This window comes from Sturnira hondurensis, unplaced genomic scaffold, assembly GCF_014824575.4.
Source record: "Sturnira hondurensis isolate 20B ecotype Veracruz unplaced genomic scaffold, ASM1482457v3 Scaffold0015596, whole genome shotgun sequence".
In the NCBI taxonomy this organism is placed as follows: Eukaryota; Metazoa; Chordata; class Mammalia; order Chiroptera; family Phyllostomidae; genus Sturnira; species Sturnira hondurensis.
Window position 1 is genome coordinate 21,053,402 of NW_028088227.1, and position 72,089 is coordinate 21,125,490.

The 72,089-nt window shown below is 42.3% G+C and overlaps 2 protein-coding genes and 1 pseudogene across 3 annotated transcripts in view; 1 reads left to right on the forward strand and 2 right to left on the reverse strand.

Annotated features, from left to right (window-relative positions):
- Positions 1 to 6,208: 6,208 nt before the first annotated feature.
- On the reverse strand, positions 6,209 to 26,471 carry MRPL39 (mitochondrial ribosomal protein L39). 2 transcript variants are annotated; one of them, XM_037065120.1, is made up of 11 exons: positions 26,332 to 26,471; positions 25,361 to 25,567; positions 23,471 to 23,610; positions 20,764 to 20,863; positions 18,907 to 18,974; positions 16,119 to 16,231; positions 13,663 to 13,728; positions 12,560 to 12,713; positions 9,150 to 9,203; position 8,615; positions 7,491 to 8,414 (listed from the first exon to the last, which is right to left on the reverse strand). In XM_037065120.1, exons 1-11 carry the CDS (start codon positions 26,393 to 26,395, stop codon positions 8,146 to 8,148), a joined length of 1,236 nt encoding a protein of 411 aa, XP_036921015.1. In that variant the 5' UTR covers positions 26,396 to 26,471; the 3' UTR covers positions 7,491 to 8,145. The 2 variants fall into 2 exon arrangements, with proteins under 2 accessions (XP_036921014.1, XP_036921015.1); XM_037065119.1 differs by lacking the exons at positions 7,491 to 8,414; position 8,615 and adding an exon at positions 6,209 to 6,311 and having other exon boundaries at positions 9,156 to 9,203; positions 26,332 to 26,466.
- LOC119000217 (rRNA-processing protein FCF1 homolog) lies at positions 19,620 to 20,229 on the reverse strand (annotated as a pseudogene).
- A 25,598-nt stretch (positions 26,472 to 52,069) lies between the features above and the next one.
- The window catches only part of JAM2 (junctional adhesion molecule 2), a 50,989-nt gene continuing 30,969 nt past the window's right edge, over positions 52,070 to 72,089 (forward strand). The window contains exon 1 of the mRNA XM_037065121.1: positions 52,070 to 52,598. Coding sequence (XP_036921016.1) covers positions 52,532 to 52,598 — 67 coding nt within the window. The 5' untranslated portion in view covers positions 52,070 to 52,531. The remainder of the gene's footprint in view (positions 52,599 to 72,089) is intronic.

The following is a 72,089-nucleotide window of genomic DNA, read 5'->3' on the forward strand; positions in this document are numbered from 1 at the left end:
TGAAAAGGGAGCTCGAAGGAAATAAAAAGCCCACAAATGGGAAGTACTCAAAAAAAGCCCCTGTGGTTCTCAACCACTAACGACTGGAAAACAGTGGAACCAACGATAAAACTTACACGTCAGAGTTTGGCTCTCCACTTTGGATTTCAGATTCCCTCATACCAATAAGGGTAAGGAAAGGATGTCCACATAAAGGGGACTTTTCTTTCCCGTTACTATTAACAGATCTGAGTGTTCCAATACTAGTCTCCGCCTGGCTTACACGTATTTCTAAACACCTCAGTAACAGATTTTTAGGTGAATTTCTCAATTATTACCCCAAATACGCTTCTCTCTCTTCAATCACCCTTCCTGCAGCGCCCAGTCGTTTCCCAGTTCACTAGCCCTTCACACACCATGTCACAATTTCTCTGCTGTGTGAACACCTGTACCAAAGGAAGCGATACCCTTGAGGACAGATCCACCATCTTGCACATTCTTATCCCAAATGTTTACTGACTCAATCAATGTTATTATTCCAAGTTCAACCGTAAAAACAGAAATGAATTTAAATCCAGTGAACATTTCGCTTTCCAGGGGTGTCAAACTCATTTTCACAGGGGGCCACATCAGCCTCGCGGTTGCCTTCAAAGGGCCGAATGTAACTTTAGGACTGTATACATGTAACTGCTCCCTAACGGTTAAGTGAGAGCTCGGCACTGCTACCAGGTAGAGATAAGGTGCTGGGCAGATAAAACAAGGTGGAGGGCCAGATTCGGCCCAAGGGCCTTGTGTTTGCTACCTGTGCTTTATACCAAAAGGCACAAAGAGGTGATTTCTGCTAAATAAGAATTCACTCTAGCAAATAAATACCCCCCAAAATTCTACATATAACTGAGGAGCTAGGGCAGTGACTCTCACCTTGGAGACTGGTCAGGATGCAGATTCCCAGGCTCCTGACCCCAGAGAGTCCGACTCTGTAACAGAGCGCAGAGACTGCCTTTTACCAGGCTAACCTGGTGATCCAAACACAAGTGGTGCCCAAACCAATTCTGAGAAGGTGGTTTCCAGCCAGTACGATGGCAAGTGGGAGTGGTGCTCAGCAGAACCCATACAAATTTAATGTCGGTTTACCCCCCATTCACTGTATAATGAGAGGTTCTGTGATGTGCTCGAAGTGATGAGATACCCTGTCATTGACCTCTTTGGGGACGGCAGCAATTAAGTTTTGGGCCCAGTTACCCTTCCCCACCAAAAACATCCTACCCATTTTAATAAAATCCACCCGACTTGAAAGTACTCCCCCTCCAAACCTAGCTGCCCTGCGCTCCACCACCAGCTGCAAACACTCAATGGCCATGTACTATCGAGACCCAAACTACAAGCTCCTGCTTAGAGCAGTAGTTAGGGAAGGTCAATGAGAAGGAACTGGGCGCCAGGTCCTGCCTTGGAAAGACTGCATTAGTTAATAAAGCAATCACAAAATATCACTGCCAGCTATCTCACCCTCCCACCCCCGTGCTGCCAAAGCTTTGCAAGTGATTACACCCAGTCTCCACTTGGGAAAATCCTACCCTTTCCCAAATGCTGTCAGCTCAGCAATCTCCCTAATCCCTGAGGCCATGCCAAGCACTCAGATGAACTCTGCAAAGGATCACACCCAGAAATGATCTTTCTCCTCTGTTCTCCCAAAGTGCAGTGTGTAACTCCCCTACAAAAGTGTTTCACGTGTTGCCCACATTTTAATTGTGTACCTGCTGTCCTCTTCTAGATCACGAGCTTCTGTAAGAAAGAAACCTCATTTGAAACTTTTCTGTTTCACTCAGCTCAGGGCCTTGCTCTCAGTTGCTTAAGTGGAATGGGAAAATATATCCAAGTCTCTACCGACTCTGGAACCACGGCTTGTTCTGATGCTGGAGACCATCTGTACCTGGTACACAAGTTATGTCCCAGCGTCAGCGATTGCTGTTCCAAATTGACTTGCATGGACTCATTACAGACAGCTCAAGCAATGCTCTGGCTTCTCCTAAATTCTGCAAATCAAGAGGACAGTCTCCATATTCACTTTAAGAAGTTCCATAATTAAAAATATGTAAATAAGAAGCCCTGGTCAGGTAGCTCAGGTGGTTGGAAATTCATCCCAGTATGACAGGCTGCAGGTTCAATCCCTGGTCAGGGCACATACAAGAGTCAACCAATGAATGCATAAATAAGTGGAAGAACAAATCAATGTTTCTCTCTCTCTTGCTCCCTTTCTCTCTCTAAAATCAAAAAGTAAAAATTAAAAACAGATATAGATATGAAAATTTGTCTTTTATCTCCACAGGCGGACTTGACATACACCCAACTCTGAGATCCCTTAGAAGTAACATTGGAGTGGTAGCATCCTCTAAAATTGAAGATCTTCCTTATCAGTAAGTTTAACCATGTATGAAATCTAAAATCTGCCCACTGAATAAATTTATTTTTAAAAGGATATTATCTATTACTTATCAACACTTAAAATGCACATACTTCTCTGATCAAAAAGACCACCTATAGGAATTTCTATTACAGACCCAGCATGCGGGTAGGATTGTACATAAAACTTCACTCAGTGAAACATTATTTTAATAGGAAAGAACTAAAAATCAACCATCAACAGGGACTGAGAAAATAATGGTACACCTATAAACGGGAGACCATATAGAGAAAGAACAGAAACAGAATATGTAACCTCTAAAATAGAAGGAAAAAGGAAAAGGAAATAAGGGAGAGGAAGGAGAAAAAAGAATGCAAAGAAGTAGTAATCACAGTAAAGTGTACATGGATTAAAACTGACTTCTTAAAAGATAGTAATTCCAAGACTAGATTTAAACAGAAAATAAGTTTTATGCTGCTTACAAAAAAAAAAAAGACTTAAAACATAATGACATTAAGAAAAGTTGAAAAGGGATAGAAAAAAACATACCAGGTAAATACTAACAAATGTTTAATATAATAGAACCAGATTAAACAAAAAACAGATTACAGGAACCAGATTAAGTATAGGAAATCACTATTAGGTATACAGAGGATCCTTATTTAATGATAAAAAGCTACGACTTGCCAGCAAATTATAAAAATCCCACACGAGAATACACAGTACTAACAAAAATGCTATCAAAACATAATGAACAAATGATTTAATTACAAGGGGAAATTGCCACAAACCCATACTCATTATAGGAGAATGGATTTAAGCCGGGGAAAGGTTCCTAAATCCTTTTTTAAAGAGAAAATCTAGCCATGGCCTGGGTGGCTCGGTTAGTTGGAGTGTGTGGTCCCGTGAACTGGGCACTGCGGGTTGGACTGCAAGTCAGGGTACACGTCTGGGCTGTGGGTTCCATCTCCAATCAGGGTGCATACAAGCAGCAGCCAATGGATGTTTCTCTCTCACATGACGTTTCTCTCCCTGTCTCTCTCCTTCCCTTCTCCTCTCTCTAAAATCAGTGGGCACGTCCTTATATGAGAATTAAAAAGAGAGAGAGGGGGAGAAAAAACCTAAAACATGACATGAATAGCGGAAAGGAAAAAAATTACCATTGACCCAAACTTGATGTAAAACGTTATCAGAAAAAAATGATTTTAAGGCCCGCCTCTGAGAAGTTGACAAGCTGGTCCTACAATAACAATGCCAGTTTTGAAAAAGGAGAATAAGGACTCACCACACCAGAAATCAACACGTTTTAAAGCTGATAATTAAAACGGTAACACTGGCACAGGGAAGAGAATGGGCCAGGCCAGCCAGGCGTTTACAGGGGTCAGATGTATGATGCTGGGACACCACCACTAAGAGTAGGGAGAAAAGAAACAATACAGAATAACTGACTACCCGAGTGGGGGAGGAGAGGACTCACAATTCAATCCCTCACCTCACTCTGCGTGCCAGATAAAACCAAGTAAATTCAATATAAAAAAGGAAGACTTTGAAATATTTTTAAAAAATAAAATGCCTTATAACCTCAAGTTAGGGAAGGCTTTCTTAAATTTCTTGCGCACATAAAAATCACAAAAGGAGGATAATTTGTCCACATAAAAATTAAAGACAGTAAACAAAGTTAAGAGATAAGCCAGACCAAAGAAAATATTTGCAGTGGCAAAAGTTTCTGAATATATAAAGAGGCCCAATTCATATAAAAGGACCAAAGATCCCATTTTTAAAAAACTGGGCAAAGGCTATAAACTGGTAACTCACAGAAGAAATTTTGTTGGGTAATAAACAAATGAAGAGATGCTCATCGTCACTTCACAGTCAATATTAAACCAATTAAGTTAAATGAGATAGGATCACACACATCCCACCGCCCCAATATTTGAATGTCTGACAATGACAAATGGAGGGAGTGGGGAAACGGGAACTATCACACTACTGATGGAGAGTTAACTATTTGGTGCCTAACATTTAGTAAAGCTGAAAATGCGTTTCTGCTTCTGCACGCTCTAGAGAAACTGTCAAATGATACACAAAAAAACATACACAAGAATATTTTCTGCAGTACTGTTTATAATACTAAAAAGTCATGACCATCCTCAATGATTATCAATGAGAATAAATGAATCATGAGATTAATCATACAGTATATGGTAAACAGAATACTATAGAGCCCCACATGTATCAACCATCTCTGCATGTATACTAACACATACCAACATGCTACATGCGAAAACATAATGCTGAGCAATTAGAGCAAATTGCAAAAGGGTATCCATCATGAACCCAATTATGTTTAGTTTTATAAGAGAATAGTATACAATGTAAATCAGAAGGGTAAAAGATGGGTAAGCATATGCACCAACAGGATAGTGTTTCTTCTTGGAAGGAAATGACATGAAGACTTTCTATGGACAGGTGCATTTTTCTTAAAAGCACAAGGATCAGAAATAAGGGAAAAGGTTCAAACTGGTTGAATCAGGGCGGTGGCTGTTCATCAGTGTCCTTGGTTGCAAACATCAGGATCTGCTCTAGCAAATTTGAGCCAAAAACAAACGGCTCACAAGTCTCAGGCTGAGATCAGGTGGCACAGCTCTGACAAATGTCATTACACCACAGAGCCGCTGCAGGGGAAAAGCTACCGAGCGGGGCCAGCCCCACAGTCTGCACGGAGGAGGCAGGGAACCTCTGCTGCTACCACCTTGAAAGCCACGTGTCGCTGTTCCCAACAATATGGATCCCACGTGCCACTCTCTTTTCATGGTGTCACTTCCAAATGTCACACAGGAGTGTCTAACTGGAGAGACTTAGATACCTGTCTGAGCCCAAGTCCCAAAGAAAGTTAGAAAATTAAGTTTCTGCTACTTAGTGAAATGAAGATCCATACAGTGGGGGAAGTCACCAAAAAGCATGATAAACTTCCAAATAGGTGCTACAGTATTTTCTGTACTTCTTGGTATGTTCAAGGAACAAAATTTCAAAGTATGAATCCACAAGCAACGAAGGGAATCTGTCTTCAGATGAAACCCGTGCACCAAGCCCAGGACCCAAAGTGGTCAGACTGGAATGGGAAAAAATTTTGGCAAAATATTTTTTAAAAGGCTGATAATCAAGACTTGCCCAAGGAATGGGGAAACAGGAACTCTCAGATGCTGTTGTTGGGACTGTCATTTAGAGGCTAGGACCAGGTGGCATCTGTCAATAACTCCAGCACCAAAACCCCTTCCTACAGACGCCCCGACATGTGGGCAGCGCAGAGGGGCACGTGGGAGAGCACGTGAGTGACGTCACCCGGCTCCCAGTTCCGGCTTCGCCACTTGGCCTCCAGCTCCTTCGGTTTCTTGGTTACCACGTGGAAACGGGCTGCTTGTGAGGGTTGAATGAAAAGGTTCTATGGGACACAGCCAGTATGTGAGAAACAGTCAGTCAATACTCAGTTCATCTGTCTATACATAAAACACTTGCCATTTTGCACAAGGATGTTTACTGCACCACTTTAAAATAATGAAAAACTCAAACTAGTTGGTCATATTTATGTCTTTAAAAGAGTACATTTGTATTTGTATGTATAAGTTTACATGTGTAGAAAAGACTACAAGGAGAAAACACACCAAAGGGTGTTACATCTGGGGAGTGTAAAAGGACAGGCTTATTTCTGTGTGAAATTTTTACTGTGAACAACATAAGTTGTTTTATCCTTTAAGGTGGGGGGGAGTACACATCAGTATAAATCTCAGTGAGAGAAGACAGTTAATCTTTATAAGCACACACAAACACTACATAAAAAACTTTTATTTTAATTTATTATACAGGTTTAAATTTTAGGGAGTCACTAGGTAGATGAACTTTCCTCTGTAGGTGTAGTTTGACCTTCAGTCACCTGTAAAAATATGAACAGCTTTACTTTTCTAATAAACACTTAGTTTTATCCTTTACCCACCACTTAAAACCATTCCACAGTCCATCTCTTACAATGACCTTTGTCTTTCTCCTTCAATAGTAATTATTACAGAAAGTTAAGTAGGAAGAAAAGAAAACATACAAGGCCAAGTTTCCAATCTAAACTATCAAGTACAACCATTCCATTCAAAATATAACCTGGGCATATATCTAGGTTTCCCCAGTTTGTTATTTTATTTTTCATCTATAAAATGAATCATTAGTGTAAGGAAACCACCAGCAGTGGTACAACAGATATTTTAAATCCATCTATTTTGTTGGGAAGTAAAATTCTGTTTGGAACATTATGTTTGTATTACACCCACTTGTATTACGGGTGTAATACTCACAGGCATCTGTATGTCCATACAGTAAGTCCTCACTTAACATCATCAATAATAGGTTCTGTGACTTTAAGCCAAAGCACACAGGAAGAAACAGGTAAGTTCCTTCAGTATCTCATCCATGTTATGAAACACGGTTAAATGAGCGGCACAAACTGCTGTACTTTTATTCTATGTCACTCAGATACATCAAAGAAACAGAGCAAACCCGTCTTCCTCATCACCCCAAGACCTGCTCCACCTCCTGCACCCCTCATTTCAGTGAAGGGCTCACCCAGCTGCCACAGTCCTCTCCCCTGCATATTCAAGCACAGCCAATGTCACTGCCACGCCCGAACTTCAGAAAGTCATCATCTTCTATGCCCCTAATAAGAGTACTGTCTTCACTTGCAGCTATCATCCCCACTGACCCAGAATAGCTTTTAAACATGAATAGTGTCACTTTCTTTTTAAAATTCTCCAGTTGCCCCAACCACCTTCAGGAAGGCACTGCAAAGTCTACATTATGGAAGGTGAGCCCTTCATACTGTTTAAAACAAACTTTTTTGGACTCATCACCTACCCTGCATGTGACCATACATTCAGACTCATCTGACGCTCACATGCTCTCCTTTCCTCCATGCCGCTAGGCAAGTACAGCTTCTCCTGAGATAACTCCCAACCTGTCCCCCAGCAAATTACCTGCCTGGCCCCTTTTATCCATCCTTTAAAGGCAGCTCAAGCAGAAGGCATCAATCCCTGGGAGCCTTCCTTAACTAACCCCCAGCTTGGCGGGGCCCCCTCCTCTGCATGCCAGAGCCTCACTGCACACCTAAACTGTGTGCTTGTGTCCAGCTACCCCATTAAAGCAACTTCCTGGAGGTTGGCAGGTTTTGTTCATTTTTGCGTCTGGGTCCGGGCACAAAACACTAAGTCTGTGTTAGTTGCATCAATGGACCGTATGTGTAACCTACTCTCCTTAGAGAAGCAACATGGACAGTGGAAGAAGAAACCTGAGCCACAATTAATGTTTCAAAAACAGCTACTCACTGATTTCTACTAGGTACTCTGAGTCACTGTCTCTGCTATTTTTCTGCATTTTTCCTTGCTTTAAAGTTTTCAGTTTTTATCACTTCTTGAGCTTCCCCTAATTGACACTAATTCTTCTCTAGTGTCTTCTTCTAAAATGATTATTACCAACCAAAGAAAGTTATTCCATTTATTCAAATACACTTTCTTATCATGAAAAAAATTACATAAACGTTACACAAGACTATTATGGCTAAGTAGTACATAAATAATAAATTCCATCTGTAAAATCATTAATACAGACTGGGTGTAAACATCGTCATAAACACAATCAATAAATATTTACTAGGTAACCTCCACCCTGTGTGCCAAGTGTTGGGTTCAAAATTTGGGGTCATGCGTATATAACAAGCCCTATATGGGTTAATGAACTGAATGTAAATATAACTGCAAGAACAAACAGAAAGTAGTGTGTGGTGTGAGGAAGTACATAATCATGCAGAAATGGTATGAACCAGGTATTTGATAGCAACTCCCCCGAGTGTCAGGGAGAGGTGAGACTTGGGCAACGTACTGAAGGATAAGTAGGATGTCAACAGAGAGGAGAACGGGAAACGGACTCCAGACGGAAGAAGGGTCATGAAGAAATAACCAGGCTTGAAAATCAGTTTGATGTGTGCTGAGCAGTGTGCCTGTGAGCCAGATCAGAGTGGAAAATCAGGGGAACTGGGAAGGGCTCATGCGGCCGGGTCACACAGCACAGCTATCAGGTCGCTGCGGCGAAAGAGGAACACCGGACCCACGGAAGGGTGAACAGAGGTAGGTATTCATCTACCCACGGAAGGGTGAACAGGGGTAGCTGTGGTCAAGAAATATAATCATCTCTACTAACCCTGGGCATATATCTAGGTTTCCCCAGTTTGACGGTTAGAGAGGATGAAATCTAAATGCGAATGACAATGTAAACTACAGAAACAGAAGTGTTTAAAGCTGATTTTTCAGGACATTTGTGCGTTTAATACATCAACAGTCAAGGCAAATTTAAAATATACCTAACAAGTCTTAATCTTTAAAAATGTTCATTAAGTACACAAGAAAATTATCACAACACCTAATTAACACGATTACAACCTCAAAAAATATTACTACTATATAGTAATATTCTTGTTGCTCTTCAAGTTCTATGGTATCATTTCCATAAGATTAACAAATAAAATCAAAAGAGAATTACAAACTATAATTTTCTCTTGCCAAAATATTACTGGGATAAACAATCACAAAACTGCTTTTGCTGTTGAGACAACTAAACTAGTTGTCTGTTGAAAGAACAGACAACTGTTGTTTCTTTTCCTTTTCTTTTTTTGTTGTTGTTGCTTAATTTCAATGAATATGTCTTTGTAGAAGAGTACTCATTAGCTGTTGAAAACACTTACCAATTTCTGAGACCTTTCCAATAGCTTATCCCATATTGTAACATGTGCCTTGAAAAGAGATTTAATATGAATTAAATAAATCAATAAAGTTAAAATAAAAGCAGCTAAGTCTTTATACAGGTTTTAAACAAAACAAATACATAAATCAGTTGGGCAATACTTAAATGAGGCAAAATGCTCACAAACGTGAATTAAAGTAGGGAAAAAGGTAGCATATAGAGCAGATGTTTCACCTGGCATTTAAGAAAAAAAAGCATAAGCACTAAATATGCTATTCTTCCTCTTGTGTTCTTTGTAATCACTACCATCACAGAAGGGATTCCTTCCAATGGGAAGCAAAAATCTGCCCGACTTCCCTGCAGACGATGGCTCTTTCCTTGAGTAGCCAGTTCAACACACTACAGGTCATTCTTCAAATGATAATTACAAGGAGAGCTTCATTAAGAGCCAGTTTGACATCTTCACACTGAAACGGCAGACCTGGGAGACTGAGCGCATCAACCAAAAGATCAAGTAAAAACTAACTCAGACAACAGTCAAATCACAGGCGATTTCCTTAATCCTGAACAGTCTGACGCAGCAGAGGATGATGAGAATGTAGTAATGACAACTCCCAAGTGCACAATGACCACATCAATCGGATTAAGTCAGTTAAAAGGGATAATGAGGGATATAGGTAGGCCAGTGACTATTTCACAGTGAATGAGCTGGGCAAATTCACAACGAAAGGCAAAATGACTGAATACGCACACGCAAACCCTGCTGGAGACACGCACAGCACCGGCACGTTCAAAGGGAAAACGTGCCTGACTCGGGCAGAACAAAGACCTGATGCAAAGACCTTACGGCGTGGGTAGGAAGAGGTAGACATGAAGTCAGAGGGGTAGGCAGGGGCCAGACAATGAAAGACTTCATGAGAGAGGATGAGGGTTAGAATCTGTTTACGAGAAACCGTCGGAAAGTTTGGGGCAAAGGAATTAGATGATTTGATCTGTGTGTTGAAAAGGTCATTCTGGCTGCTAAGTAGATAATGTGCTGTGGGGACAAGAACGAAAACAAAGGAGGGCAGTGAAGAGTAGGCGGGGCTTGGATGAGGGAAGCAGCAGATGAGATGCTCCACAGCGGATGGCCTCAGGATACGCTCTGGAGTCCAGAGCTGGAAGGACTTGCTCGTGGAAGAGAGGCCACAGGGAAGCGGGATCAAGGTTACTGCAAGCAGGTAAAGGATGACACCATTTTCTGAAACGGAGAAAGCTAGCGAAGGAGGCAAGGATGCAGAGAAGAATCAACACGTAAAGGCCATGTACGCTGATGAGAGAGATGAAAGAAAAGTTAAATAAACGAAAAGACTGAAGACAACTACGGTAAAGATGTCAATTCTCCCCAATTTGATATGAAGGTTTAACTCAATTCCTGTCAAAATCCCTTTAAGACTTGTTGATGTAGAAAAAATTACCCTAGAATTAAATGGAAAGGGGAAGAACCTAGAATTGTTAAAACAATGTGCATAATGAGTAGCATGGAGAAATCATCCTACCTGATTCCATGACCTATTCATGGCTGCAGTAATCAGGGCTGTGAGACATGACAGACAGACGCATAGGTCAATGGAACAGAAGACAGAACCCAGATATCGATCCACACAAATACGTCCAAGTGATTTTTAATAAAGGTGCCAAAGCAATTCAACAGACAGAGGACAGCCTTTCCGACAAATGGTGCTGGAGCAACTTGGTATCTACTGGCAAGAAAAATGAACCTGCACCTAAATCTCACACTTCATATAAAATTTAACTCAAAATGGACTACAAACTTAAATATAAAACTATAAAACTTTTAGGACAAAAAAAACAGGATACAGGGCTAGGCAAAGAATTTTTTAAATTAACACCCAACGCTTGATTCACAAAGGGAAAACTGATAAAATGGACTTCATCCAAATTAAAAACTTCTGGTCTGCAAAAACCTATTCAAAGGATGGAAGGGCAATCTACAGACAGAGAGAAAATATTTGCAAATTAGCTATCTAACAAAGTACTAAAGTGTAGAATATATTTTTTAAAAACTCTCAAAACTCTGTAATAAAAAAGTAAACAATCCAATTAGAACATGTGCAAAAGACATGATCAGACATATCCATTTCACCAGAAAAGATTTACAAATGGCCATGGCAAATAAGCACATGAAAACATGCTCAACAGAATAAGCCAATAGGGAAATGCAAAGGAAAACTACAATGAGAAATCGCTACAGCTGATCGGAACGGCTCAAACAAAAACAAGTGGCAACACTGAATACCGACAAGGGTCTGAAAAACCGATCACTCCCACTGCTGGCAGGAATGCGAATGGCACAGCCACTCTGGAACGCAGTTGGTAGCTTCTTAAGAAACTCAACACGTGCCTCCTGGGCATTTTTCCCAGAGCAAGGCAAACGTATATCCCAAATATCTGTACACAAATGTTCACAGCATCTTTATTCTTAATGGCCAAAAAAATAGAAACAACTCAAAAGCCCTTAACAGATGAATGGTTAAACAAAAGTGTGGTACATCCATACCAAACACTATTACTCAGAAATAAAAAGGAATAAATTGTTGATACACTGGTATAGTAACTTGGATGAATCTCCAGAGAATTATTCTAAGTAAAAAAAAGCCAATCCCAGAAGAGTACAAGATGCATAATCGAATTCATATGCCATTCTTGAAAAGACAAAATCAAGGAAGTGAAGAACAGAACAGTAATAACTGCCAGGGGCGAGGGGAGAGGAGGGGGTGCAGGGCTGTGGGTGTGAAGGGTGTGCCTATAAAAGGCCAGCACGAGGGACCCTGTGAAGGGGCCACTCTGTGCCTTCACTGCATGCACGTCCCCATGTGAGTTGTGCTGCCGTACTGCAGCCTCGTGAGATGTTACCGTTGGGGAGCCTGGGCGAAGGGGCTTGAGACCCCTCTGCATTAATTCTTGTACCTGCATATGAATCTACAAGTATCTCCAAGTCAAAGGTTTAATCAAAAACAGAAGAGAATTAGAAAGGGTGAGATCACTATGGCGCATGACAGGCCTCGGGCCATGAAGAGACCGTCAAAATTAGGGAGAAGAGCACGCCAAAAGGAAGGCCAAAAGGCATTCCCACAGGTCTTGGCAACGCACCCTCTCCTGTACTAATCTGAAAAGCTAAAAAATTCTATCTCAGTGTGATTTAAGTTTTTCAACTACCGTTTCTTCTATGAATTACCTGGTTACATCCTGGGAATAACTCTTTTTAAATCAGACACCTGAACTCATAAAACATTAGTCATAACTTAATGAAAATTAAAATGTTACGCCCTTCAAATTGGTATAAATAAGACTAAATTCACGCCATACCCAAAGAGAATGGCCTCAGACTTTAACTGTACTTACTCTTAAGTGAACGGGCAAAGAGAGACCCTGAAACCTTCGCACCAGCCTGGAGCGGGGGGCCTGGAGACAGTGAGCCGCCGACACTGCGTACTGGAAACAAACACTGGTCCTTGGAATAAGAGGGCCCTCCGTCACATCGATGAAGTCACCAAATCTGGTTTGATTTTGAAAACCAACAATTAAAACCTGACCATCAAATCATTCACTACACACTGGGGCTAAAGAATCTATTCGTTCTCTTCGCTGCTATACCTCTAATCAAGAACATTCTGTGCAGCTCAGTGCAGTCTCTAACAGCCATGACCTAAAAATCCAAAGTGAGAGGCTAAACCTTTGACAATTAAACTTGAGTGAATCTTTTTCTAAATTAGCATCGATGATATAATTAAGGTTTTTAAGATCAGTGAACAATCATGTCATCCCATGGATCCACTGTCTAAAACTGACAACCTACAATGTTACAACTCACTGCAACAGAGTTCAGAACTCCGTGTGCATGACAGATCGTGTCCAGAAACAGAGCAGTTTCGAGAGGAAACAAGTTCAGTCCAAATCAACCAAACACGAAGCTGAGCAAACAGTTACAGACCACGAAGTCAACTGCGCATGACACACTGTCTCACCTCTCGCATCCTTGCATCAGAAAGCACACTCCAGTCTAACTTCCCTACAGGTACTATCTATCAGCAGTAACTAATCAGTCAGAATGTGTATTTCTGTAAACACATGACTTACTGCATGCACTTCATAATAATGAATATTTTTCTCAACTTCAAGATTATCTCTCAAAAATTACACTTTTAAACAATGGTTTTCTACCCCTAAAATGCAGAAATAAAAGTAACATTAAAATGAGGAACAGAAACCACTACTGTTCCTAAAGGTAATTTAGGCTTCCAATTACTTTTTATGAGAATGACAAACAAACCAACAGAAAATAAGGCAATGAGAGTAACAAAAACAGATACAAGTTTATCTTTTTTAGTTGCATATGTAGTATACATATATGCAGTATACACCTACATATAATAATATAGTAAATATAATAAAGCCACACCTTACTGTAAATTAGCATAGCAGCCAACTTTTTTATTTTCACTTACCTGTGCAGCGTGACTATTCTTTCAGGGTTCTGAGATGCCTTCTCTTCTATGAGGTCTATTTTATACCTAAAAGGCACAGCAAAGAAATAAATTTTAATCCTCAATATACAAAAAGACGTTTAAAGGAACCCTTTCTCTCCCTGTTACAGTCGCAGTTTTGGAAAGGACGGCTTACCTTTGGAGCCTGCCCTTCCCCACCTCCCACTCATGCCCCGCCCTTCCACCTGGCCCTGCCCTTCCACCTGGCCACACCCCAGGACTCCACCAGGTCTCACCAAAGCCACAGGAGCCTCCCAGGGGCCAACCTGACTGACACTCTTCCTCATTTTCTTCCCTCAGCACCACTCACCACTTCCCAAAATGCTTATTATTTCAGCTCTCTGGCCACTCTCGGTTTTCCTGCCTTTCAAGGACTGTGTCCAAGTCCCTCTTTTCACTCTAGGCACCCTCCCTGGGCTAGCTCCTCGGTTTGCACAGCCTGAATTACCACTCACACAAGTACACCTTCCACATCTTTGCTTCTAACCCACTTACCTCTGCTGAGCCCCAAACTGTGTACCCACGACCCTACCAGACATCCACTAGGGTGTTCCACAAGCACTTTGAACTCCCAAATTCTCAAAGTGAACAAAAAGTTACCCCCTCTTTCCCCACCAAACTTGTTCTTATTCCTAGCTTAGGGAAAAAAGAGCTTAGTTCTCATGTCCCCTGGCTTTCTACCTGATACCACCAAACACCCACATGTCCAAGTAAAAAACTTGGGAGGTGTCCTTAATTCCTGCTTCTCCTACCACACCCGCCTCATGCAGTTCATACCAAGTTATGTCAATTCTGCCTAAATGTTTCCCAAACCTACCCCATTTTGTCAGCATAGCTAACAGCACAGACGGAACCGCACAGCCCAGGTTCAAATCCTGACTCCACCACTTACTACCCAGAGCCCTGTCTATTCACACACCAGAGCACCATACAAAATTACGTGAGCACTTGGCGAGGTTGGGAAAGGCCAACTTACAGAACACCGGCTTACTGTCACACCCCACCCCAAGCATTACTGAGGGAGACAGTTCCCTGAATATTTACAACTCCTGACCCACCTCTAAGAGCCAAAGTCAAGGCCTAATCACAAATCCACTGTGAACCTTCCAAAACTCTTCTGTGCCCTGAAATTTACCCCCAAACCATCTCCCCACCACACACACATTCAACTTCGATACTGAAGACGTACAAGCCTCTGCTAGACTTGGACAGCTGAGTATGAGAAAGAAAAACCTTAGTGCACACAGTATGAAAGCCCAGAGCACTGTCCAACATGGTAGCTGCGGAACACTTAAACGTAATGAGTCCTGACTGAAATGTGCCCGCAGTGTAGACACCGTGTTCTGACGACCTAGTACGAGCAGAAGACTGTACAGTATCATTAGCATTTTAATGTGGAAATTATAACATTTAAAATACACTGTTTAAATAAAACTATGGTTAAAATTAACTTCACCCTTTTTTATTTTTTCATGTAGCCTCTAGAAAATTTAAAGATGGCTCACAATGTATTTCTATTGGACGGCAGACCCTAGGATTTTGGCATGGTGACCTGACATGCTCTGATAATCCAAGGAATTTTCTTAAAGACTCAGGGGCGGTTTGGTTCTGTAGTTCTATTTCCACTCTCGTTCAGTTGAAATAGTCTATTCCTACCGGTTTCTAAGTACACTGGTCCCAGGATACGCTACAAGAAAATATGCTTTGAGAAAAAGTTACACAGGTTAATGCATTTGAAAACTATTGTTTTCAGTGTCTACTTTGGGAGACTTCAGAGTGAACACGAGTAAATTTTTTATGCCACCATTCTCCAAATCCAGTCAAACACAGCACATGTTTTTCAGCGTATTAGTTAATGTCATGCGGAAGAACACTCCCGAGGCCAACCATTCTGAAAAACGCCAGTGTGTCAGTTAAGGAGGGTTTCAGGAACTACCCAGAGAACACAGCTACTATAAAATAGATCTGTTATGAGCTCGATTTTTATTTTTAGTTTTTTCCAACTAAATTTGCTTTTACTTAAGACATTTCTCTGAAATTTTATGTTCTACTTTTAAGAATATAAAAATTCTTTTTTTAAGATTTTATTTCTTTATTTTTAGAGAGGGGGAAGGGGGGAGAAAGAGAAGGAGAGAAACATGGATCAGCTGCTTCTCATATGCCCTCAACCCGACTGAGGATCTGGCCCCCAACCCAGGCATGTGCTGGTTGACCCAGAGACCTCTTGGTTTGCAGGACAATGCCCAACCTACTGAGCTACACCAGTCAGGGCAGAATACAGAAATTCTTAAGAACTGAATTTTCTGGTAATGGGAATATATACAATAAAAGTTAAATGTTTAAAAAAGAACTGAATTTGGTTCATTACATGTAACTTTGGGAGATTTAATCTTGCTTTAAAGGGAGCCAACACTTACTTGTTGTGTTGAAATATTTCTAATGCCACTTTCGCATCAACTTCCAGAGTTTCAAATGGAAGATCTTTATAAATTAAAACGTGAGCATCTTTTGTGAAAGAACGTAGGTTCTCCTTAAAAATGAAAAGTATTAATATTTATAACAATTTACTTAAAAGTATTTCAACATAAAGCTGATAAGGCAATTTATAGGCTTAATATTATAAATCTAAAATATAAGCAAAGCAAACTTGTCAGAAAAGAATGTTATTAATTTGCAGTAATTAAATATTTGGGCCACTAACTATAAGGTTGGCAATGCCTCCCAACTCTACAAACTACAAAACTTGCAATTTACTTGTAATTAAAATGTCAGCCTGCATTAATAATAACTAATTGGTAATAATTATTAACCCCACAAAGAAATTTTAGTATTTCATTCAAATTATACAACCTTATATATATTTACTAAAATGACATAACAAGTAGAAATGCTAATAAGATACAAAAATCTATTTACACTGAGTAAAATCACGCTTTTTATCTTTTTAAAGATTTTTTATTTATTTATTTTTAGAGAGAGGGGAAGGGAAGAACGAGAGGGAGAGAAACATCTATGTGTGGTTGCCTCTCTCACGCCCCTTACTGGGGACCTGGCCCACAACTCAGGCATGTGCCCTGACTAGGAATCAAACTGGCAACCCTCTGGTTCACAGGCCTGCGCTTAATCCACTGAGCTACACCAGCCAGGGCTAAAATTAAGCTTTTTAAATGCATGTGGAAAAAAATCATTGTTTATGTGATTCAGAAAGTTTCACTAGGAAATGTAATGTCATCACTGTCCTATTCCAATATTATAAATTTCTACTTAATGAAAATATCATCTTTATACAATTAAAATGATCAATAATACACATTAACAATATTTGGTNTGGCAACTCTCTGGTTCACAGGCCTGCGTTTAATCCACTGAGCTACACCAGCCAGGGCTAAAATTAAGCTTTTTAAATGCATGTGGAAAAAAATCATTGTTTATGTGATTCAGAAAGTTTCACTAGGAAATGTAATGTCATCACTGTCCTATTCCAATATTATAAATTTCTACTTAATGAAAATATCATCTTTATACAATTAAAATGATCAATAATACACATTAACAATATTTGGTTCATAGACCAGCACTCAATCCACTGAGCCACACCAGCCAGGTATGTTAACAATTTTTATAACATTTTAAATAAAAACTATAATTAGGTTTTCATATTATAAATCATTACTAAAACAGAAAAGATCAATCACTGTTAAGCAAATAATTTTTATAATAAAGTTCTTTCCATAAACTTCCTATCTTTAGACTTCTTTTTGCGTGAAACAACTTCTCCATTCCTGGAGGGGTAACTGACTGCACAACAAACCTACACCCGTGGTTTAGCATAGCTGTCTCCCCTCCTTTCTCTAAGCCACCTACCCAGTCCCACGGAGCCGGCTATTATCTAGTCTAGGACATTTCTTTTTTTTTTTAAGTTTGATCTCCAAAAAAAGGAAAAGGAGGGAGCAAGATGCATAGGTAATGAATGAGAGCTGAATCTTGTTCTTACTAGTTTTCACTTAACCCCTCCAATAAACGACCCTTCCTAAATCTGGGGGAGCACTTGGAAAGGAAGGAGCTGTGCTGACACAAACTCGAACGTCACGAAGGCGAGGCTCCCATTCTTCCCCTGCACTTCCTCCTCACCCCTCACTCCACCCCTCCCTTCCTGCCAACCCCTCTTTCCCTCTCAGTACTAAGTGATATGGGTGTGATTATGAAGAAAGTAACCTCCACAGCCGGAGTTTAACCTAGATCTGCTTTACAGTCTTGCTTTTAGGAATAACCATATGTCACTAAATCTAAGATGCATAACTAAGAAAAAAACACTACCAATTATAATCATAAGAAGCCAACTACTGTAAGGAACAGATACTAAAATGTGAAGAAAAGCACACAGTCGAACCGATCATCTGTATGCTACACACCTTCCCTTTTCTGATTGCCAGACCCCCAATCTGCAGGACATTCACTGCTGCTTCATTAAGAGTTAGGCATTGCCTCTTCCCAATCATAACTGAGTCTCTAGGCTTGAGTTCTGAAAGCCATCAGCACCCCCCACCACCACCACAGCACCTGAACTAGGTCGTCCTCGTTGGCCAGGCCTTGTTGCTACCCAAGTCCCAAACAACAAGGAGCATCACACCACCAAGGGAGACCATCCACAAGGAGTCTATTTTTCCACTATTCAGTTTGTTGCTATTGGGGTTAGCTTTGTCAAAATCTGACTCTTTAGTTCCCCACACACACACTCCCCCACCCCCACACTCAATGTGACCCTTGCAAATGGTGGGATCTTACAGTGTGCAACGGGCTAAAGGGTTGAGCAATGGTTTTCAGACTGTACTCTGGGGATCCAAGTTTAAGGCTCCAGGCCCCCACCACAACATCAACCAAGTTAAGCTTCTATATTTTATATTCTGGTCATGGTAAAAACCACTATCTTAAGGAACAGAAGGAACAGTACAAGGCGGAAAGCATTAGGAGAAAAGGTCAAGCAGGACATCATCCTTCCATACAATTGACCATGCTCTTGTGAGTGCCTTCATTCACATCTCTATCTTAGATACACTGAAAAGGCAACAACATAGATAGATGGATAGATAAACAGATTCTTTTAAATATCCTCCACACGCAGCACCATTCAGTAACACCAACATAGGAATTGTTCTACCAAAGAAAATCAGACTCTAGAATTCAGACTCTGAAGAGTCTCCTTACTTTTGTTGGCATCCACTCACCAAGCCTCTGATCCAAAACTACGTCATAGCAGAAGGCTCCAGCGATTACTGTAAATCCAACCAAAATAAAAATCAAAGTCAAATCTGTAAGGCTAGAACGTTACCAATTGGCAACGACTGAGTATTTTAACCACAGAATGAGGGGTAGCGATCTCCCCCAATTCTACGAATCATAAAAATGCTACCGTGTCCCAGGAGCTTCCCTGAGCTCTACCTACTCTCCCCATCCAAAAAACTCACTCACCTACTATTAACACAAAATCACCAGTATTGTCAAAGCGTTCAAGTTTTCCTCAGAAATGTCATCACTATAGAGATATCAAATAGCCACCGGATATAGAAATCCCAAAAGAACAAACTACTTAGTAAGGAGATAAATGACTAAATGGACATAAAATGGTGAGTTTTTTTGGTATCTGCTACATGTGTTCATTTTTGTTGTTTTGTTCTTAAAATCCTTTATGAAGCTTTTCAAATATTTTGGCTGTACATAGTCTACATTTTTTTGTGAGCAGTCATCTGATTTATAAAAAGATGTAACAAATATTAAAATGATAGAAAGTATCATTTTTAAAGCAACATCAAAAAGTGAGTGTATTTAACCATACTCAGCGCATACCAGAGCTAGTGGGTGAGTGGGGCAATAACAACTCATTCTGCAGCCCATTTAATAAACTGGCAATAAGAGAGTTAGTTGAAGGAAAGCAGGGGAACTTCACCCTTTAAGCATTAGAACCAAGGACTCCACAATCACCTGGCACGTGCTCAACGTTGCACCTGCGATTAGAAACGTGTATGATGGGAACCCCAGGGATCGTCCTGATTCTTCCTTTAGGGTCCTGGTCAACCGTGGCCACGACATAACACTTGTGCTGAGTTATTCTTGTACTAAACAGTCACCTGCATAGGTTCCTTTGTGTGAGCGTGGCAATCGTTTAAATCTTGGATCCCTGGCGATCCCTAGAGCCACTCGATACTTCTGCCCCAATTTCTCAATCTCAGCCATTGCACAGTCGGTTACACAAGGTATACACTTGGCATGGAGACAGTCCATCATTGACTGCACTGAGTCCAGTTTAGCCTTGATGGAGAAGGCGATAAAGCTGGTTCCAACCAGGATGTGGCAAGGTGGACCCCGCTGTGTGTTTTATTGGAAGCATAAGCAGGAAGAGTATTGGGGGACTTCTCTTTCCTTGAGTGCACTAAGATCCTTCTTTTCTTTCTTCTTAGGTTTTAATATATCCTTTTCTTTAAGCCTCTGATCTCTCAGACTGAGCATTCTCTCCATGGACACATGTGTCCTTGGGGTTTTTTTGCTTCCCCGTGATCATGCCACACTCTTGTTTCTTCATATTCTACATTTTTTAAATACAAATGTGATCCTACTACACTGTTGTAAAATCCTAGTTTTAGCAAAATTACCAAAAGTATGAACTCTTTCATTTCCTCAAAGTGACGTCCCTCTCCAGAGTTGTGGCCACTTCTGGTGAATAATACAACCTAAGTACAGCTCTGTCCAGACGTCTATTTATACTGCTATTTCCTCATCCCCCACCTACTCGATTTGGAAATAAATGCTTAAAGTGGTGAGAATAAACAGTGAGACAATGTAATTACATGATACCCACATTCTCCTCTAATTCTATGACATTAATTATTGACATCCATAATTAAATAAGATGGATTTTGGTACCCACAATAAATGGAATGTATGTATGATGGTAATTTATACTAGATTAAATTAGAAACAAACTCTATACAACATCAAAAATAGGTATCAAAATATTCAAAGATTATGGAAAGTCCATTTATATATATGTGTGTGTGTGTACATTACCTGGAACTTCTGGAGCTCTGACCAAACTGACCACATAGTCATCTTTGAACGCCCTCTCTATCACACAGCCCATCATCATGGCACAAGAACGCCAGTAAGCCTAGGAGAAGAAACAGACACAAACATACACACTAAGATTCACTGAAGCCTATTCAACATTAAAGCTGAGGCTAACTTTGACTTAGGAAAGCTTTCGCAGTTGTCTGTCCATCCTCAGCACGCACCGAGTGACCATCGGGCCGTGACATTGCCTGGACCGAATGAAACACCACCATCATGGTGTTGGCAATGCTTCCGTGCAAGGTATCAGACACCATAATGTTTGTCAACCAACAGTTTTATTGTCTGGCAATAACTTTATTTTTAACCCAGGATAAAGTTAACTTGTTAATAAACATGTGCTGTAGTAAAATAAATACATTAATATACACCTGTCTGTACACATACAAATATGGAAGGAAAACTCAACTTTCAAGAACTATTTATGACTCCTATCCTATACCTAACAGCATATACGTGCCTCCAATTAAACATATTTAGAGCAAAGCAACCTCCCCATCTACCAGACTCTCATTTTATTGGCACACTTTGATCCACAGATGTGCCTGATACGGGTACCCACGCAATGACTCTCTCAGAGTCACCAAGAAACACGAGTCCTGCGCGTACGTGTCCGCCTACGTCCCGCCCTAGCACTACGGTAACCGGGTGTTTATCAGCTCTCCTCCACGTGTGAGGACAAGAGTGGGCTCACTTGGTTGTGTGTGGCACGCTGCTCCAGAACACACTACACAACCACATTACTTACATGCACTAAAAATAAGTTTAAACGCAGGCCTTATAAGCAAGTAGCAAAACGTACTTCTTCATCTATCCTACACAAGTGCTTGAAATGTCTGTGGAACTCCAGAGATAGACGCCTGTATTCAAATCCAGGCCCCGCCACTTCCTAAACTGGTAACCTTGGTCAAGGAGTAAATCTCTCTTTGCTTCAGTTTACTTGTCTGGAAAATGGAGATAACAGCACCTATTTTATTTTTACTATGCTTAAATGAGTTAACACCTATGCATCACCTATAACAGTGTCTGAGACCTAATAAATATTCAATGGTGGCTATTAGTACTATTGGGTTGGCCAAAAAGTTTGTTTTACTTTTTTCCATATGATGGCTCTAGTAGAGCTTAGTTATCTTCAATTTCATTTGATACAGTTTTGTTAGATTCTATTGTGACAGCTGTCATATCAGTGTTCGTTTAAAAAAACTTATCAAAATGGGTGAATTTTCGTGCAGCCATTTTAATATTGAAGATGGAAGAAGTTAAGCAATATTTTTGGCATATTATACCTCCTATTTCAAGAAAGGCAAAAACGCAACTGGAATGCAAAAAAAACATTTGTGCATTGTATGGAGAAGGTACTGACTGATGTAACATGTCAAAAGTGGTTTGTGAAGTTTCATGCTGGAGAGTTCTCACTGGGCAACGCTCCACAGTGGGCGATGCTCCACAGTCAAATAGACAAGTTAAAGTTGAGACTGATCAAATCGAGACATTAACTGAGAACAACCAACATTACACCACATGGCAAATAGCCAACATACTCAAAATATCCAAATCAATAAGCTACTGGTAAAAATGAAAAATCTGACATTTATTTTATGGAAAAAAACTATACAGACTTTTTGGTCAACCCAATATCTTGTCTATCATTTTCTTATTTAAGTATTTCATTTCAACAAATATTATTAAGTACCTACTATATGTCAGTTAAGGACAGGGTCCCCTAAGGAACACAATCCCTGTCTTCACAGAGTCAAATTAAAATTAAATATTAAAAATTAAATTTAAATTCAATATTGTATCTAGAAGTTAAACAAAATACTGTATCTAAAGACATCAGCCAAGTGTTTTGAGGCCCTGGAGAAAAGAGTGATTAATTTGGACATGAGGACACTAAGAAGGCTCTACAGAGCAGAGGGCATTTTAATCGAACTGTAAAAGACAAACAGGATTTTCATCAGGAAGAAAGAAAATACGCAGAACTGAAGGAAGAGCAGCAGCGCGAGCAAGGAGGGTAAGACAGGATAAACCGTTTGTGACCAGGCCTTCCAACGTGGCGGGAAGAAGGTGGGAGTGGGAAGGTGCAGCGGGAAGAGAGGCTCAAGTGCAGGCCGAGGGGAGATCACACACGCCCTGGAAAGGTACACGAACAGTTACCATGCAGGCGAGTTCCTCAGGGGTAAATGACGTGACTAAGGGTTATGTCACTTAATAAAACTCTTACAGGACTATTAAGGAAGACTTTAGTATTTATTTGAAAAGGGGGATGGGGGTGCAGAGAGAGTTTTAAAAGTTGAATAATCCAGAAAAGATGGTCCGAGGCTGAATTCCCTCAGTAGCTGTGGGAATGAAATCACTAATATAGAGGGTGATCAGTAAGTGTCAGTTGAACAAGGATATAAATGTACAAGGCATGCCATTTCGTTTTCTGAAACCAAAATACAGAGAAATGGATGCTAGTAGTTATTATCTGAACAATGAAAATGCCTAATCTAACAAGTAAAACACAATCTAGTATAGTACATTTCACCTAGGCTATTTGTATATTTGCACATTTCATACTCCAGAGAAAACAGATTTTAATACAAAGGAGAAGGAAAAAACTGGGAGTGGGGGGCGGGGAGGGAAAATACGGAGACAGAAGTACCTTATTAACTTCCCCTGGATCACGATCTTTGAAAGTAAGAAACTGAATTTCACAGGACTTGGTCAAAGGCTTGTACATGCCCCATGGCTGTCCGTCCACAAGAGCCAGGATGGACTTCCTGCAGTACCACTCACTTAAATCTAGGGGTTTAAAACAGATGGAAGGTCAAAATCTAAACAAACTCAAAGCAAATAGCTACACGTTTAAGTGCTACACTTTTAAATAAAACAACAAAAAGGCAAGAGGCCGCAAGTGGTCTTTTTTTTTTGAGACAAAAGTATTACATATACCTCTGTAACCAATGAAAAATTAATACCCAACACCTCCAATATAGTGTTGATTATTACCAAAATTAACCAAAGCATTTACAAAGCTCACTAAGGCTAAATCTAATTTGAAATTCATTTGGCGAACATTAATTAATAAGACAACTTTCCAAGACTTACTTTTAAATATTCATAGAATAGCAACATGGACATATTCAGATATATGCATACACAACGTAGAAGGAAAATATATATAGCTACACTTCCACAGTAAGTCTGTTCTAGATGGGTTGGGGTCTTGCTCCCAAACTACTTCTTACTTCCCTAATTAGATGGTTTTCAGGTACACAGCTACTCAAAGAAGTGGTCAAACTACAGGGTCTAAATTATCAGCTGCTACATCAGTTCCCTAAAGGTAAGTATCATGTCTACTCTTGCTCACTCATCAGTACATCCAGAGACTACCACCAGGCCAGAAATATACAAGCTGTTCAACATAAGTCTAGTAAATGGCTGAAGGTGTACATGACAAGCAAGTCTGGGTGGAGGTCACGCTGAGTGTGGTTCAGAACTTCACACATCTCTCTACGACACAGAGTTCATGTGACATGAATAAAGCTCCTGGAGGGCCTGAGCTTCTCTTATCGTCCTCTTCAATTTAACACCTATCATACAGCAGAGGGTCAATACTGCTCAAAATACCATAAAACACTTACCATACAAAACACTTACCATAAATACTAATTCAAATGCCAAAGTAAATAAACATTGAGAGTGTGTACTTTTACAGGCTAACTTAAGCTGATAACTGAAGTTGTCACTTAAATGGAATCTTCATTGAGTTTTTCCAAAAGTGTGAACAATGCAGTTAATCATATACATGTGTGAGAAGGTAGGTATATATCTATTTGCAGGGGGAGGCTTCCTAAATTTAAGTATTATCGTTTCTACCAAGCTACTCTACAAGCACTTTGATCAAGAATATAAAGGCCTTGTTCCCTTCATTTCCACACCAAAGCACACATGGTGCACAGTTTCTCCCTTAAGATATAAACACAACAGACATTTTTATACCAGTCGCACACACCCCATGCATATTCCCACTCACTCGCTTACTGCACATGCATTTAATACAAACAACACAGCACACCAAGAGAAAAGTGGTAAGCGCATGAAAAATTTAAGCTACATTATGAAGACTAGCAACGAAAAGAAGGCCAAACTAGCTGGCCATCTGAAGCCAAGGCAGTAACTTTACCCAGAATCCCTTAACGAGACCCTCACGGTGACTGTTCCCATTACACCAGTGTACTGTCTACAGGGACAAGCTGGTAGTAGCCCTGCTTTCAGGTCTGCCGCCTTCTTCCCAAAACAATTATAACACCCTATATTTAGCCATATTCAAACCAATACCAGCACAACCTGCATTACAGTACCTACCCTGCAAGGACCATTGTACCCTCGAGTGCTAAAGCGGCAGTGGACAGACAGTAAGATGCCAGACAGAGGAGACCTTCTGGGACAAGCAGAGAGCAGTTACATCGCCTTGTCTCCTCTGCACACACCCTTCCACCACAGCTTAGGTAAAAACAGTCAAAACGACATCCGGATTCGGGTTACTTACGCATGGCACAACTATAAGGGGTTGAAATGTTTTTATTCATCACAAACACAGTGCCAGGGTCAGTTTTCCCAACGTGTTTAACTTCGATCTTCTCGGTCCGGGGAGTTAGTGATAACTGCCTGTTTTTCTCTTCATTAAAGAGATTGTTCTGCATTTCTACCAGTTGGCTCGGTGACAGCTCAGAAGCTGCTGCTGTTGCTATAAATCCTGTGTAGAGATGACAATAAATATGAACGCTAAAGAAATGAACGACATGGTGCCAACCCCATGCTGTCCTACTCTCTCTCGCATCACAAGTAAAGGAAGCGACAGAATTGGAAAGCCGCTCGTCAAAATGCGTTCAGTAGTAAAGGTGAACTTTCTAACATGAATCATTAAAATGCCAACTAGCCAAGATCCAAGCCTTTAATTCAACTTCGCACTTTCACCAAAAGAACTCTATTTCCCACTGATTTCCTCTGTCGTATTCCTGTCTGTGATTTACAATAAGGGGCAAAAAGTAACCAGGAAGTGGGGTCAAACCTAGAGCAGCCATTGAGGAGGTGAGTAAAGTCGCCGCTTTTATACGAGGTTGCGGACAACAAAACTCCAGGAGATCGGAGGTCTTACGCCAAAATTACCAATATCTAGGGGGGAGAAATGCTGAGTCTATTTAAACCCAAATAACAGGATTTGGTAAGGCAAGTACGAGTATTACAACGAGAAAATAAAGATATATTGTATCGAGTCATGGGCTCCCTCCCAGAGGTGCCCCAAGCTCTTCCAGTGACCCGGCCCCCTACCTCCCAGACCCGCTAACGTCCTGGCATCCGTACGCCACTGGCCCGGAGGGGGCAGCGGCTGCAACCGAGACCTAAAGAGCCTTCCCCGCCTGAGCCCCGTGGAACCTCCCAGGACCCGCCCCGGACCCACTCCGGGCAGACACCCTCCTCTGAACCTCACTGCCCGTCCCCTTGGCCGCCGGAACTCACGCCAGCCAGCCCCGCCACCGGGGGCGGCCCGCCGGAGCCGCAGGGCCCAGACACCCGTGGCCATCGTCTCGGTCCGGGCCGTAGGTACCGCCGTGCACAACCTGGTCCTCCTCTGTCCTCCGCCCCCCGGAAACTCTGAGCGTGCGCCGCGGATTCCGTGGGACAGTTCCGTTCCGGACCGGCGCTGGGGCTGTGCGCCGCCTGCAGGAGGCGAGTTCGCGGCTCGCCTACGAGCAATCGCCGGAAGTCTGGCACCTAAAGCTGGGCCGCTGAGTGGAACCTAGAGATGCTGAGCGCTGGGGAGGCCGGTCCTCTGCCCCTCAGGTTCCGCAGGAAACCAGCGTTTCTTTTGGAGCAGCTGCGCCAGACACGCGTCATCACCCTCCGTCGTCCGCGGGTTCGAGCCCGGCCGACTGAGCGAAGCCCTTGCTTATCGTAAAGAATACATGTGGGGAGAAACATTGGGAAAGGATAGCTTCCGTTTACTCTTGCTTTCAAGGTCAGCCCGGCTCTCCACGCCGATGACATATTCTAGCTGGTGGTTTAAGTCTCGGTTTTTCAAGGGTGAGTTTTTAGGTCGGCTGCAGCGGGTCTGCGTCCGGGTACTCCCATTTATTTAGCCATATTGTCTCTTGTTCTCTTAATAGATATTTGTCGAATGAATGAGTGAATGAATGAACCAACGTCCTTACAAAATGTTGCAGAGCAGCATTTCCTTTGTCATACTGGGACGTTGTTGATGTTGAAGTATGAATTCCATAGGTAAAATGTAGAAATGCTTTTATTCAAAGTTGTTTAATGGTGTGCATTTTCTAGAGGCGTGTAAATTTACGAATTCAGCCCACGGCCTTTTCCCTCTGCTCTTTGATTTGCAATGGGAATATACCACCACCAGGGGGAAGCACTTGCCAAGGAACAAATGCTATTAAGAAATCCGGTGCAGGGGAAGGAACTGGGCTTAGATGGTCATAAGGCACAAACTTCCAGTTATGAGATAAAAAGTACTGGGGGATGCGGTGTATAACATGGTGACTGTAATTAACAGTGCTCTCTTGTATATTTGAAAGTTAAGTCCTGAAACTTCTCATTACAAGGCAGAAAATTTTTTGATAACTCTAAAAGGATGTTGAACTTCAGGAGTTAACTAAACTCTCCATCAGGATGTTAACTAAACATACTATATTTATGACTTTGCAACATGTACCTCGTGTTTGTGCTGTATACCTTAAACCTAAACAGTGTTGTATATCAATGATAAACACTGGAATTTTAACTGGAATTTTAAATATAACTGGAATTTTAAAAGATCTCGTGCCTAGTTAGATCAATCTCCATGGCCTGCATTTTGTTCACAACAACTGCAGGAGAAGGTGTAATATTCCTCACTTTTAAAATGAGAACTGTAAGAGGCCAAGCTTGGATTTAAACCTAGTCCACATTACACTAGGTTGCCTCTCATTTATGATCCTATTTCAAACCAAGAGAGACAGAGATACACACACACACGGTGTGTGTGTGTGTGTGTGTGTGTGTGGTGTTTGCTTCCTCCTTAAATTTGCATGCAATTACTCCGTGGAAAGCTCGTTGTTATACCAGTGTTTTAGAGGCTGTCTTCATTTAACCCCATCTAGTTGCCTTCAGAAAGTTTAGAGTGATATTTAAACAAAGTCTCAGAACATAAATTTAAGCAAGTTTATCATAAATCACCTTGGGAGCAGTATTTTAAAGTCACAAGTATCAGAAACTTACTCCATTGGAAGGGTGTTAGTAATAATGTCCAACAAATATTGGATATATGTCAATCAATTGTGTCCATTAATTCTCACAACCAATTCATACAATAGGCATAATGATCCCCATTTTTCAGGAGAGGAAATTCCAGTTTGGAGGGCTCAGGAGACCTCCCCACAGTAGAACTTTGGCCAGCAGTTCCCCCAAGTATTTCCAGGTGCCAAATCTCCTTTCTTGCCTTCTTCTTTGTCAACCTTCTCCCCAGATCTTAATGTCACTCTCTCAATCTCTCTCCCAAATAAAAAGAATCAGGTCAGTGGCAATAAATATCTAAGATTAGCCTAGAATATCTTACTATGCCAGAAAGCAAGAAAAATAATAACAGACAAAAACATGTTAAAAAGGCCCAGAATGCATCTTGAAGGGGGCTCTGAATGTACAAATTTAGGACCATTTAAATAACAGAATAATGATGAAGAATTATAATGTATATATTAAAAATCCATGAGTCCATGGTGATACTCGAAAATAAATGGAAGTGGAGTGTGGAGAGGAAGTTTTCTTTACACAAAGAATATCGGATAGTACATAGAGCAGCAATAACAGAATCACACCTCTGCCACCACCAGTGTGATCATTGATTCAGGAGGGGACCATCTACAGATGCTAAAACCAGTGGGGAAAGCTTGTTGGATGCCAAGGTCTTCAGTGCCCGTGTATCACCCCCCAGATCACGGAGGAAACACTGAGAGATAAATGAAACTGCAAAGAAGAAACCTGATGGGTACCGCCTCACCAAAGTCGTCAAACTCATCATCACTAAAATGGGATGGTCTTGACATTTGTACCTCCTGGTAGTGACACAAACAACTTACGTAGTATTCTCACCATAAATGTTTAATGTGAATGTATAAAGAATTGTGAGGAAGAAAAATCAGAGAAAGCCAGAAAACGATACATTCCTCAAAACAACTGACTTGAACTCTTCAAAAATAATTTTCATGAAAGATGGACCAAAAAAGCTCAGAGAACTGTTCTGAAGTGAAGAACATTAAAGAGATGTATGATTGATAGCTGTGTATGAGCCTTGCCTGGATGAGAAAGAAAAAGAAGTCACAAAGGATATCATTGTGAAGGAAATTTAAATATGAACTGCATACTGAATGTTATCACCTCAAGGTTATGTTTATTGGATATGTTAGTAGCATTGTGGTCTTACAGGACAAAGTCCTTATTCTTAGCATATAATGTTGAACTATTTCAGGACCCAGTGTCATTATGCCTGTAACTACCTCTCAGATTGTTTGGCAAAACTAGAGATTCTGTATAGAGAGAGGGAGCAAGAGAAATTAAGCAAATGTGGCAAAGTGCTAACAACTGGCAAAGTTAAGTGAGGTACTGTTGGTATGGCTCCTTCAACTTCATTCTGAAATTTTTCAAAATGAACAGTTGAGGGAACCACTACAGTGGTTTTCAACCACAGAAGTTTGAGCAGTTCACAATGTTTGAGCAGTTCACAGCAGCAGCAGCGACAGGCCGATGTGTCTCTACAGCTTTACTCCGGAACCCAGGCTGTGGAAGCAGCCCCTCCTTGGGACCCCTAGGGCAGAGGGAGAGGAGAGCAAGGATGGCTCCGTGCCTGGGATCTAGAAAGCTTCTGCTCCGGCCGCCTCCTGCTTGGCCTCCCTGCTGTCCTGTCCCCAGCAAGCCCCGCCCCCAGCAAGCCCCGCATGCAAGCCCATTGGCGGTGGCAGGTGTGTGCCTTCTGCAGGAAGCTAGTGTCTGTGGTTACAGAATTCTCCCGAAGCAGGAAAGCGATCCACTGATACCAAGACTCCATAAGCCATAAAAGAGGATGGAATCTTAACCATGTGCAGCGTGTGGATGAACCGGGAGGGTATATGCGAAGTGGAATAAGTCAGAGAAAGGCAAATACCGTGTGATTTCACTCACATGTGGAAACTAAAAACAAAATGAGTGAACAAACCGGACAAGCTCGTAGATACACAGAACCAACTTGTGGTTGCCAGGCTGGGGGGTTGTGCTCAGGGCGGGGGGCGGGCGAAAAAGGGGAAGGGGTTAAGAAGTACAGATTGGTCACCACAAGATAGAAAGTGCAGCATAGGGAATGCAATCACTGATACAGGGTGGGGCAAGAGTGAGTTTACAGTTGTTTGTATGAAGAATAAGTAATAATACAAAAGTAAACTTCCACATACTCACAACTATAAACACACGTTTGGCCTACCCTGTAATGTAATAACTTTGTATGGTGTCATATGGATACAATACAGGGGGGGGTCACTTCAAAAGTTATATATAAATGCCTAAGCACGCCGCTGTACACCTGAAACTAATATATTGAATGTCAGTTGTAATTGAAAAAAACTTTAAAAAGTCAAAATAAAAATTTCTGTTTGGACAGACAAAAACCCACTAGCTCTCAGTAACTTTCCTGATATCTCAAAGATGAATGGGACCCCAGCTCAGAGCGATTCCCAAAGCACGTGTTCTCTTCATCCTCAAATTCGTGGGTTGTCATCCAAATATTCAATTTTACATTTTCAAATTGTATATACATGCACTTGCTGGTCAAATCAAAAATATAGTGTCAGATGCCCAGTGGAAAGTCTCTCTCCAGCTCTTTTCCATATTCACACGTTCTTACCAGAACCTGCCACAGGATACCACTCTTAGTGATTTCTCGTGTATCGTTGAGAGTTCTTGCTGATGCCTCTCTGCCAACTCAAGTATAAACAGAGTTAATGGGTAAGGATTTTATCTCAGGGAGTGCCTGTGAGAGAGAAGCGGAAGAAGCCACGTGAGGTTGACCCCACATGAAATGCAGGAGAAAGGAAGATGGAGCGAAGGCATTCTTCACCACCTGTGCAACCCAAAGAAGGTTCATGGGGAGGAAGGGGCGGAGTGTCCTTGAGCCAAAGTCTACCATCAGAGGGGCTCCAGGGTCCCAGGGGCAGACGTACCTTAGTATCCCACCACACTCAGTCTTCAGGGGACAGCAGCACAGGGTGGGGGAGTGGGGACCGGGTGGCAGAGTGGCCTCTGAGCATACATGGTGATGGATTTCAGAGCTCAGCAATTGGGAGTCTCAGTCAGCCATGTTCCCTATCATTGGAAGTCTATGAAGCACAAGAAATAAACTGTATTTCAGAAATCAAATAATGAGAGAAGTACTTGCTATGCATTTTACATTCCCTGCATAATTAAAGACACACATGCGTGTGTCGGTCACATCAGGGCTCAACATCCTCCACTACCCCCTGGCCTGACAGGTGAGGGTGCACGTGCTACTCCTGGGGAATGAGAGGAGAGAGCAGGTGCAACCAGTGGCCTTTCTTTCTGTTAGTACGTGATACCCCGCCCCCCCCTCCCCCCGGCGCTAAAGGCCACCTTCACTTCCACATCATCCCTCACCAGCTCCTTAGTGGGCAGAGGTGACAGTGGAGTGGTGTGTGTGTGTGTGTCTTGGGTTTCTGGGGAAATGAAATGCAGTCAAATACAAAGACGGACACGTAGTTTACTTCCGCTACCACTCTGCCATAAACCATCCTTTCCTCCTCCCACCTCAAGAAAATCTGACCAGTTTTTTCCCAGTAGTGAAGAGGGAACCAAGGATCCCAGTCACCAAGGTACAGAGTGTCTCATGGGTAATATTTTCGGTTTCATTTTACAAAAAATTAAGTGTGTGTGTGTAAATTGTGTTAAGAAAGTCAGTTTTTATGTTATTACCCTCATTAAGAAATGCCAGATAATGTTTATTAAATGATGAGTAAGTCAGTAAGTCTGGAAAGTTATAAATTAAATCACAATTTGATGGGATTGTGGATAGTAGAGACCATTTGTTCCACCCCCTCATTTACTACAGCAAGAAGATGAGTCACAGAAGGAGCAGTAGTTGGCTCAAGGTCACACCGAATGCTGTGTAGCATCTGAGATCGTCGGAAGCACCAGGGAATGCGGAAAATGCCAGGACTCCTGAGGCTGGCATGTGCTCCCCAAAATGCTCCGAACCCTCCCACGCTGCAGCAGCCACACCGAATCCCTCATCTCATAGTTGTGTGGACACGGCAAGAATTTTCCTCCATTTGTTTAGGGTTTCAAAGATGTACTAATCCCTCAAACACATGTTAATATGGATGCTCTTTGATGCAAAAGAACAGATACACTATTCGGCTTTTCCCGCAGCTGCCCCTCCCCCATCCTATTTCTCAGTGAGAAATCCTGTTAGACTACCTAGAAACACACTTAGGGTCTTTTAGGATGGGGATTCTTGGCTCCGGTGAGAGGGATGAGAATTGGCTAAGGTGATGCTCTTCTGGTGAAACAAAATACTTTCCTCCAGAAACCTTCTCCCTTAATTATACATAACTTTTCCCCCACATTTTATAAAAATTGTATTTATTTATTTCTAGAAAGAGGGGAAGGGAGGAAGAGAGGGAGAGAAACATCAGGGTGTGGTTGCCTCTAGTGCACCCGCATGACCGCAACCCAGGCATGTGCCCCTACTGGGAATCGAAATGACAATCCTTTGGGTCACAGCCCGCACTCAATCCACTGAGCTACACCAACCCGGGCATTTTTTCCCACTTTATCCTCCTGACTTCCCCTGTCTTATTCCTTATTCCTTGGCTGCCTTTACTCTTCTCTGCACCATCCAAACTTGACCTTCCTTGGGAGAACATAAAAACTGAGTCCTGATCACTCAAAAGCCCCCTATATTCACGGACTATCTCACAAAATGCAGTACAGTATAGTGAGGGAACCAAGCCTCGGTTAGTTCCCAGATCTCTACTTCCTAACCTCGTGACCTTAGACAAGTCAAACTGTGTTTACTTGACTATACATTCTTTAACATATGCCTAGGATATTTGAAATATTTTGCTGTGGTAAGCATCTATCTATCTCAGATCTGTGCACTGGCCTTTCAGTACTCAGAGTTGGTTCCTAGCGGCAGAATTGTTCAGTCAAGATTACATACATGTGAAATATCTGTAGATGCTGCCAACGTGCCCATCAAGACCATTAATACACATGCCCGGGGCAGGTGTAGGTTCATGCTAGATGATGGTTGCAGATATTATCCTAGCAGTAAAAGGCTGCACTTTTCATGCATCTTGGAATCTGTGACTGAGGTCCAAGGTCACAACCTCTGATCTCCCACCTTCCTTCTTCCCAAGAAAAACCTTTCTTGTTTCATATGCAAAAGCTTTTTAACCTGGCCTGGCATTTACCCGTTGGAGTCTGGCATTTACCTGTTGGAGTCATCCCATAATATGCAAATTCAAAGCCAGTAATGTCAGCTTTTTATCAATCTGTGGTTCAANTGGTAAGCATCTATCTATCTCAGATCTGTGCACTGGCCTTTCAGTACTCAGAGTTGGTTCCTAGCGGCAGAATTGTTCGGTCAAGATTACATACATGTGAAATATCTGTAGATGCTGCCAACGTGCCCATCAAGACCATTAACACACATGCCCGGAGCAGGTGTAGGTTCATGCTAGCTGATGGTTGCAGATATTATCCTAGCAGTAAAAGGCTGCACTTCTCATGCATCTTGGAATCTGTGACTGAGGTCCAAGGTCACAACCTCTGATCTCCCCCCTTTCTTCCTTCTTCCCAAGAAAAACCTTTCTTGTTTCATATGCAAAAGCTTTTTAACCTGGCCTGGCATTTACCCGTTGGAGTCTGGCATTTACCTGTTGGAGTCATCCCATAATATGCAAATTCAAATCCAGTAATTTCAGCTTTTTATCAATCTTTGGTTCAAAGCTGGATTTTACCTCTAAATCCTATTATAAAAGCTTGTGCCACATATTTGGGTACGTTCAATTAGAATGAGCTGATATAAATAGGCCCTTCGCGGTGCTTTCCTTTAGATTCCTGCTGTCTTAACGGTTTTAATATTTTGTGTTCTTTACATAGCACAAACAACATATTCTCTCTATAAAAATTCAGACATTAGGAGCGTATAGAGAATAAAGTATGCAAGTCACCTTTTCCATTCTTGCTGCATTCTGTATCCATAGCTCTATCTCAGATATTCTTACTTTTCAATCTATTATTTAGTATCTAACTGCTCCAATCTGACATTAGTCAGGCTATTCAAATAAATCTCCATGTAGAAGTGGCCAGGCAGTGAAATGCAAGGACAAAAAGAATGAAGAAATGGTAACTCCCTGAACAATTCTCTCTGTGACAACTGTGGGAGTATTTTGATAACTGCTGGCAGCAGGACACTGCATGTGATGTGGGGAAGGAAACCTTGGCATTCAAACAAGCAAATGGTTTGGCGACAGTTTATTAAATTTTTGCCATGCTTGCAAATGCCAGTAACAGTTTCTCAGACTGCAGAATTACTAGACATGACAGGTTTGAGAACATTTTACAATGGTCACCAAATAAGTCATCCTTCAAAATAAAAAATTACATGAACTCTTTTTGATGATTATCACTATTAAAACAAAAGCTCTACTGGAGTCTATGAATTTAACTTGTGCATATTGAATGTGCCTAGTCATAGAACCAGAGGCTAAGTAAAAGCGTCCAAGAAAAAATATAATATATTCTTACTGGTGAGGTTCTATCAGATTATTCTTCAGGCCAAAGATATTGCTATTGCTTCCTAAATTTAAGCTGCAAATGCTTACATTAAAAAATATTTCAAGTCAATAGCTAACTGTATACGTTAAGGAACTAGAACAAGAAGAACAAAAAAACCCAAAGCTAGCATAAGAAAGCAAGTAAAGATTAGAGCAGAGATTAATGAAATAGATAACAGAAAAACAATAGAGAAAATCAATGAAACCAAAAGTTGTTTCTTTGAAAAGATAAACAAAATGGACAAACCTTGAGGTAGACTGACCACCACCCCCAAAGAAGAAAACATAAATCACTAAAGTCAGGAATGAAAGAAAGCACATTACTACCAACCTTATGATCATGACACTTGCCTATTTCTTGTCATTAGTCTTGACAGTGCCCTGGGGAGAAGACACAAGCTGGGTCTGACAACCCAAAAGCACCCCCACTAGGTGTGACCAGCAGACACGACCTCTAAAAGAATACTGCCTTTTGACCCAGTGATTCCATTGCTCGGAATATGCCCTACAAATCCTGAAACACCAATTCAAAAGAACTTATGCACTCCTGTGTTCATAGCAGCACTATTTACAATAGCCAAGTGCTGGAAACAGTCTAAGTGCCCATTAGTAGATGAATGGATTTAAAAACTGTGGTTCATTTACTCGATGGAATACTAAGCAGCAGAAAGGAAGAAAGAAGGAGCTCCTACCTTTTGCAACAGCGTGGATGGAACTGAAGACAATTATGCTGAGTGAAATAAACCAGTCAGTGAAAGAAAAACACTATATGATCTCACTTATAAGAGGAATCTAATGAACAAAATAAACTAATGAGCAAAACAGAACTGGAGACACAGAAACGTGGAGCAGGCTGACAGCTGTTGGGGCGTTGGGTAGGGGGGAGGATAGTGTAATGGTGGAACAAGTGGAAGAGATCAAAGGACATGTATGAATGACCCAAGGATATGGACAATGGTGTGGGGACTGACTGGGAGTGGGGATGGAGGGTGCTGGCTATGGGGGGCAAAGAGGGAAAAATTAGGACAACCATAATAGAATAATTAAGAAAAAATATATATACATCTGGGAAGAATTTTTAAAAAGACACCACAGGCTCCAAGGTCAGGCTGCCTACATTCAAATCCCTCCTCTCCACTTCCTAGCCCTTGACTTAAAGTTTATTTGCACTTAATGCTTCCAATTAATCCTATGAAAAATTGGAGTAATTATGATACCTGCCTCCTAGTACATGGGGGAGATTAGAATAGTTAGTACATATGAGGCACTGACAGGCGCCGTTAATAAACTCAGGTGTTGTGACTGGCATCGCCATACTCTGCGCCTCCTGGGACTGGTTCTAGCCCAGACTTGGGTGGGTTTTCAGTGCAGTTCACATGGAGACACAACAGCATCTTGGCTGGGCTCCCTAACCTAGCATAAGGGAGCAACCCATTGTCAGCCCAGCCATTTGGAAATAGGAGGTGGTTTAGCCCATGTCCACAGTTAGTCAAAACTATGTGTTATTTATTTTAAAATTTTCTCTATCAAGTGTGTAACTACTAAAAGGGACTCATACCGTACTTAGAAAAACAGTTATACATAGAAGAGATGAAGAGCACAAAAAATGCACTTAGAGAGCAGTGAACATTTGAAACATTGAAAAAAAGGAGAGTGTGTTTGTAATCTCAGTTTTAAATCTTTCAGCTCTTTATAATCTGATTGGTTTGTGTTCAACATAGGTTGATTTTCTTGTTGGTATAAATCACCTCTGGTAATCATTGTGCATTTTATTCTCATCCCTTTCCTTTGCAATCTACAATATTCAGATGCTTGAAACACTATGAAATTCAACCTAGTGTGTTGTCTCATTTGTCAGTGAAAACTTGAGAATCTAGGTAGTAACAATACCTGTGCCTGGCCAGGCCCGGAGTGAGGGAGAGGTTGCGGGAAACACCGAGAGCCCAGGGTGAAGCCAAATGCTGCTAGTATGGGCGTTGATGACAGACCTCTCTACCCCTGCTCCCCACAACGCAGCAGGAGGAGGCCCTGCATGAAGTCTGTGCAAAGCTAGAAAGTGATGGACAAAGGGAAAAGCCTCCTACCTCCTTCTGGTTCCTGATTGAAGGTGGGACCAGAGCATCAGCCCCACGTCCACAGTAAAGGTCAACATGGTGGCAGGGGGAGGTGCTAACCTGTGGGTCTAGCTTATGTAAAGGATTGGCTGTCCCCCACCACCCTCCTCCTAGAGCCCACGGAAGTTCAAAGTTCACACTAGGAGATTTAAAACGAAGGGAGAGAAACACGCTCTCTTCCTCCAGGACCCTCAGCACAGACATGGGGGCCAGGGTTTGCAGGAACTTGCAGGTCCTGGAAACCAGTCCTGGAAGCCGCAGGCTGACGGCAGTGCTGGACTCCAGGAAGGCCCCTGAAGCTGGACAGTAACCTGCTTAGCCACCCGGAGCTCCAAAGGAAAAATAGGATGGAATAGGAATTCTGAGCATTGTTTGGGGCTTTAGTCTTTCAGGGAATAAATGGGCTTAGTTTGTGTTATATGGAAGACATGAGCCTGGAGCTGGGAGCTCCCCCATCCTCCCAAGTTGTACAACATTTCGATAAAGACCTCTCCCCTACCCACCACCCTTTGTCTTTGGAATTTGCCTGCGAGTGGTGGCAGGCAGCCAAACCCCACTTTTGTTCAGTAACAGTAAGATATCCCAAATGTTGATAACTGACTATTTAACTTATAAACAAGCTGGCCGATTTTTACTTGCACCAGTTTCTCAAGATTTTAGGATAGTTTAGAGCAGTGGTTCTCAAACTTTTTTTCATTGTATGTTCCTTAAGTAGTTTTGCTTTTAGACATTTTCTTAAAAGCCCCCATGACTTTTCAGTACCATCGATATACTATGTATCTGTTTAAGCTTTTTTTTTTTTACTTTCATCAAATAATTTCCTCCCTCTTGGAAGCAATATTGCACCCATTGAGAATTCATGGCCTGGAATATTCAGATTTATATGATAAGAAAATGTAGGATGAGCAACTGCCCTTATTGTCAGTAGCAGGAAGAGATTCAATTCCATTGGAATATCTCCTTGTTCTTTACCATGGTCCTCTGATCAGCAGAGCAGCACCACCATTTTGTTTATTTTTATTTTTAAAGGGGAAGGGAGTGAGAAAGAAAGGGAGAGAAACATCAATGTGTGGTTGCCTCTCGCGTACCCTGTACTGGGGACGTGGCCCGCAGCCCACGCATGTGCCCTAACTGGGAATCGAACCAGTGACCCCTTACTTCCCAGGCCAGAACTCAATCCACTGAGCCACAGCAGCCAGGGCAAGGGAGCTTGTTTGAAATGCAGACACTCAGCCTCCCCTTAGACCCACTGGATGGTAAGCTGCATTTTAATGAGACCCCATGTTGCTTCTGATGGCTGTTAGAGTCTGAGGGGCACTGCTTTACAGTACAGTGTCCGGTCCTCACCCAAGTTGGGAAACACAAAGTTAACATGTACATGGAAAACATATGCATAGACCCTAAAGAGCAGCTAAGTTCCCCCACCCCTCTCTCTCAAGTCCTGACTACGCAAGTTTCTTTCTTAAAAGTTATCAGTAATATTTTTTAAACTTAGAACTGGGAGTCATTTGTCTGTCTGTCTGTTTATTCATTTCTTGAGAAAGGTCAATTTTATTTACTTCTAAGCAAGTGAAACCCCATGAATTTGTGTCTGGCTGCCTTGGCTCCCATCTTTCTCATTCCTTTGCTCTTTTTCTCCCCCCAAGCAGGGGTGTTCGAGTTTGTTGGAAAGAGCAAGGTAAAAACACTGAAGAGAAATTTCTGTTTTTCTTCCCCCAATGAATTGGCCTTCGACTCTCAGTTGGAAGTAGCGGCCTCTGTAAAATTAAGCTTGTTTTGATAGTGATTCTTTCTCTTGGACTCAGCAACACAGTAAAGAGTGTTTATCTATTTCACTATTTTGAAGAGCCAGCAAGTTAGTGTGGGGGAAAAATAGCAAATTAATTTAATATACTTTGGTTCTTATTTATGAAGATGAGGTTCATTTTTCCCTAACTCTTTTTGTTACAGGTATGAAGTTTTGAAATGTGTGTGATACATTTCAGCCATACTGGAAAAAAGAAAAAAGTAACAGATGCCAATTACCCAGTTTCTAGGTTAACCCGTTGCCACATTTTGCTCCTTCTACATTTTCCTGAAGTATTTTAATAAGTTACAGATAATATGATATTTTTATAACCCCTATTTTTCTGAGTATTTTTAAATGATATTCTCTTCCATAAAAATGAATTACGCTTCTCTAAAACTTTTGAGGTTGAAACTGGAGAGATTTTCAGGACCACAAAACTTCCATTATTATTCTCATCACTTTTTCCCCTACTAGCAGGAGACAAAGGGAAAAAAAACTTGGACTTGCTGAATTGGTCTGAATTCCAGCTGAGACATTATTTTTGGGGGTTTCCAGAGGGGCTCTGACAACAGACAGCCAGATTCTCTTTAATTCTAAACTATTAACAAAGAGGTCAAGTTAGGCCAAGTTAGGCCAAAAGCCAAAGCTGTCCTCATTGAAAAATGCTGTGGACAGATTTGGCTATAGACCAGTGGCTTTTTCTTAATTAAGAATCTCAGTCAACATCTTGAAGTTTTTGAATGCAGAAGGAGGGAAGGGGGAGCAGAAGAGAGAAAAGTGATAAGAGGAAGATCAGAAGAGAGAAGAAACATAGTTTTATAAACTCTAACTCAAACGCCATAATCAAGGCATCTCTTTCTTTTAGTTTCCTACTTCCCTTTCTATTCCAACATGCTTGACTTACTAGGATAAATTAAGTGTATTTTAAACTACTCATAGACTCAGAGAATGTGTGTGTGTGTTTTCAGTGGCAGGTTGAGAGGTGGGGAGGCAAGAGGAGAAAGAAAAAATACCTGTAGTTGTTTAAGATGGTTTGCTGATCATATGGGCAGCTTCCTAGCAGCAGTATCGTATGGCGTGGTCATTAGAAGACTTGTTTATTTGCCACTTCTGAATTTTAAGACTCAAACATAAAAGTAGCCTAGTTTCATAGTTGAAAACATGTTCACGGCCACATACTCAGTCCTGTTTTCTTTACGTGAGAAACCAAAGTTCCAGAGGTGGTTTATCTAAGAATGTCTCTAGGAAAAAAAATATTGTTTCTGGAATGACCGGTATACCTCCACCTTTGATTTTTAGTCCTCCAGGGTGTTCAGTCCCTGTTCCAGGAAGGAGTGACAAGGAGAGTCGTTTCCTCCATGGCCCCTAAACGCCATATCCTGCTCATTAACCAGCATCCACCTCGGGAGCCACTTCCAGTCTCCGCTGTCCCCACCATTGTGTTCGCTGGCTCCAAGCCAGCAGACACACATCTGAACTTGTGCCCCTGGAAGTATTCTCAGCACTTCAAGGAACTACAGCCTGGCCAACTTTATAAAATTACACTCCACAAAAAACATACATATATATAACTTTTTCAATTCCTAGGAGCACTCACATCTATAAGGCACTAACTAACCAAGACTTAAAATTCAGTGAAGCATTGAGAGGATTTTATCCTATGGGAAAAAAATGGGACTTCTCCAGAGATACATAAACCTTGGCCTGTGTGGCGGACAGAATGCAGTCACTTTGTTATCAGCTGTAGAACGAATTGTTAATCCTCTGCTGCTCTCCCAGTCGGCAAGGCCAAAAAGAACATTCTGGAAGGACTACAACTATCCATCTGGTTTACAGGGGACAGATCCAAGAACACAGTGGAATTCCTAAATCTTTGGGAGTGAAAAGGTATCCTTCTGTTTCTCGTCCATCTGATCCCATTTCTGCTGTAGCAAGGTAAATCAAGTTTATTCATGTTCTCTGACCCCTTCCCAAAGATCTTAAAGATGAAACAACACACTTGAGATGCTGGGAAGAAAAGTTATTCTAGGTATAAAATTTCATCAGCATTAAAAATTGATTATGCAAGGAAACTGAAGGTTTATGCAGATGCATCAGAGGAAAAATGTGCTCAGTGCCCATCGTAAACACCAACTGAACTGCAAGCAGCCTGTTCTTGCTACATGGTCTCCTATTTATCTTCATGCATTGGGGGTATGTACCAAACTCTGTGCTTCACAACAGTGCCTAAGGACTAGGCTCAGATGGAAAGGGCTACAGTGGGCTCAATCTTTCTTTTTTTTTCTTCTGTACTCCAAGACAAATTAACCAAAGTGCAAAAATATTTTTCATCACGTTTTTCTTTTTCAGCGCAACAGCAGGAATACTCTCTCGGCAAATAAGCAGGGAAGAAAATCCGCTACTAAAGACTTAAGTGTTCTTGTTGCCAATTTGGCCATTTGAATCAGAAAGTTCAAAATTTGCCTGATGTTTTTACTCACCAACTATCCCAAGGAAATAATTAGACAAGAGTACAAGTGTATGCAGATGGACTTCACAGCTTCCTTTTTTTCTAAAATTAAATTTGCTGGGATAACATTGGCTAATAACATCATATAAATTTCAGGTGTATAAGTTCGTGATAATACAAGATCGTTACAGTTTGTTGTGTGCTCACCACCTGAAGTCTCATCTCCTCCCATCACCATGTACTTGACCTCCTTTATTCTTCTTCCTCTTCTGCCCACCCCCGTTGCCCCTCTGGTGACCACCACACTGTTGGGTCTGTGAGTTAGTTTTTTGTTTTATTTATTTGTTGCTTTCTGTTTTGTATCTCCCATGCGTGAAGTCATATGCTTCTTCTCCTTTTCCATTTGACTCATTTCACTACAATATTCTCAAGATCCACCCATGCTGTTGCAAATGGCAATATTTCGTTTTTAATGGCTGAGTAGTATTCCATTGTATATATGTACCATATTTATTTTATCCATTTATCCATGTGTTCGCTATTGTGAATAAAGCTGCAATGAACGTAAGGGTACATATATCTTTATGAATAAATGTTTTTAATTTTTTGCATATACACCCAGAAGAGAGATTGCTGAGTCACATGGTAGCACTATTTTTTTTTTGAGGAACCTCCCTGCTATCCTCCATAATGGCTTCACCAATTTACATTCCCACAAGCACTGTGCAAGGGTTCCCTTTTGACCATATTTTCTCCAAGATTTGTTAGTTCTTGTCTTATCGATGAGTCATTCTAATAGGTGTGAGGTGATATCTCCCTGTGGTTTTGATTTGCGTTTCCCTTACAACCAATGATGGGAAGCATCTTTTCATGTATTTGTTGGCCATCTGTACGTCTTCCTTGGAAAAGTGTCTATCCAGGTGCTCTCCCCATTTTTTGATCGGATTGTGGGTTGGGTTCTCTTGCGGTTGAGCTGTATTTGATGTGTCTGTGTGTGTGTGTGTGTGTGTGTCTGTGTGTTGCATTGGGTTGGTTGACTTGGAAAGATGGTGAGGAGAAGGGTGGTAACAGGCAATGTTACAAGAGTAAAGGCTTTAGATAGAAACAGACCTGGAATCCTCTGTTGTTGGCCAGCTGGGGGTCCTGGAGGAATTTATTGGACCTCAGTGCAACTCTTTTCCTTCACATAGAGAACCAAAGGAGATAACGAAAACAGAGCACTTCGCCATGAGATTGCCATAAAGAGATATTGGAGTTTAAAAGCATTGCTGATGTAAAAAAGATATTGTTGGGTGTTGTAGACTGAATGTCTGTGTCCCTGCAAAATTCGATTCATATGCTGAAATCCTAATCTCAGCGTGATTATATTAGGAAGTAGGGGCCATTGGGAGAAGATTAGATCATGAGGGTTGAACCCTCATGAGTGGGAGCAGTGCCTTTGTAAGAAGAGCCCAGAGAGCTGGCTACTCTCTCCCTGCCGTGTGAGGACACTGAGAGAAGTCAGCTTTCTGCAACCAGAAGCGAGAGGGCGCTCACTGGCACTCAGTGGTGCTCGCATCCTGATCTTCAACTTCTAGCCTCCAGACTATGACAGACAAATTTCTGTTGTCTATATGTCATCCAGTCTGTAGTACCTTGTTTAAGCAACCAGAACTAAGACATTAGGTTAGAAAAACATACAGCACAATCAGACTCTTGTCAAAAATATATAGATCTATATATTCATCCGGTAGCAAAATATGTACTGAGCATTTACTAACTGATAGGCACTTCATTAGGCAAAGAGAATATAACAGTAAGCCAAAAGTTAGATGGACTCTGCCTTTATGGAGCCCACAGCCTATTGCTGGTTCCTGGTTGTGAGAGAGTCATCGTAAAACCCCAGTTTTGAGGGCAGAGAGGAAGCGTCTAGTGAAGGCTGGTAGTAATAGGAGCTGATCCAGTTGGGAAGAGCAGGGACATTTCCTAAAGAAATGGCAGTTGAGCAGAGATAGAGGATGAACCAGCCTTGACCAGATGAATGGGGGTAGAAGAGGAGCAGTGAATGTAATTTAAGCACATTGAGTCTGGGGTCAGCCAGGTGCCCTTCCAAGCCTCCTCCTGCCACTCACAAGCTCTTAGGATTCTGGGCCTGTCACTCAATCCCCTTGTCCCAGTGACTTCATTTGTAAAGTGGAAACAACAGATTTCTTTATTTAATATGATTATTAGAAGGACTAAATTTGATAACACGAAAAGTGCTTAGCAATTATTCAGTAAATGCTAGATAATACCAAAGGAAAAGAAGAATAAAGACCTAAGTGCAAAGAGGGAACAGTATGTGCAAAGCTCCATGGGAGCATAATGGAAAAAAATAATGAAGCTCTAATACAGAGTAGTCCTCCCCTTGTCCACAGGGGATACATTCCAAGACCCACAGCAAATGCCCGATACCTCAGATAGTACCAAACCATATATATGTATGTATGTATGTATGTATGTATATATATATATATATATATATATATATATATATATAATCTTTTCACTTGGGCATATTGCAACTGCCAGCATCAGTATCTTGCACTTTGGGGCCATTATTAAGTAAAATGAGTTACTTGAACACAAGCCTGCAATACTGAGACAGACGACCTGAGAACCCAGATGGCCCTTAAGTGACTAACAAACAGCTGGTTCGCATATGCAGTTTGGGTACTCTGGGCAGGGGGATGATTCACATCCTGGGGGGAATAGAGAGGGACCGTGAGCGATTTTGTCACGTTACTCAGAACAGCACACAATATACACTTTAAAAGTGGTTTATTTCTGGAATTTTCCATTTAATATCTTCAGACCCCAGTGGACCGAGGGTAACTGAAACCAGGGAAAGCAAAACTGTGGACCAAGGGGAACTACTGTGTGTGCTGCTTTTGTTCGAAAAGCTGCTGGGAGTCCCTGGAGGTTTCGAGCAGGGGCACCCCCCTGCTCGGGTCTTTCACATGATGTCCCTTTCCATGGGCTCTTTTTCCCCTTTCCCCTCCTAGTTCCTTCCCGTTTCGGCTTCAGTGGCACTCCTCCCAAAAAGTTCCCCCTGACCTCCCAACTAGGCAAGTGCCTTGTGAATACCTCCCTTATTCCAACCGTGTATACCAACCGTGTACACGCTGGCTTTGCCTGCGGGATGTCCGTGTCCCTCGCCTACATCTGCACACGATGGGATTTGGCCTGGGATTGCACACAGTTGTGCCCCCAACCGTTAGCACCGTGGCTGGTCTGCAGTGGGTGCTTATTTCACATTGGTTAATGGAAGACAGAAAGANTACTCAGAACAGCACACAATATACACTTTAAAAGTGGTTTATTTCTGGAATTTTCCATTTAATATCTTCAGACCCCAGTGGACCGAGGGTAACTGAAACCAGGGAAGGCAAAACTGTGGACCAAGGGGAACTACTGTGTATGCTGCTTTTGTTCGAAAAGCTGCTGGGAGTCCCTGGAGGTTTCGAGCAGGGGCACCCCCCTGCTCGGGTCTTTCACATGATGTCCCTTTCCATGGGCTCTTCTTTCCCCTTTCCCCTCCTAGTTCCTTCCCGTTTCAGCTTCAGTGGCACTCCCCCCCAAAAGTTCTCCCTGACCTCCCAACTAGGCAAGTGCCTTGTGAATACCTCCCTTATTCCAACCGTATACCAACCGTGTACACGCTGGCTTTGCCTGCGGGATGTCCGTGTCCCTCGCCTACATCTGCACAAGATGGGATTTGGCCTGGGATTGCACACAGTTGTGCCCCCAACCGTTAGCACCGTGGCTGGTCTGCAGTGGGTGCTTATTTCACATTGGTTAATGGAAGACAGAAAGAATGGAAGAGAAGGAGGGAGGGGGAAGGTGGGGAAAATGAGGGGGGTGCAGAGGTAATGAGATCAGTTCAGCTTTAGACTTGATTGTAATTTTAAACTTTTTAAATAAATTTTAATTGATTTTGAGTGGTGTGTCTGGGTAGAGATGTTCTAAAAAGCCAGGAAAACTGACTTGGAGTGAAAGACAGATCCAAGCTTGAGCCATGTACAATAAAGAGTGCTGTGGTGAAGAGCTGAAGCAAGGGAATGGGCAATAGCAGGGTCTTCAGAGACAGTGGTCTGGGGTCACTAACTGTGGGAGTGTGGGGAGGTCACCAAGTCTCTGAGTCTCCTCTGAAACCAGACAGAGACATAGGAGCCTATCGCAGCCAGCCAGACACCCACAGCATGCTGCCCCTGTCCCCAGGCCACCTTCCACCCAGCTGGTCACTCAGAGTAACTGAATGCTGATCATGCAGAAGTGAGATTCTTCTCCTGCTTTGGTGTCTGGAGTTTATCAGGTACCTACCGGTATCTGTCCATTATAAGGGTTTACTACAACACAAACACGCGTACTCATACCTTTCCTGGCTCCCTCACTGGGTTGTTGCAGATCCAAAGAGAAAATGCATGTAAAGAGATTTACAAAATATCAAGTGTCAAATAAATGAAGATGACCTTGTCATTGCAGAGATCAAACGTCAACCTTCAGATGGCTTTTTCTTCTTCTTAAAAGGGAAAAAGCCTATTTCGTGGGAGTCCATCTTTTCAGATACCTTAGCGCAGGGGTCCCCAACCCCCGAGGCCTGCCGGGACCAGCAGCTGTGCAGGCTCCTTAGGAACTTAAGGAGTGGTGTGAGCAAAGCTCACCTGAGCTCCACCTACTGTCCTTCCCCACTCCCTCCCCCTTTTTCCTGTCCATGGAAAAATTGTCTTCCATGAAACCAGTCCCTGGTGCCAAAAATGTTGGGGACAGCTGCTTTAGTGGGAAAGAACATGAGTCTTGGAAATCAGATAAACCTGGATTTAAATCTGGCTCAGTTATTTTAGAGATGCCTGGTCCTGGGTCGGAGGCTTAACTGTTCAAAGGCTTTGTTCTAGTCTGTAAGATGGTGGATAGGACCTTCTCACAAAGTTGTTTATTAGATAACGCCAGCAAGTGCTTTACACAGTGCCGGGCAAATGCTACCTAACAAACATCAACGTTGAATATCACGATTGTCTTCAGGAGTGATGGGGACAGCAGCGACCAAATGGAAGAATCACTGAACATTTCCCAAATCCGGTCAGCACCCTCTCCTCCGAGCTGCATCGCCCCAGATCCAAGACCTTGAGTTAAACTGCAGTCCAATGGAGAGCTCTTACCCTCCCAATTCCTTCCATGACTAAGGACATGCATTGAGTGTAGTTGTCCTTGGCCAGGGATCTCTGGGGGAAAAGACCAGTGACAACTTGGGCCCAGAAATGGCAAATCCATCCCAGACAATGTCGAGGGGTCTGTGCTGATCTGGGGACTGCAGAGGAGAGACAGAACTAGTGTTCATTCCAGACCCAGCTCTTTTATTTGGCTGTGTGATCTCGAGTGAGTTGTTTCGCCATGCGGGGGCTCCTCATCCTTAAGTGTGAAATGAGGGAAAGGGTTATGTGGGAAGGGGGTGCAGTTAGAAATCACCTCTAGGTTCTCCCCACATTTTGGTTGTTAGGATTCCGGGCTTGCAGAGAAATGGGTGCCTGCCCCTTCTTGGTTTGCCCCTGGCCAATGTGTGGTAAATGCTACCTCCTCCCCCATGTAATTCCACTTTAGAAGTCATTTTCATAGGATCTAACTCCCTGTGAAATTTCTAATCATCAGTCAATAAAAAACCAACTATTTACCTTTAAACAAGAAAGCATTAATAACGACTTTACTGATCGCTGGTAGGCTTCACTTAATTGGCAGGTGGAATCACCTTAGTGATGCTCAGTAATTCAGATAAGAACATGAAAGAAGGGATGGTCCTGCATGTACTCATCAGAAGCAGGGGAGGCTATTTTTTCCCCTCTTCTTGGAAGAAAGTTGAGAGCACTGAATCGTTGTGATGTACTGGAAGAAAGATGTCACTTAGGGAGAATGCAAAGGCGACCTGCTGGGGACACTAGGAGCTTCTGAACAGGTTTATTTGTCTGGGAAGAGCTGTGGTTTGAGCCCGGGCAGGAGTGGGCTTGTGGGCACATCGGAATGGAATCTTGAAATCAGGCTTATTCCAGAAAATGATCTGAGAAAATAACGACAAGGGATGCGTATGTAAGGAGAATCCCATTGGCTAAAGACCTTATTTAAACTCTGTCTACAGGAGTTCCAAATTTACATGAGAGACACTTTGGAATTGCGTGGTTTTGAGAATGGAAGACTTTCCCCCACTCTTTTCTCTAAATTGCAGAGTGCAGGCACACTTTCCAGCACCTTCTCCACACCCAGGAGGGAAAATAACCCATCCAGCACAGAAATACCAAAGCGGAGCTGTAGTGAGAAGTCACTCGGTTCAAACACAGTCCTTCTCTGCGAGGCTTGTTTGAGGCAAGTGCCTCCACCCCCCTCAACATTACCTCAACTTTAGAACTAGAGTGGGAGGGAAGACTGAAAACAGTAAGATGTCCTAAAACACCAAGGTCCCAATTATGTTTACCTGACAAAACTGCCTTGAGTGTCAGCGTGAAAGTGATTATGACTTGTGGCAGGTGGGGGAGGGACAGTATGATTGTGGAGGCTGGGGCACTTTAGAGGGACTCCCTGCAATTTGTCCCGTGCTCCCGGGGTAGGGAGTCTTACAAGCAGCGCAAGAGTAAAAGCAACTTCCAACCACTCAGTCATGAAGCAGTATTAACTATTGCTATTCTTTTCACTCTCCTGCTGCTGATGTCTGTAATCATTTCATTGTGTTTTATCTTATGCACTCGTTTTATACTTTATTAACTACAAAACACAAGTCTGTAAATATTTTCTGCAAGTTGATTTACGGCTTGCTTTCTCTATTGTGTAAGTGGTCAATGCGCTCAAGTAGGATGTAAATGCGGGAGACGATGCTCAATCCTTCTTTTTAGAAAGCATTCGACACCATAAACCTGCACGTAAACAAACACCTGCACATTTGATTCCTGATTCTCTCCTAGTTCTTCTTACACTTTTTTTTGGCTGCTCTTTCTTGTATTCTTCTTGTAGGTCTTCTTTTGTTTGTTTGTTTTTTAATTCATTTTGATTGTATTTTCCCATTTGTTTGTTTTTTTCAATTTTGTTATTAGACTTTAATCTTCAGAGCAGTTTCAGGTTCACAGCAAAATTAAGCAGAAGGTAAAGATTTCACATATTCTCCCTGCCCCTCTGCACGCACAGTCTCCCCTATTGTCAACATCATTCACGAGAGTGGTACGTTTGTTACAACCGATGAACCTACACTGGCATAGCATTACCAAGAGTCCATAGTTTATCCTAGAGTTCACTCTTGGTTTTGTGCATTCCTTGGGTGTGGCCAAATGTATAATGACACGTATCCACCTCTGTAGTGCCCCATGGAATCATTTCACTGTCCTAAAACTCTGTGCTTTGCATATTCATCCTTTGCTCTCCCCTGTTCCCTGACAGCCACGGACCTTTGTACTGCCTTCAGAGTTTGAGTTTTCCAGATGGTCATAGAGTTGGAATCATATCATACATATCCTTTTCAGATTGGTTTCTTTCACTTAGTAACATGCACTTAAGTTTCCTTCATGTCTTTTCTAGGTTCGATAGGTCATTTCTCTCTAGCTCTGAATATTATTCCATTGTCCAGAGGTACCACAGTTTATCCACTCATCTACTGAAGGATATCTTGGTTGGTTCCAAGTTTTGGCAACTAAGAATAAAGCTATTATAAACATTTGTGTGTGGGTTCCTTTAGGTTAATACCCAAGACTCTGATTGCTGGATTGTGTAGTAAAAGTATGTTTAGTTTTCTAAGAAACTACCAAACTGTCTTTCAAAGTGGTTGTACCATTTTGCATTCCCACCAGCAATGAGTGAGAGTTCCTTTTGCTCCACATCCTCGTAGGCATTTGGTTTTGTCAATGTTTTGTATTTTGGCCATTCTAATAGGTGTGTATCTTAATGTCATTTTAGTTTACATTTCTCTGATGACATATGATATAATGTGTCTTTTTGTATGTTTATTTGTCATCTTCTTTGGTGAGGTGTCTGTTAAGGTCTTTGGCTCATGTCTTAATCGGGTTACTTGTTTTCTTATTGTTGAGTTTTAAAAGTTATGTGTGTATTTTGGATAACAGTCTTGTACCAGATAGAGTTTTGCAAATACTTTCTCCCAGTCTATGCCTTGTCTTCTAATTCCCTTCAAATTGTCCTTTGGGGAGCATGAAGTCAAGGAGGATGGAAGGATGACGGGAAAAGGTAAAGGGGATTGAGAAGCACAAACTTCCCATTATAAAAACAGCCATGGGGATGTGAAGTACAGCAGGAGGTGTATAGCCAGTACTATTGTAATAACTCTGTACGGTGCTACACATACACAGACTTAAAGTGGTGATCACTTTGTAATCCCCATGCTATATACCTGAAACCAATAAAAATTGTATGTCAGCTATAACTAAAAATAAATGAAAAAAAAGTTGTCATCAGACACAAGGTCATCTAGATTTTCTCCTTTATTATCTTCTAGGAATTTTATAGTTCTGGGTTGGTGACCCACATTGAGTTAACTTTTGTGAAGAGTGAAAAGACTGTGTCTAGATTCATTTGTTTTTTTTGGCATGGGTCTTTTTCCTCTTACTGTATCTTTTTTCTTAGATTTACCTCTAGAAAAATATTCACATTTTTCCTAATTGCTCTCATTCATTTGCTCATCGTTTCTCCTGTCTTCTACAATGGCCCTCCAACACCAGTCCCTGGACCTGCTGCATCCGAATCAGCCAGGTGCTCAGTACAGATACAGCTCCACGGGTACCCCAGAGGTGGAAACTTCTGGGACTCAGAACTTTAACAAAACTTTAAGCAGAGAATCATATTTAAGGATTCTAGGGGATTCAGAGGAGCAGAACACCTTGGCGGTCATGGTTCTAGCCCATGCTGCTGGTGTTTACACGTATTTCTTCAGTCAATCCCAGTGGTTTCCTGAGCTGCAGCAGAAGTATACCCTCTTATTCTTGACCTTGAACAAGCCATTGTTACCAGATGAAAAGGGTCCATTTGCTTGCATGCATCAACGCCAAATAAGACATGAACGTGAGTTTGCAGCCAAGAGAGTGAGGATTTATTAAAAAGGAGATGGCACCCTGCCCAGAGTCGCAAGTAAGCTACTGCTCAAAGACCTGGCTCCCCAGCGGCTTCCGGGGATGGATTAAATAAGGAAAAAAATCATCTATCCCGATGACTAACAGAGTGACGGTGCTGGTGTCTACTGATTGGCTGGTGCTAGGGTAGGGTGTAATTGATCACTGCATCTGGTCCTGACGTCAGCCATGAAGTGGTTCCGTCCAACTTCACAAGAATTTGTCTTGTGCGATGGTCCTGCTTTCCTGGGTCTGGACCTAAAATACAACTGAGGCCAAGATACTATGTTTAATTTGATTGAAAACTCTGTCTCAATAGTCAAGAGATGCAGGACCTTGTTTCTAAGACTACTGGAGGCTGACCCAAACCTCATGGTCCTGAGGGCTTAGTGATGAAGCAAGGCGGGGTGGGAGTGGGGGGGTGAGTCAGGACACTGGATGAAGCCAGTTTGAATCCTAGGGAAAAAACCGAAATTAAAGAAAATAAGGTTCCTGCACAGTTACACCATTTAGCATCTCTCAGCAAGTTTTCCTCGTCTGTAGAGTAAGCATAACATTTTCTCCCGTCCTGAGTTGTTGGGGAATTAGATACTGCACTATTCTGACTCCACCAATGACAAAGCACTCAATAAAACCCAGCTGTTACTGTGTTCTGTCCTCCCTAACACTTAGCAAGTGATACTAGAGGTCTTTCCAGACGGGACTCTCTCTCTCCTCAAGACCGTGAGCTTGTTAGCAGCAAAAACACAGCATTGTTCATCATTGTCCACCAGTGTCCAGCACATTGTAGCTACTTAACAAACGCCTTGCCTGGATGACAAATAAATAACTGTGTTAATCAGTTATTCACATAGGTCGTCACAGACTATTTTTAAAGTATGTCTTTTTGTATGTGCATTTCTAGGGAGGAACAAAAGACACACAGTTGTGGCGAGAATAAGAACATGCCAACAACCTTTCTTGTAAAAGCATAGCATCTTTCCTGTTACAGCCCAGAAAAACTGGAGCAAGTCTGTTGTTAAATCTGTGCCCCTTCTTACTTGTCTGCAGTACGACCCCTGACATGTTTGCCCTTTTGACATTCCTTTCTGGGTACTAAGCTTTAGTCACTGTCACCAAGGAAAGGGGGGAGAGGCCTCATTCCTCACAGCTCTGCATATCTAAACTCTGGTCCCCTTTGTCCAGCGAGTTAGCCAAATTCTGTGTGTACATGCCGTTAAATCAACTGTCTTCTATACAGAACTTTATCCGTTTTTCTACCTTTGGAAAAAAAAAGGTGTCTAACAATTTCTTTTCTTGGGAATGGCCTTTTCCCAGGCCTGTCCATAATCTTAAATGCACCAGACATTTTTGGTCCCTAGGAGCAAATACAAAGATGGCCTGTTTAGCCTTTGTGGACTGGGCAATACAAGTGTGGGTCAATTTTAAAGCACGCAACAGAGTGTGCATAATGGATTTCTCTTTTAAAAATACAGTAGGCCAAAAATAAACCTGACAAAGGGCAGCTGTAGAGTTTTAACATGTGGAAAACAGGCGGCAGTTATGTAACTAAAAAGAAACATGATAAATATTTCACACTGTTAGATGAGCGTCCAACTGCAACACGTAAAAAGCAAAGCACACAGAAATGCTTCGGAAAAGGGCCCAAGGCTATTGCTAAAATTTGATGCCTGCCTTCCAGCACGAATCTTGATTTTTTTTCTTTTCTTTTTATTTTTTTTAAACCCTCGTGTCCAAGGCAAAGCCGGCGAACCCCATCTCCCAGGAGCGCCTCCTCGACTGCTTCGTTCTACGCCAGAGAATTTGCAAAAATCTGTACCTCTAGGCTGTAAACTCCAAAAGTTCCGTGGCCAGGAGGGCGAAGAGAGGAGTCTCAGCCAGCCGGCGCGCCCCACCCCGCCCCCGGGCCGCGTCTCCCGCCCGGTTCCCCGCCCGGAGGACAGCTGGCAGCCCGGAGCAGGGCCAGACACAAAGCCGATCAGTCCCGGCGGCGCGGGGGTGGGGGACGACCCAGCAGGGCTTCCCTTGCACTCCTCGCCGCCCCCCTGCCCCTCAGTAGGACCCAGCCGACACTTCGTCCGGCTCCTACGGCCCGCCCCTCTGACCCCCCTCCCTCTGACCTCCCCCCTAAAAAAAAGGCCCAGACCACCCCCCCGCCCCCATCCCGGGGCTAGGGAGAACCTACCTTAGGCGGCCGGCGAAGAAAGCGTCCCAAGCCCGGAGACACTGACGTCGCCGCAGGGTCAGTCCCCTCCCACCTCCTCCACTTCCCCGGCTCCACGAGCCTCTCTTCCCCCAACCTCAGAAGTTCGGGGGGTCCCCTCTCGGCCTCCCGCGCTCCGGCCGCCGGGACCTCAGCCTCCGCAGAGCGGCCACCTCGGCCCGGGAAGATGGCGAGAAGGAGCGGCCCCCGCCTGCTGCTGCTGCTGCTGCGCTACCTCGTCGTCGCCCTGGGCTGTAAGTCGCTCGGGTGCCTGCGGTCTCCCCCCGGCTCCCGCTGGGAGCGGGCCCCCTAGTCCTCCAGCTCCAGAAGCGGCGCTCGCGCGGGGCGGCTCGGGGCAGAGGGTCCGCGCGGGGCAGCGGACTCCGCACCCTGCGCGCGGGGAATCGGGGAGTCGGCGGGGCCGGCGCGCGGGGGGCGGGCGCGGGGTCGGGGGTATGTGCCCAGGTTTCTGTTTATTGTCCGTACCATCTGATCTGGTCAGTTCTAGTTAGAGAACATTAGGGATCCACACCAGCAGGTTCTTATCTCCTGGAAAAGTTGGGTTAAGTTTTCAAAGACACAGGGGACGTGACCTGAAGGCAAATCTCACTAACTCCTTAAAGATGCTAAGATCCCAAGATGGCATCAGTTGGAGGCCGGCGCCGGCCACACAAAGTGCGGGCGCGCGGGGCAGTGTCCTAATCCCTGGGCTTCCGAGGGCCCCCGGCCTGGCGAGAGTGTGCGGTGCCCTCGTGGGGCTGGAGTGCGGGGTATTCGCCCGCTGAGTCAGAATTACTTTTGTCCCTTCCACGAGCAGGTCTCCAGTAAGTTCAAGTCCGGTCTGGGAACCCTAGCCAGCCGCGTGCCCTCAACGGGACGCCCAAGCGGACGATTGTTAGAAAGATGCTGAAGCTGAAAGATTGAGTAGCGGCTGGAAGGCGGGAAGGTGTCCCCAAACCACTTTCACAGGATGGTTCTAAACAGAATTTCCAAGGATTCTCGGCTCATGAGATTCAAAATCCCGGGAACGTTTCCCGTTTAGGAAATTACACTAGATCTTAAAAGCACTTAAGCAATGAAGTCCTTTTTCTTTTGTTTTTCTTTTTGGTCGTTTTTTCTTAAAAAAAAAAAAAGAATGAGGTGTTGTTATTCAAGTTCTGGCAATATAATAGTTAAAATAACCTGCCGGGTGAGCGTCTAATACCACAATACAATGTAGCGAGTGCTGCTCAGCTCCACGTGACGTGAGCTTTGTCCCGTAGGGAGCGAGGCAGGTGCAGGTTATCTCAGTGAAGGGACCCGCTCTGACCTATAGAATAGAAAAATCAAACCATTATGTAATTTTGAAATATCAATTGGTGGCATGTTGAAGACACAGAGAAACAAAACGCACGAATACTGAAAGGCAACAAAGATGCAGGCTGGAGGAATTGCAACAAAACTGCTGAGAAAGTTATGGGTTTGTTTGTTGACCATCCTGTGTCAGATAAAAAAGATTGTGACTTTAGTATAGCATTGTCACTAGTTAAAACCAGAAAAAACCATTTTAGTCTGCTATTCTTATTCACTAGTCAGAATAGAAACGACACACCCTAAGTGTGACATTGTAACCATGAAACGACCAGCGCTTGGAGGGATGGGCAGAGCAACTTCCTCCTCAGGCTCTGAGTGAACCTGACATGAGCTCCTCCCACCGCGACTCCTGTAGGCAATTAATGTGCAAGTGTGCGGGGAGCTTTCATATATTGTTCTTTGGATGCCAAAAGGTCTAGCGTTGCAAGAATGTTTTCTTTTTTAAAATCTTTTTTTAAACAGACACCTTTATTTTATAACAGTTTAGGTTTAAAGAAAAATTGCAAAGATAGAGAATCATACTACACTCACTTTTTCTTATTATTAACATTTTTACATTAGTATGATACATTTGTTCCAATTAGTGAACCAATATTAATATGGTACTATGAGCTAAAGCCCACACCTGATTCAAATTTCCTATATTCTTGCCTAATGTCTCTTTTCTGTTGTTCAGGATTTCATCCAGGGTACCTCGTTACATGTGATAGTCGTGTTTCCTTAGCCTCCTCTTAGCACTGACAGTTTCTCAGTTTTTTTTATATTACCTTGTTTTTTATATTACCTTGACAGATTTGAGGTGTGCTAGTGAATTATGTTGTAGAATGCCTCTCAATTAGTATTTCTTTGGTTGTTTTTTTAATAACTAGTCCGGAGTTAATGGGGCTTTCTGGAGGAAGAGCACACAGTTTACATTGGCATTTCTATCACATCATCTTCAGGGTGCACACTGTGAACGTGACTTGCCATTGCTGCCGTTGGCCCCCCTCACCTGACTTCGGTAACGTGTATCTGGTGTCTCCCACAGGTTATCCCCTTATCCCTCTGTCCATACTGTAATTTCTGAAAAGAAAGTCATTATCTACGAATCATACTTAAGAAAGATGAGTTACACTTCACGTCCTTGAGGATGGAAAATCTCCATATGTTACTTGGATTTCTTCTGTTTGAGAGATGTGTCTACTCCGCCTCCACTATTTATTCATCCACTCATTCATTTTTATGTCAGTGTGCATGCATGAACATTCATTTTATACTTTGAATTATCATTTGATACTATTTTGTTAATTTTAGTGCTCAGGTTACTCTTGCTTTGGCCACTGGGCGTGGTTTCAGTTGGTTCCTCTGCTCCTGCAACTTGGCCCCAGTGCACACGCACGCACGCACACACACACCACACACTCTCTTTTGATTTCAGTATTTCTTTACTTTCTGGGACCATGAAAGCTCTAGGCTCATCTTGTATATTTCCTGCCGCAGGCCTAGGATTGGCCGTATCGCCAAAGAACCCTGGTTCCTCTTATTGGAGAACAGTACTGGAAACCCAAATCTGAGCAGTCGGTATGCTCATTGCTATTAGGCTGTTGTTAAAAACATGAGTGTTTTTCCGGGCTGAGTTTCCCTCTACAGTCCTGTTTGTGATCTCTCCCCCCAAGTTTGATGTCCAGATCCAAAGACAGTGTAATGAAGGCTTGTGTGTATGCCAGACTGTTCTAAGGACTTTATTGTGTATTCTGTTTTTAAGGTCTCTACGAATGCACAAGAAAGTATGTATTTTCAGCTTACAGAGAGAAGCTAAGTTCCTTGACTAAGCTCACTTATCTGGGCTGGAAAGAGATGGAACTGGAGTTTAAAAGCTGAGAGTTTGTCACAGATACCTGGACTTCTTTCTATCTGAGTGCTTAACCCTCTGACCATCTTTACTCAAGAAAAGAATGAGGTGGATTTAGTTGAATTAGTGGCTTTCTTAAGCTCTAATTATATTCACCCAAATATAACTGTACCACTCTCTTGTCCTAATAGTGCCACGGACAATGCCATGCCGACTCCATTCTTCCTTTTATTTCCGTGTGTCTTTCTTCATAGTCTAGAAGATTTGTGTTGTTACTGCTGTTATTTAAACAATGTTTAAATAACAATGTTTTTTTAACAATGTTTTCAGTGTACCTGTTGCTATATGGACTTTTATTTGTGCGTTTAGTTGAATTATGTTTTTATTTCTCACCAAAATGGAAGCTCCATTAGGGAGAGAATTTCTTGGTGTTTGCTCACTGCGGGAGGTCCAGTGCTGAGCAAAGTGCCTGGTTAATAGGAGGTGTAAATGTATGCCTGTTGATTTGGTAGGAAGGGGGCAAGGTGCAGTGGATGGAAGAAACAGGAGGAAATGAATGATTGTATTTTAAATCATGAAGCCCTAAGTAGGTAGGGTGTCAGTTTTCTCTGAAGTAACATTTAACCTTGATACCTCAGAAAACAAAAGAAGTGAAGTTTAGTACTGGGGGCAGGAGAAGAGACTGTCATGCGTTCTGGGATCTTTCAAACAGCCAAGGAGTTGAGTGTGAATGAGACCAGTGGGCTGCTCTTAACTCTGCAGGGCTGATAGCAGCATGGGATCCTCAGGGCTGGGCTGGAACCCAAGCCAGGCCACTTGGCCTGAGTCATCTGTAATCTCTCATCAGCTGATAAGGATTGGAGGGTGGGGTTTTCTGTGAACTCACAAGGGCCCTCCTGTGGGGTGGAACTGACCCAACCCACACTCCAGGCAACTGGGAAAATCCTTTCTGCCCTCTGTTAGCACTGTTAAAAACCAAGCTTCATAATGTGTTCGATAAAGAGAACTGGTCTTATTATCTGTTGAACAGAGAGGTCAGAGTGGACTGGCTGGCTGACCAGTACCCATTTTGAGGCTGTGACAACAATGACATTAGAAAGAAGTCAAGCCCTGACTGGTGTGGCTCAGTTTGTTGGGAATCACCCCGCAAAGTGAAAGGTCACTGGTTTGATTCCTGATCCGGGACCATGCTTGGCTTGCCGGGTCCAATTGCGGACACGTGCGCAAGGCAACCAACTGATGTTTTTCTCACACATCGACGCTTCTCTCCCTTTTTTTCCCCTCCCTTCCCCTCTCTCTAAAAATAAACAAAAATCTTTAAAAAATTTTTTTCTTAAAAAAATAAGTGAAAACAAAAACGTCAGCATAAAGAGAATAGTGAGTTCCCTGTGGCTGAGATGACTCATTATCCCTCCACAGAAGCAGTTTAGTGAGAGGAGCCCATGTGAATTTACATTTCCTTGCTCTATCCATGGTGTCCATCACACTGGCTCCCTCCCGTGGGCCTTTGGGACGGAGAAGATGCTTTGGACTGTAAACACAAGGTCCGCCTCTGTTGTTGGCAAGCAGCCTTACTTTGTTGCAGTCAAACCAGCACAAAACAGTAAAGGCCATTATTTAAAATATCAGCCCTGGCTGGTGTGGCTCAGTGGGTTGCATACTAGCCTGTGAATCAAAGGGTCACTGGTTCGATTCCCAGTCAAGGCACATGCCTGGGTTGCAGGCCAGGTCCCCAGTAGAAGGCACATGAGAGGCAACCACACATTGATCTTTCTCTCCTTCTCTTTCTGCCTCCCTTCCCCTCTGTCTAAAAATAAGGAAAATATTTTAAAAGTAAATAAATATCAGCTCTTTTCATCTCATAGCAATAGAGTGGCAGTAATGCAGCACTGATACTTCATTTTAGTTGTACCGTCAGGTTGATGTTTTGAGGAATGAGGGTGAGGGTGGGAAAGAGGAGACAGAATTGGGGTGAAGCGCTTTCTTTGGCAAAAGAGGAAAAAGGAAACAGTAAACAACTTAAAACCAGGCAGTGTTTTCTTGGAAGGTGTTACTGTTAACAAGGCCAGAACTCGGAAAAACGACCTAGCCATATTAGTTTCTTCTTGCTGTAGTAACAAATCACTTCATGTTTGATCAGCATGAGTTTATTGTCTTAGAGTTCTAGAGGTTAGAAATCTGAAATAGGTGTCGTTGGGGCTAAAATCAGGGTATGGGAAGTGCAGCGTTCCTTCTGGAGGTTCTAGAGAAGCTGTTTCCGTGCCTTTTCAGCTTCTAGAGGCTACCCGTTCCTGTCCATTCCTCCAGATTCAAAGCCAGCAATGCCAGGCTGCCATACCTGTGGCTCTCTCCTGCCTCTCTCTTCCACTCAGAAGGACCCTTGGTAGCTATGTTGGGCCCACCCAGGTAATCCTGGGTGGTCTACTCATCTCAGGTCAGCTGGTTAGCAACTTTAATTCTATCTACAACCTTAATTTCTATTTAGCATATAAGGTAACATACAGGTTCCTGGGAATAAGATGTGGACGTCTTTGAGGGACCATTATTCTGCCTACACACCAACCCAAATTCGGATATGCACAGCAACAGTATAGTCAGGATTGTGGCCAAGAATATTCTAGATCCCATGAAGCAACCATAACTTCTAAATTATAATTTGCGGGATTGTATATGTCTGTATTTTTATGAGTTGTATTTCAGATTGCATAGTGTAGTGGTAAAGAACAAGTCTTCTGATGCTGAACTCTGTGCTCACTTTCTTTTATTTTTTTTCAATTTTTTGAACTTTTTGATGTTATCGAGAGAGGGAGGGAGGGAGAAAAAAAGGGAGAGAAACATTGATGCCAGAAAGAAACATCGATCGGTTGCCTTCTGTACACACCCCGACCAGGGACCGAACCTGCACCCACGCATGTGCCCCCGACGGGGGATCAAATCGGTGACCTTTGGGTTTGTGATACCTCACCCAGCCGAGCCACACCTGCCAGGGCTGGGCTCACTTTCTAGCCGTGTGACCTGTATGTTATTTGTCATGTGTGTGTCAGTTTACCCGTGAGTAATGCTGGTGATCACAGTACATTTTTTTTTACCCACTTTACCTCACCCCCTTCCCATCTACTCGACAGGTGTATGTTTGCACCTACTACTACTAACCAAGACTTTGTTTTAAAATGTGGTGTTTAAAGTTCTGTTGCAGAACATACCATCCACATTGGTATCTATGTCTACCTGTAGGAAGAGTATGCTAGCCAGGTCGAGGGGGAGGGGCCAGTTCAGCTGGAGGGACCCGCGCACAGCTGGCCGTGGGCATAACAAGCAGGGGGTGTCATGGAAGTCTCTCTCTGCTCGGCAGGGAGGACAGGGGAGGGCAGAAGGCAGCAACCATGTGGTGGAAGACCTTCTGGGGCACATTTAGGATTTTAAATCTATCTAAAGGCAAGGAGAAGCCATTGAAGGCTTTTAAACCCTGTGTATGTGTAAGGTTTGCAGTTCAAAAAGAGAACACAGGGGGTGGAGGATAAGTAAGATGGGTGGGTGGGCAGTTGAAGTAGAGAGACCGGGTATGTGCGACCGGAATGGTCCAGCAATTCATATTTCTTTTCTATAGTTTATTGAAACACACACACAACACACACACACAATTAAACATATACCCACAGATACTTGTTATACAGGGGACCCCCCCAATATCTAGAGTTATCTTCTGGAGGGTGAGCGCCTTATAGTACAGGCTGCCCCTGCTATGTAAGTGTTCTAGGAACCCATTTGTTCAGAGTACCAGCTGGTGTTGTTGTGAGAGGCTGCATTCAGCTTCAATAAAAATTTTTTGAAGACTCTTTCAGCACATTTGCCCATTTCATGATGGGTGATTTCCAAGTGCATCTGCCCACACCACACTGAGTGTTCAGCAGTTTTTGGACAAAAAAAACAACAGGACCCCTATGCCCCACCCCCTTATTCAATTGCTCTTTCCCCAAGTGACATTTTTTTGTTTTCCTGGATGAAAAAAGTCCTCAAAGGGAATTGTTTTGCCTATATGTAAGAGGTGAAACAGAAAAAGCACAGAAGCATCAAAATCAATGAGTTCAAAAACTGTTTTGAACAGTGGAAAAAAGTGTCTTGATAGGTGTATTGCATGGAATGGAGACTACTTTGAAGGTGACTGAAGTATGAACGTGTAAGAATAAATGCACATTTTTTATAAATAAATTCCTGGCTTTGGTGCCCCCTCTCTTATATTTGAAATGTAGTTAGTTAAATTTGATTAATAATTTGAGGGAAGTTGTTCCAGTTTTTGAGGAATTTTTAAATTGTGTCTGCTATGTTTCTGACTTTATGCTCGGTTCTGAACATATAAATATGAAACTGTAGCTCTTTTGGTTACTTCATTCAATTTTATTCTATTTCTCACTCCTGGGTTTGTCTGCCTTCAGTGTTGAGTGTTTCCCAGTGTTGGCACACCCTTAGGTGGGTTATATGATTTGCTTTGATGGAGAGAAGAGTGGCCATCTGTGTTACTAAGTGTGTGAATGCATGCGAGAGAGAGGGAGAAAGAGAGAGAGAGGGAGGGAGAGAGAAAGGGAGAGAGGAGAGAATGAGAAAATGAATTCCTGCTGACAGGACCACAAACCTCCACTTTCAGCATCTTCAGGCTTCAGGCCAGAGAGGTCAGAAATGTCCATTTGAAACTGTTGTTACGTTGTATTTGCAGAGAACTACACTGGACTGAGTCCTGTGAACATTTCAAAAGCTACAGTGTTAGCCCTGGCTGGTATAGCTGAGTGGATTGAGCGCGGGCCTGCGAACCAGAGGATCGCGGTTCGATTCCCAGTCAGGGCACATGCCTGGGTTGCAGGCTGGTTCCCTGCAGGCCAACTCCCAGCAGGGGACGCACAAAAGGCAACCATACATTGATGTTTCTCTCCCTCTCTCCTTACCCTCTAAAGATAAATAAATAAATAAAATCTTTAAAAAAAAAAAAAAGCTACAGTGTTAGCTCTATGGTGTGGCTCAGTGGATTGAGTCCCCATCTGCAAACCAAAGGGTTGCCAGTTCAATTCCCAGTCAGGGCACTTGCCTGGGTTTGTGGGCCAGGTCCCCTGTAGGGGACACACAAGAGGCAACCACACATTGATGTTTTTCTTCCTCCCTTCCCCTCTCTAAAAACGAATATATATATTTAAAGAGCTACAGTGTGGGCTTTCCACTGCCTTGGCCCAAGCAGTCTTGAGCAGGTGTCCTTGTGACCCACAGGAGTCATGGTTCTTAACTCCAAGTCTTGTGTTTCTCTCCCTCTTTCTTATGCCACTGGCATCGAGTTTTGATTTGTTTTGTTGGACTTTGTTTTGTTGGAGGTTTCGAAATTTCTCGTGGGGACAGCGGGGGACAGACCTGCCTTTACATCTGCTAGGAGCGCTGAGGAGCGCGCCGGGTCTCTCTCCTTCATGGCAGGCCCTCCAGCTCCCGCCCTCTCATCTCGTCACAGCGGTCACCTGCTGTCCTTAATTTTAGCTTTGCTCACCCTGTAAAAACTTAGTTTAGTATGGACATAGCCAAAGGCAAAAATAGATGATTGCTACATGCCTTTACTTACATGTTTAAAAATAAGACACATATATGGTAAATTCAAACCCAGGTCTCCTTTCTAGCCCTCCGACTTCTCCACTCCTCACAGGTAACCACGCGTGTGTTTCTTGCATATAGTTCCAGAAAAATTGGGAGGAAAAAATATAGTTACAGCATATATGGTATAGTTTCTTTTAAAGTTAAAATCTAAATTTACTCTGCTTATTGTTGTTCTGCACCTTTCAGCATGTCAAATCCTATATATAGTGTTCTTCACCTCCCCCCAAATATTTATTTTCACTAGTGAACAGCAACCCAAGGCTAGATCTCACAAACAGGACTAATGATACCATCTTGTGAGGCTTTTAAAACCCTGGGCCAACATGCCGTAGGGGCTGCTTTCTAGTTAAAGCCACCAAAAGTAAGTGGTGAAATAAAAGGATAGAACAAAATGCAGGGAAAGACGCTCCCAAACCAGTGAGCAAATCTGCAAAGGGAGAAATTCCAACCCAGACCCAATGAACTGGGCCAAAGAGAAGGATAAGGATCGACACCGGGCAGAGACACCAGTGTCAGCCAGGATGGACAGACAGGTGGAAGCTGGAGCTATTTTGAAGGGAGACCAAGGAAAGCATGGCCACAAATAAAAAAGGAACATGTTGAACTACTGGGAAAGTGCTAAATTTGAAAATGGAGAGTGGTGCTAATGTTCTCAAAAATGCTCTAGAAACACTTTAAAATAGAAAGGGATTCTAATCAGAAATAGAACTGACACAATGGCGTAAATAATAACTCGAGTGTAAATAGATGCTATCTATTTAATCCAATATTCATGAATTAATCTATTATGTAATCCAATCATTTAAACACACAGAAAGCCATATTTTAAAAAATGATAAAAGCCCTGGGTGGTGTAGCTCAGTGGATTGAGCACGGACCTGTGAAGCAAAAGGTCGCCAGTTCGATTCCCAGTCAGGGCACATGCCTGGGTTACAGGCCAGGTCCCCAGTAGGGGACACACGAGAGGCAACCACACATTGATGTTTCTTTCCCACTCTTTCTCCTTCCTGTCCCCTCTCTCTAAAAATAAATGAATAAAATATTTTTAAAAATAAAATAAAAAATGATAAAAATTCTACATAAGCTGATTGGACACATGGGATCACTGTCCTTTGGCTCCATAAAATGAATGCTTTTGGTCCCAGAAGAGTCAGGTTCTTTTGTGCCCCGCACGTGTGTGTGTGTGTGTGTGTGTGTGTAAAAGGGAGTGAACATCTCTTCCATTTTACTTTGATGTGTTTCTCCTTTCCAACCTCATCTTCTTCTTCGTTGTTGTCATTCTTCTCCATGTGGCCAAATGCAATTCCTCTGTGAAGGTCTAACTCCCAATATCCCATACCTCTTCTCAGAAGCCTTCCCAGCTCGTCCATTCTTCAAAGCCCAAATCTACTGCATGTTGGACTCCCAGTGCTCTTGGTACGCCCCTGGTTCTCTTCTGGCACTTTTACCTAAAAGTGCCACTCTGCACTGTGGGTTTGTTGAAGGCAGAGGCAACACACCTTTGTGTCTCTAGAGCCTGGTGTAGTGCCTGGCACAAAGCGGTTCTTTATTGGTTAGTTACCGAGAAGTACGGAGTGGAGCGTAATGTTGGCTTATTTGTCTTTTGGCTTCGTAAAATTACGTATATGTTTAGTAATAAAAATCTCAGGACACATATAAATTAATAGTCTCTAGTGAATGAAGAGTTGAACTGATTTTAGAATTCCCTCCTTCCTGATTAACCATGGCCTCCACTGAGTTACAGGAACTATAGAGAGTGATCTGCCTTTTAGAGTTCAGAGAAATTTTGCTGATGGCTTGATACTTCCTTGAGTTAGTTAACATTGGTTAAAAACTCAGATGAAGCCAACGGTAAGTACCTCCTGACAAGTGACCTGGGATATAGCACGGAACGGACGTTGGGAAATTGTGAAGGTATTCTCTGGAGCAGGGAGCTGCAGGCTTTCCTCATCTCTTCTGACACTCAGTTTGTCACAGCAATCCAGGTCCCACAACAGACACAAGTTTATAAAGAGAGATAAGAAGACAGGGCTGGAAAAGGGGATCTTTTTTTTCAAACCCAAAGTGGTTCTCCTAGGCATTCTCGTCCAGTCATCATAGTATCTTCTTGTGGGACATTGCAGCCTCTTCAGTGGCCTGGGAGAGTTTTCCTGGATCCAGATGGCTCATCACCTCATACTAAGGGTCTCATGTCATGAGTTCTAGACAGATGCCAAGAGTCGGTACCTCCCAAGACTCTCAGCTTTATTGGGCTACTACTCTTTGATGGCAAGAAAAGGTACATGTAAAAGAGTGTTGACTAAAGTCCTAAAAATTGTTTCTCTGTGTTTGTTTCATGGAGACCAGTTCAGTCAAGCTTCTTTAGTCAACCGTCTGGCTTTTGTAAACAACGAAAGGAAATGCGTGCAGGCTTCTTACAGGGAGAGAGTGTATCTGGCCTTGGTCGTATCAGCTTAAACCCATTTCGCAATTACTCGCACTTTCGAAAATGTTCATTTAATGTTCAATTCCATGTCATTAGTAACTTATTATCAAGTTTCAAGTGAGCTTTTATATGATTTAATTTCCCATCGTTCCTTTGACCCTGAAGACGCCAGAGCTGTAAGGATTCCCCAGAGAAGACTGGCTGTCGGGGAAAGAGTGGGAGAAATGGGGGCCACTCGCTGCCCACCGGACGCAGCCTAGGGCCTCACCAGCCCTTGTCCTTATGAGCGCAGCAGTGTCTGGAGAAGTGTATTTCTAGTTGTTACAAAACAAAAGGACAAATAATTTCGGAAGTGCAGTACAAAAACGCTTCCTTTATAGAGCAAAGTTACCTCACCGATGCGTGTGTTGGATATAAATGTTTCTTTTCAGAGGACAGCAGAGTCTTGTCTTTTACCTGAAACAATCTCAAAAGTTTTTCCCTTGCAGGGTGACTCAGGTGTGTTCTCGCTGACTGAGATGGTGGGCAGAATCACCTTAAATGATGAATTTTGTAAACTGCATTTCTTTCTTTTAAATTTTCGTTGACTGGTTTTTACGGTGAGCGAGCAGAAGGGTAGAAGGGGGCGAGGAGGAGAGAGAGAGGGGGAGAGAGAAAGAAACACTGATTTGTTGTTCTATCTCTGTGTGCCCATTCGTTAGCTGATCCTTGGAAGTGCCCTGACCGGGATCAAACCTGCAACCTTGGTGTTTTGGGTCGATGCTCCAGCCACCTGAGCTACCCAGCCAGGGCTAACCATATGCCTAAGAATATTTATTTGACAGCGGAACTCTAGGGTTGACTTTTACAGGAAGTACATTCCTTAGCTCTCGTGTTAACATCCCTGTGCGGTACCTCGAACTATCTTTATTACAGTTTCATAAATGAGAAACAGAAGTTTAGAATGTCGATAGGGATACACAGAGGCTGGATGTGAAGAAGTCAGAACTGCTGACCCCAAATCTTATTTTTCCTATATGGGAGACAAAAATATTTGATAAGTGTAAGGAGAGGTAGGGCTGCGGAGATTTTAGAGCAAATGAAGGCATTTTGTGGTGTTCGCGTCAGCAGCATGAAGAAGCCCTAAGGAGGAGAGAGAGGGAGACTCTGTCTTATTTATAGATTTAGAGTCAGCACGCAGTGAGGGTGACTTCTCTATCATAATAAGAAAATAATTTGAACGTTCTATTTAGGCCGTGGACAACATTTTAATTCTCTTAATGTGTTATTAAGATACTTTTTGACGTTTAGTTTGTTTGTAGTGTGCTTATCTCTAAACATATATAAATGCCTTCCACATTCACAATTCAAATTGAATTTGAAGTATAATGTTAACCTAAAGGGTAAGCTGTAAGCCCATAATAAATAATGCATGATCTGAAAATACCGTTTAAGTAAATGGAAAGAATATCCAAATATGAACACATCCATTTTGTGAGGGATTTATCATCAAATTTAGTCACCTTAACAGCATCACAGATCATTTAAAAGGGACATAGAGAGATCATTTAAAAGGGACAAAAAAATTATCACTTGGGGCAAGTCTCCATAATTTTCTGGCCTTGTTTCTGAAAGTGAACATTAAAAGAAAAACATCAATTTGTCTTGAGCAAAAATACAGATTGTTATATGTCATGCACTTCTTAGATTCTGTATATGTATCATTTTTAAATTGCTTTGTGTTATCTAGATAGTGGGAGCCAAGGATGTTCTATCATCCAGCTAATTTATTTGGTACCACTCTGTCATTTCTCTTGTCTTTTACTACTTCCCAACTTTAGTTTCCATGGGAACCGGATCAGTCAGAAAGTATTTGGGACTCATTCAGAATGTGGAGTCCGGGATTCCTAAGTAGGCTTCAGGCACTCATAGCTGAGTTCATATGAGTCTCTATGTCCCATCTTTGAAGATGGAGAAAACTGAATTACGAGTTCACAGTAGGTTTGCATTTTCACAGATTTTTATTAAAGATTTAGATCAGAGAGCTTTAAAATCACGTAAGAGTGCGGTAGAACGTGCTTGAACAAAATGAAGCATCTTTAGGCACACTATTCTTGACAGATAAGGAGACATAAGAGACCCCAGTTATCACAGTTAAAGTCATCAACAGTAGTTCAATGTTTCTAAGCTGGAAATGTTATCCTTTGAAATACAGCATATTGTGAGTAGGAAGAATTGCATTAGGCTTTGATTTAGAGCAGTGAGTAATTATGTCAAGAGAGGTAAGAAAGAAGATAACAAAACTGGGAAGCCTCCAAATGGTACAGGAAAAGTCTTGAATGAATCCTGTGTCCTCTCCAGTACCTCCTTTGTAGTTTTGTTGTGTTGATACGAGAAACATCCAAACCCGTAGAGAATTTTTATGAGTTTGTTTGAATCAAACTGACAACATCTGCAGTGAAGAAAAATCTCAATGGATTGAGAAATGCTCCCTGAGACTGGCAGTTTTACAGCTAATTTTATACAATAAAATCAAATGAGGAGACCGGTGCTGGGGGGGGGGGGGCGGGGAGTGTTACCTGAAATCCATTGGTGGTAGATTAAAGGGATGGGATAAAGAAAAGCAAGGAGATCTTTGGGACTGGATGAAAAAGTAAAAAGGAGAGACACTTAACTCCTTTTACATTCGTGGGTAAAACGTTAATTAACATTTAAAGTACATAGAAATGAGTTTTCGACAATGAGATAACAATCAGCCCTGGCTGGTGTGTCTCAGTGGATTGAGTGCCCCTCTGTGAACTAAAGGGTCAGCAGGTTCAATTCCCAGTCAGGGCACCTGCCTGGGTTGCAGGCCAGGTCCCAGCAGGGGACCCATGAGAGGCAACCATACATTGCTTTTTCCCTCTCTTTCTCCTTCCCTTCCCTCTCTCTAAAAATAAATAAATAAAATATTTTTTTAAAAAGAGGATAACAGTGAGGACTCCCATGCTCTTCTGCTCTGGTGTGGTGGGAAATTATGCCCTAAGGTGTCTAGAAAAGGAGATTCTGCTGACTTTATACACAAGAAGATAATAAAGAGACCCACTTAAGGTGATGATTGACCTTTGGCAGGGAAGCTACAGGCATAGGATGTGACCTGCTTTTCATTTAGAATTTTTATGTTCAGACCATCCTGCGTGGGTACTTTTAGTCTCTGGGTTTTCAGGGCCTGTCATACAGGCCTCCCCTGAGCTCATCAGGTTTGGGGTGGGGCCCCTTTTTTTCCCACAGTTTTGAGACCGAGTGCTGCCTATAATGTAGACCATAGGTTTTACTCTTAAAAATTTAAGGACCATCAATGTTACATCAGCTATATAAGTAGAGAAAACTCTCATTTTACAAGCAAACTTTCGTGTGTCTGTTAGATGAGTATATGTTTAAGTAACCAAATAGGGAACTCCTACCAGGAGGGGAGTTGCTGCCCCCGGGGGGTACTGGAGTTTGGGTGGCCAGATTTTATTGTCACAGCAAAGGGTGGGCGCTGTGCATTTGCTGGGCAGAGAGCAGTGCTGGTAATCTGTGTGCCAGGAAACACTGTAAAATAAAGAATTGCCCTGTGCCCTTCGTTCTCCGTCCTCCATGACTTTCCCAAATCCCACAGCCTGTTCATATAAGTGAAATCTATAACTATCTCAGCCTATAACTTACACTGTTCTACCTATAACCACAATTTTGTTTGGCACAGCCTTAATATATAAATAAATATGCTAGTTTCTAGTCTAATGTCCATAGTAGCTCTGTTCTTCACTTTTCCTGTACTATTTGGAATGGCTTCTGTTTTTTTCTCTTTAATCTCTTTAACATTGTCAGTATAGACTAATATCTGACGTCATTGTATCTTGTAATACTCATATGTAAGCATTTATAAATTGAAATATATATTATATCTCTACAAATTATATTCCTTTATTTCTCTTTAATATTAAAGGAACATCATACTTAGTTTTCCAAGTTTTATATCTATCCATATACATACACATACATATACATATAAAAATACAAGTTTTGTTTTAGGATGGTAAAGAGGGCATCAAAGTTTTATTTTAAAAGGGGGTTCCTGATAGTGTGGAGAACCAACCAATTAAAATAAAGGAATGCAAATTACATGTATTTCATCACCGCACTAAGTTCTTTGGTTTGGAGCAGATGAAGACTGGAAATTTATTATATATTCTTACTGTAGGAAACCAGCTTTCCCTTTCTGAAGTTCATTGTTAGCTGATATAAGGGAAAAAATTGAATGATAGAACAATGTTAAAATGATGACTACAAAATCAGAAGAATAACTGTGTGCATGTGCACACACATTTCACTAAAATATGATTGCCGTTTTTTTTCCTCTGATGCGTAGTTAGGGTGAGGTTAATTTAGAGTAATGCAGTGTCAAAATTACTTTTAGATTTTTGTGCAAGAGGCCAGAAACCTTTTAATATTATCAAAGAAGTGTTAAAGTATAACTAACGCTTAATGCTTTATTTTAATTCAAGTAGTATTATGTGTGGGTCCAGTATGCCAAGTGTTAGGGTAGACTTAAAAATACATTGTTTACCTGGCTGGTGTAGCTCAGTGGATTGAGTGCGGGCCTGCGAACCAGACAATCGCGGTTCGATTCCCAGTCAGGGCACATGCTTGGGTTGCAGGCCAGTTTCCGGCAGGGGCCAGTTCCCTGCAGGAGATGCACGAGAAGCAACCATACATTGATGTTTCCTTCCTCTCTCCTTCCTTTCCCCTCTAAAGATAAATAAATAAAATATTTAAAAAAATCTTAAAAAAAATACATTGTTTACATTATATTTAAAATGTATTTTATATTACATATAAATATAGTTATAACCACATATAAAATACAGTAAAAGAAGTTTTTGCATCCAATTTCAAGACAAAACATACTGTTTTGTTCACAACAGACATTTAATTATCTCCTATTGTGTGTTTTCTAGTTGAGTTTGTTAGGGTCCCTACTGTGTGTTAAGCATGATGTAGGTGTAAACATGTCAGTTTCTAACATTGTCCTGTTCCTGACAGTATCCAGTGGAAGAAACAGATATGTAAAAGGTAGTTTATAATTCAGAGATTTTATTTGTTTATGTTTAGAGGGAAGGGAAGGGAGTGAGAAAGGGAGAGAAATATGCATGTGTGGTTGCCACTTGTACATCCCCGCACTGGAGACCTGGCCTGCAACCCAGGCATCTGCCCTGACTGGGAATTGAGCTGGTGACCCTTTGGTTCGCGGGCCAGCACTCAATCCACTGAGCTACATCAGCCAGGTCAGTAGTTTATAATTTAAATAAAGGCCTATAAAAAGTGCTCTGTCAGATGGAGGAAGGGCTGACCGTGTATGGAAGGACAGAAGGGCTGAGGAAGGCTTTACCCTTCCTGACAATTGAGTGAGATGTTCAATTATATATACGAGTCCACTCTTTGTCAGGGGAGTGCTGGAGGGAGGAGAGACCGGGCAGAGAGAATGGAGACTGCAAAGGCCTATGAGTGCAAAGCGCGAGGGGAGCCCCATCCATCACAGGTGACGTGAGCAGAGGCTTCGCGAGGGGCAGCAATGGAGGGGGAGGCTGGAAAGACAGGAGCCACGTGATGAAGCACAGCCTGAAGAGGCTGTCACTGTCCCAAACACACCATAGCAAGGACCAGAAGGAAACAGAATTCAAACCCGGGGCTTCCCACTTCAAGCAGCCACTGCAATAAAGAAGTCAGGCTCATCATTTCCAAAAGGAAGAAAAAAATGTAATCCTAACTGTCTTTCTCTATCTTTCTAGTCCATCCTAATACATAATTATTGTGGAATCATTTAGGAAGCTACATTTGCATCACCATACTGCATAAAAAGCAGGAAGAGTAAGATGAGAGGGATGAGGAATCAATACTTACAGAGAACCTACTGTGTGCCAGGAACTAGGCTAAGCAATTATGTACTTTATTTAATCTTAACAACCCACAGAAGGCTAGTTCATCTCATCTAAATAAAAACTAAGGTCTGGAAGGTTAAGACTGTACCTTGCCTGTGGCTGTGTGACTAGTAATTCATAGCACTTGGTTTTCAACTGAGCCAGGTCATTTCCACTCTGTCATTTATGACTTCCTGAAGACAAAGACTGATTCTGTTTTCATCTATAGTAGACTTTCAGGCTACATTTATCATGGACTACCCTTTCCTTGCCCATCTATACTTTATTTTTTTAAGATTTTATTTATTTGTATTTAGAGAGAGGGGAAGGGAGGGAGAAAGAGAAGGAGAGAAACATCCATGTGTGGTTGCCTCTCCTGTAGCCCCCACCAGGGGCCTGGCTCTGGCATGTGCCCTGACTTGGAATCGAACCAGTGACCCCTTGGTTCACAGCCTGCACTTAATCCACTGAGCTAAACCAGCCAGTCACCCATTTTACTTTAATGTTGCTTCTTTAAAATTTCAGATAATATTTAGTCAAAAAGCCAAGCTGTTGAAAATGGTGGTGTCAGTGGTACAGTACTATTTCATTCTTTATCCAGTGGGTAAGAAGTCAGTTCTGATATCGACTCGTCAGAAACTGAAGTGCTATGACTGACTCCACATAATTTTAAATTACTGGGATGATTCTGTCATAAATTCAGTCATCCTCATGTGATACAGGATGTCAAGACAGCCACTTTGCCTGGACTATGCTATGACGATTAGACTTTTGCATGGTGTATTTGGGCACAAATACCTTAGTCTATCTTTTTAATACTTGATCTGAATAAGTTTCAAAAATTGTATCGCTAGTAGCTCATATTCATTTTGACCATTTCATCATGCAGCTCTGATTGGTTGTACGACTGCAGATTTTCTTAGTTCTAGCTGCTATAACAAAAATACCCAGAGGCCAGGTGGTTCAAAAACAAGCATTCATTTCTCACATTTCTGGAAGCTGAAAGTCGGAGATTAAAGCCCCAGAAGACTCGATGTCTGCCGAATCTGGTTTCCTGGTTTCAGACTGCCAACTTCTCCTTGTGTCCGCACATGGCTTAGAGGTCTGGAGAGCTCTCTGGAGTCTGTTTCATAGGGGCACTAATCCCGCCCTGGCTGGTGTGGCTCAGTAGATTGAGTGCCAGCCTGCAAACCGAAAGGTCGCTGGTTCAATTCCCAGTCAGAGCACAAGCCTGGGTTGCAGGTCAGGTCCCAAGTTGGGGGCACGTGAGAGGCAACTTATCGATGTATCTATCACACACCAGTGTTTCTGTCCCTCTCTTTCCTTCTCTCTGAAAATAAATAAATAAAATGTAAAAAAATAATAAGTAACTAATCTTATTCATGAGGGTTCCATTCTCGTGACGTAGCCACCTCCCACAGGCCTGCCCCCTAAACCCATTCCACCAGGGGTTTGGGTTTCAACACATGAATTGAGGGGGGTGCACAAACATTCAACCCTTAACACAGATGTTCATTAAGTCATTTCTTTTACTGGTTTAGTTGACTGAGCTTAAAAATCACACTTTGGTGTTGGCTCACAGTTGGATGAGGTAGGACCAGTTCTGAAGTAAAAGAATGGTCAGAGAATTCTTTCCCAGAAGAAAAGGGAGATTACAGTCCTTGGATTTAGAGCACGCAAGAAATCGAGATAAGAATCTGAGCAATCTTCCCTGACAGTAGTGAAATACGACCGTTAAACAACGCCAAACCATGGTTTCTATGGTCTGCCCTTCAAAATAAATGATATTTCTTCTTTGGCTTCCTAAAGACTAATCAAAGGAAACATGAAGCAACAATAAATGGGAGGACTTTCTCTAGTTTTCTAATCGCTTCTGGAAGCATTTATGGTCAGAGAAGTCAGTGAATGAGCCACGTGTGTACAAATAGAAGGGCTAAAGTTTTTGTGAAGCGTTGAACAGGAGAGTTGAAACATAAAATTCACACAACTCTCATATTTTGAGAATTGAGATTTGAGAGGCAGCAGATACATGTGAGCAGGCAAGCACCGAGTTGTTGGTCATAGAAATTTTTCAGTATTTTAAAGGCTGAACTATCAGATAGTGGATTATTGGAAACCAGTTTCTTTATTGACAGTGATCAAATCTAGAAAGCTAACTAAACTCATTTTTTAAAAATATATTTTATTGATTATACTATTACAGTTGTTCTATTCCCCCCCTTCAATCCCTTCCACCCGCACCCTCCCTCCCCCACCATTCTGCCCCCCTTAGTTTATAACCACGTGTCTCAAGTTCTTTGGATTCTATATTTCCCCCACTATTCTCACCCTCCCCCCTATCTATTTTCTACCTACCATCTATGCTATTTTCTGTGCCTTCTCCCCCCTTCTCCCCCTCCCACCCCCCTGTTTCTAACCCTCCATGTGTTCTTCATTTCTATGGTTCCACTCCTGATCTAGCTGTCCTCTTGGTTTGCTTTTGTTTTAGGTGTGGTTGTTAATAGCTGTGTGTTTGCTGTCCTTTCACTGTTAATATTTTTCATCTTCTTTTTCTTATATAAGTCCCTTTAGCATTTCATATAATAAGGGCTTG

Coding starts and splice junctions, on each gene's coding strand:
- MRPL39 (XM_037065120.1), bottom strand. CDS start 26,395: ATGGCCACGGGTGTCTGGGCCCTGCGGCTCCGGCGGGCCGCCCCCGGT. Junction 25,568..26,331: donor CGGTGGCGGGGCTGGCTGGC/GTGAGTTCCGGC, acceptor ATCTCTACACAG/GATTTATAGCAACAGCAGCA. Junction 12,714..13,662: donor AGAATAGTCACGCTGCACAG/GTAAGTGAAAAT, acceptor AAATCAAACCAG/ATTTGGTGACTTCATCGATG.